Genomic DNA, 72,089 nt, shown 5'->3' on the forward strand with positions numbered 1-72,089 from the left:
GCAAGTCTTATATTTTTGTTTCCCAGTGCATATGAAAGTTACAATTGCACTATATTGTATATATTAAGTGTAAAATACCATTTTGTCTTTAAAAAATGTACGTTTAATTTAAAATAATGTATTGCTAAAATGCTAATAATCTTCTTCTTAATAATAATAATAATAATAATAATAATAAAGTAATTTGAAACATTGCAAGAATTACCAAATGTGACAAAGAGACCCAAAGTGAGCAAATGTTAGAAGAATGGTGCCAATAGACTTGCACAATGTAGGTTGCCACAACTTTCAATTTGTAAAAAAGGGAAAAAAGGGGGAAACCCCACAAAGACAGTAAAGTGAAATACTGTAGAGCTTTACGCACTTTTGCAGTGGCTTTCAAACCTGCAAATTTTCTTTTGATTTCTGTACTTTCTAATCAAATAGCAGACAGCATTTAGTCAGTACTGCTTAGGCTAGGCAGAAATTAAATTCATGTGACTTTTCCTTCTAAGATCCAGTTTATATTTAATGTGAGGTAATACTAAAATGCTTACTAATATAAATATTTCTTATACTATCATATTTTAAAGCTGTTGTCATATCTACCAACGTTTTTGGATACACAATTTATCTGCCACTGATCAGCAAATAAGGATTGCTAACAAACCTGGACAAAATGTTTAAATGTAAACTAATCAGATTTAAACATATAGGATATATTTAAATGCTTTCCCTGTGATTACATAATGTATATATGTTATGAATAGTAGGGTGTGCAATATTACACATTTTATACCAAAATGGTGTTACAGACTGCATAATATTAGGAATACCCATTCCCTTATCTGCAACTCGAGACCAGCAACTGATTGTACAGAATGCTTGAATGTATAGTTATGGACTATTGGCCTAATTGCCAGTCGTAGATTACAATACTGTGGCATAAACTGTCATTGAAACTCTAACCCATTTTATTCCTGGGCTCTGACCTTTCAAAGGCTTTAGGCTGATTTCCTTTTAATAACAGAGTTAACAGCAAATATGTGTTCAATGCCCATAAGATTTCTTTCAAAGTTCATTCTACTGTGTGATTGTACTGGGAAAAGGGCAGAATAACATCACTTCCAATGTTTTCTTCATCCTTTCTTCATCTGGAGTCTTGTTATTTCTGAGAATTTGCTTTGCCTCCCTTTTAATGTCTAAACCTGAGCATCAGTTAGCAAACCTCCAGAATTCTACCTGACAAAAGTCACTGAGAATTGAAGGACGTCTTTCCCATATGATCAATTTTGACAATGAAAACTGAGGACTTTTATGTTCTGTTCTTTAATAATGAAGTTCTCCCCAGCACCAGCACCACCACTATTTACCCCAAATTATAGGAAGACTTATACTTCAGAATAAATTTCCAGATGATGAAAAAGCTAAGACTTGTTTTTAAATAAACTGGATATTTAAATATGAAATATAGTAAGGCAATTAGTTCAATCTATTACTGACAGCAAAGACTGATTTTTTTTCCAAAGAGAACTCTAATGTAAGGTGACCAGACGTCCCGCATCTGGCGAGACAGGCACACCTTTCCATAATTTTTACCGCGTCCCGAGCCGTTCTCAAAAAACCCCGCTTTATTTTGGCGCTCGCAGCTTGCTCGCTCCCCCGCCCATCAGCTGCTAGCTCGCTCGCTTGTTCCGTTCTACACTAAAAATCTAAGCCAGCCCAGCCTGTCGCTCACTGATTGGCCTGGACTCCAGCCAATCAGTGAGCTGGCTGGGATGGAAAACTTTAAGCATGCGGCATGCTTAAAGTTTTCCATCCCAGCCAGCTCACTGATTGGCTGGAATCCACTTAGCTTAGCACACCACGTGAGTCTCCATTTCATTTCGTCTTTTGTTTGCTGCTTAACTGATGAGTAACGGTACCGGTGGGAATTGGGAGGCGCTGGGGGGGAGGAGACAGCCCTCCTCTCCTTCTCCCCCTTTGCGGAGTTTCCCTGTGTCTCCCAGGTCGCGCTCGTCCCCTCTCAAAAGGATTCGGCTCGGCCACCTCTTCCTCCTCTTCTTCTTCCTCCACCTCCTCCTCCTCCCCATCCATGGTGGCAATCACAGGATGGATGGGGCGGCGGCGAGAGAGAGAGAGCGAGCAAGCGAGAGAGAGAGAGGGTTCTATCCCATGAGGAGACGCCCACTGAGCTGCGGGTCCCCCCGCCGCCACCACCACCGTCTTCTTTCTCTCCGCCTCTTCCAGAGCCCGAGCCTTTGCGAGTCCGCGAGGCGTGGTCGCTTCCCACTGCAGCACAGGCGCCGCCACCGGCGGCAGAAGCTCCGGGCTGTTGCTCCGAGTGGAAGTTCTCTGCACGAGGTGAAACAGCCGCCACCGCCCCCATCCCCTTCCCTGTGTGCGAGAAAGCCTCAACCTTGAGTCCTATCAGGATTGAATTCCAAACTGTGGGCACAGTTTGCCTGCAATACTGCATTCTAACAACTGTGACACCAGGGCTCCACCAGATGCTCCATTTGCTCTTCTGGCAAGGAAACACAACAGTTAGGTTAAAATAGATGAGGTAATTATTTTTCTGTCGCAGGTCAACTGATACAAGTTTCTTCTCTTTTTGGTCCCCAATCATCTTATAACTGTGTTCAATGTCACCAATTCCAGGATAGTTTCAATTGAAATTAATATTCTTTCCTCTATAATTAATGTGTAATGTCACTTTTATGTGTTTGCTTTTACAAAATTAAGCATCTTTCCAATCCTTATAGGGAGAGATAAAGAAACCATGTATCCAAGATTCAATGCTTTGGTGTCTGTCCGAGCTGAGTCAGTCCAAGTGAGCATGGTTTTAAAAAGTCCCCGTGAAAGAGGCCCAATACTATAGCCAGCTAGATGCTTGATACTTCTTCCTCCTACACTTGCAATAAAGAAGACTTTGGTTTAGTGAGCCTTTTTTAGACCATAATCTATGCATATCTGATTATTGTAATTCAGACGAGTAATAACAAATTGAAGTAAAATGTTGCATGCTTTTAGGGCCAAGCTGATAAGGGTAGTTGATGAGTATCACCAAGTGTCATGGTGAGACAGACACTTATTTCCTTTAGAAGTCTTTGATGAAGAAAATGCCATCATCATAATTAAAAAGAATTCATAGGTTGTGCTGATACAGATTGCCAGTGTAAACATTTTCAGAGGCCCTTGCATTAAACGTTTCTCAACTTAGCCTGACATTGTTTTGTTTTAATCAACCACACAGCTGTGATTTTATCTCCAAGGCACTGATTTGAATTAGGCTGGCTTGTATTTGAAAATCATGGCTTTTGAAACTTCAATGCACTTAATGTCAGAGTACAGAATAAGCTGTGAAAACTAGATTAATTGAAAATAAGAGTAGATCTGCATTTTACCTCACTATTGGCAATAGAATTAATAGCAGTAATCTTCTAATCAAATCTTCCATCCAGAAAATACACAAAACATACAGAACAACAATTGACCTGCAGACTATTATATAATGATCAATAAGAAGAATGCCACTAGCACAGCAGTAGCATCTGAAAACATTTCTTTACAAAAACAGGGAAGCAACCAGCAGTGTATACAGATTTTTGAAAAGATTTTAGTGCTGAAAAATGACAAAGGAAAATGGTTTACAATAATAGCCTCTCACTCAAAAGGAAGCAACTGAATGCTATACTTATTTTTGCACTACTGTACCATGCCCCAAAGAAACAATGCAGTAGACAAAGCTTTTCTTCTCCTGAAAAAAACTGTATTTATGTAGAAGCAATATATTTTTTGAAAAAGAAATAATAATGTAAAACTGTATCTGTCTACATTACCGCTGATTTAATCAGATTTAATTATTTATTTATGTCATGTTTTAACCATGTACATCTTGCATAGTAATGTGTAATTTAAGTGCAGTTTGTCCTGATGAAAAACATATTGATCAATCCTTTAAATAACATGAAATTTTCTTTGCACATCTGTCCCCATTTCATCTTGCTTAATAATTTCTAAAAACATTCCTGGCCTTCAAACTCATCTTACTCTGCATAAAAATAAATGAAATTTAATACCCAACCCTATGTTCACTTACTCAGGTTTCTGTGTAGTTTATATCCCCAAGAATTAAATATCCAGATTGCTTACTTAAAGATGTGAAAGTCATCAGATGTGAGCGTACTCTATTGTTTTAGGAAGCAAATTGCACTAAAATTGAGAAAGTTAATTTCAAGTAAGTGTTCCTTAAGAGATTCAGAGCCAGCTTGGACCTTGTTTCAATAATGAAAAGGATCAAAACATGTGAAATATGAATTAAGCTCTCACTTTATTTAAGCTTTCACCTTATTTGTATTTAGGATATGTGCAAAAGAGAAAAGAAACCCTTGCTTGTTGTAGTTGTATAGAAAAGTCATAGCTTGCATTACTATAATAGTAATCTGCCACCTAGTGGCATAGAGTACAGAGCACCAAAGTATATGGCCTGATGGCAGCCATGAACCTTTCCTGAGTATCAGTGGCCTAACATACATTAAGATCACATTAGATCGCTCTATGATTGCCTTCTAGCTCATTGGTGCCACTCTCACCTGCAGCAAAACCCCAGTCAAATGATGGAGACCATGGGGCTCCAAAGGGAGCTTGGGTTCTGGTTAAAGTGACCAGACGTCCCGATTTCAGCGGGACGGTCACGCTTTATAACAATTTGTCCCGTGTCCTGGGCCGTTTTTAAAAAGTCCCAATTTTCTGGCTTCATGTTGAAAGCCCAGTGGATTTGCTTAAGAAATCCTAACCAGGGCAAGACAAAAGACACTCTGTCTAACCTCCCTCTCTGTCTCAGTACTTTCATAGAAGATATAAAACGTTAAAGCAAGAAAACGGACTCCCCCGCGCCCCTTTTACTCACTTTTATAAGAAAAAATGACCCATTACCATAGAGCTGCAGGAAATACTTGGCTAGAGATGGAAGCAACTGTTACTTCCTGGATTTTCCGGAGGGGAGAGGCACAGAGGTTGGAGGTCTGCTCATGTGGGAAAAATGGTGGCTCCTCTTTTTTCTTTGAAAACTATTTCCCTGGGACTATTTAACCATTTTAATTTGCTCAGTTCTTTGTATTAACATCTACATCATTCTGGATTGACTTGGAGTGTCTGCCTACTGGTAAGTGGGTTTTTTTCCTTTTATTTTTTAATGTATTTTAAAATAATATTTTATTTATTGTGCATAGGATTTATTAAAATAGTTTTATTCTGTGTGGATTTAAGTTAAGAACTCCCTGTTATTAAGCTTTCCTCAATTAATCTCTGAGTAGATTCCCACCAACTTTAAGATCCCAAGGGCACATCTTGGAAGCTACACCTTTGCTTAGTTTATAGATGATGCCTTTCCTTAAATATGAAAATAAATACATTTATTGTTCAAATGTGTACATCTCAATAGAAATGACTCTCAGGGGTGACAACAATCCACTAAAATAATAATATAAAACAGTAATTACAAAAACAGGAGCAACTGTTATGAAAATTATTATTAAAAATAAAGAATAAAAATGGAGTTATTAAGTATATTAATTTCAGCAACCACAATACAATACCTTGGTCCTTCTTTTCATTAAACTAGACATACCCAATTCCAAGGAATTAAAAGATGCTTGCTCCTGGGGAGGAAAGCTATGGCAAATCTAGACAGCATCCTAAAAAGCAAGGTGACCAGATTTTCAGTAAAGAGGGACACCTTTAACTGGGGGTGGGGGCTTGATTAAAAATTTTATACGGAGCAATACAAATTTTCATACAATGCAAAAATAGTATTGTAATATTTTTTTATTTCAAAATAACTACAATTTACAAATATAAATTGTAACTGCTGCAACGGTTGCTAAGTGTGAAAATGGTCGCTAAATGTGAAAAAATGGTCATCAGTCACTTTTTTCAATGCCATTGTAACTTTGGTCACTATACCACCTTTCTTGCCACAGTTCTTAAGTGAATAACTGCAGCTGATAAGTTAGTAGCATAAGTGAATCTGGTTTCCCCATTTGACTTGTCAAAAGGTGATTATATGACCCCAGGACACTGAAATCATCATAAATATGAATCTGTTGCCAAACATCAAAATTTTGATCGCGTGACCATGAGGATGCTGCAACGGTCGCTAAATGTGAAAATGGTCGCTAAGTGTGAAAAATGGTCATCAGTCACTTTTTTCAATGCCATTGTAACTTTGGTCACTAAGCCCATTATACCACCTTTCTTGCCACAGTTCTTAAGTGAATAACTGCAGCTGATAAGTTAGTAGCATAAGTGAATCTGGTTTCCCCATTTGACTTGTCAAAAGGTGATTATATGACCCCAGGACACTGAAATCATCATAAATATGAATCTGTTGCCAAACATAAAAATTTTGATCGCGTGACCATGAGGATGCTGCAACGGTCGCTAAATGTGAAAATGGTCGCTAAGTGTGAAAAATGGTCATCAGTCACTTTTTTCAATGCCATTGTAACTTTGGTCACTAAGCCCATTATACCACCTTTCTTGCCACAGTTCTTAAGTGAATAACTGCAGCTGATAAGTTAGTAGCATAAGTGAATCTGGTTTCCCCATTTGACTTGTCAAAAGGTGATTATATGACCCCAGGACACTGAAATCATCATAAATATGAATCTGTTGCCAAACATCAAAATTTTGATCGCGTGACCATGAGGATGCTGCAACGGTCGCTAAATGTGAAAATGGTCGCTAAGTGTGAAAAATGGTCATCAGTCACTTTTTTCAATGCCATTGTAACTTTGGTCACTAAGCCCATTATACCATCTTTCTTGCCACAGTTCTTAAGTGAATAACTGCAGCTGGTATTTTGTATTTTGGATAGAATCTTTTTTTAAATTTGTCTAAGACAATTTAAAAAAGGATTCTATCCAAAATAAATTGAAGTGAAACCATTTTTAAAAATTCTATGCTCAATACTTTGAAATATTGTGCATAGAATTTTTAAAAATAGTTTTACTTCAATTTATTCTGTGTGGATTCTTTTTTTAAATTGTCTTAGACTATTTTAAAAAAGATTCTATCCAAAATACAAAATACCACCTGTCACTCAGGTCAATGGGCACTTCGCCTTAGCTGTTACAATGTAATAAAGGTTAACCAGAGAGGCAGTTCTGTAAGCAGGGCAATAAAGATTAGGCTAAAAACTACACCAGAATGTTTTCTTCCTGCCTTCCTTACAGGATTAACCCTATAAAGTGGAAAAAACAAAATGAGATTTCTTCCAACAACCAGTTCTCTGAACTGCTTAGAAAGTTAACAACTGGTTCTCCTGAATAAGTGCGAACTGGCTGAATCCCACCCCTGATTATATTGATATAGACTGCAGTAACAGAATCTTGCAAGTCTGATTGTGCTGTCTCTCATGTTATTCTTATAATGTAATGAATCAGAGAGGAACCTGCTTCCAATAGCAACTTGTTTTGTAGAACTTATTTTCCTAGAACCTATGAGCCATGATGGTGCAATGGTTAGAATTCAATACTGCAGGCTAATTCTGCTGACTGTCGGGTACCAGCAGTTTTATCTGTCTGTCTGTCTGTCTGTCTGTCTGTCTGTCTGTCTGTCTGTCTGTCTTCCGCATACATTTGATAAACACCACTTTGCATAGAAACAAATAGATCTACAGAGGACGCTATAGCCATCCCTCTTCACACTTCTCTGACTCATTAGGAACAGTGGGGGGGGGTGCTGTGTGGGGATGCTTTTTGTAGATTTTAGCTCTGCATTTAACACAATAATTCCACGTAGACTAGTGTCTAAATTTATGGATCTTGTACTTTCTTATTTAATCTAATTTTGGATTATGGATTTCCTTTCTGGACGTTCTCAGAGAATCAGATTGGGTAATCATATCTCTTCAGCCCTTATTTTTAACACTGGTGCACCACAGGATTGTGTGTTGAGTCCCTTACTCTATACGCTTTATATGCATGACTGCATTTCCACTCACGCCAGCAATACTATTACTAAATTTGCAGATGATACAACAGTGGTGGGAATCATCTCCGGGGAGGGTGGGGAGATGAGTCTGTCTATCAAGAGGAGGTGGACAGGGTTCTTTGATAGTGTGGGGACAATAACTGGTCCTTAACACCAATAAAACCAAGGAGCTTATAGTGGACTACAGAAGGAATAGATCAGACTGTCATGGCTCCTTCACTTAATAACCAAGAAAGAAACCACTCAACTCCATTTTGCAGAATTAAGAGTATTTTTACTGATTATATGTAATGAGAAGCTAAGCAAAGCTGGATCTGATCAAAAAGGCTCAGAAAGCATTAGATATCAATGCATGATTTATTCCCCTCCCCTTGGTACCCCAGTCCAATCATATATCTCCACAGCTGTCAGGTGGGAGACATCTTCAAAAATCATCATCAGGTTGGTATGTTGGACAGTTGGCCTTGGCGGGAAACTCCCCTCCTTCCATATGCGCAAACGAATGGTGAGAACTCCCAATTAACAGTCCTCCTGTACAGATTATTTCCCTCATCCAAATACCATGCCCTCCCTCCCCGTTTCAATGGCAGCCGAAAAGCAAGCAGCAAAACAGAGGCTGACACAGACATCCAGCCCTTGGTTATCAATAGACACCAAGTGTAGCAAGTGGTCAATTTTAAGTTTTTGGGTGTTATCATAAAAGAGGACCTGATTTGGGATGCTCACATTGCAACACTGGTCAAAATGGTCCAGCAGAGATTATACTACCTCAGACTTCTCAGGAAACAACAACTAAAAAAAGCTGCTGGTGACCTTCTAGCACTGCACCATAGAGTATTTTAACTTACTGCATCTGTGTATGATTTGCCAATTGCACAGTGGCAGATAAGGACAGTGCCCCAGCGAGTTAATATCATTGCCCAGAGGATTATTGGTTGATCTCTTCCCTCCTTGGAAGAGGTTTATAGCTCCTGCTGCCTTAAGAAAGTTCAAAACTTTCTTAAAGAGCCATCTCAACTTGGGCATCCTTTTTTTGAACTATTACCATCTAGCAGACCATATAGAACAATAAAAACAAGGACAAATAGGCTGAAAAACAGCTTGTATCCCAGAGCAGTAACTATATTGAATTCTACTGCATAGTGTAATATTAATGCAATATCAGGGGTTTTCAATTCAGTTGTACAAAGTGCAATGAAAATAAAGTAAACTAACTAAATAAAGCACTGTGAAGCAGTATATAAGTCTTAAGTGCTAGAACTTAAGGAATATCTCAGTTCTCTGTAGCAAAGTATGACAATGGGGAAAACGTCTTCCTCCTCACAGTTGAAGTTCATGAAAATGGAGGGAGCTGCTCTTGTCATCTGCAATGTGGGGGTTGGATTGCAGTTTGTTTTCTTCCTTTAAATTTGCAAGAACACCTATACTGACAGTGCAGGATAACTGCCCTCCTGAAAGCGAAACAAACATAAATGCCATTATAATCCAAGACCAAATAGACATTTACACTAGGACAATGACACTATAATAATCAAAGATGAGCATCCTCATGGGATGATATTCAACTGAGAAAGAGCAGAGGTCAAATATAAATCAAATGGATGCTTATGATATGGCAGGACTAAAATTGATCAGTTAGATCAGATGCTAAGATGGTCAAAGATTATGTTCTGGAAACCAGTGAACAGAAATAATTTCTATTGGGTACTTTACATTGGAGAAGCCTTGTATCTTTTATTTCAAGAAAAATGAAGCAAATAAAATAGCGCAAAAATGAACACACCCAGGACTTCAAATGACAACATTTGAGGAAAATGGAGAAGTCAAGTGTTTAAAAAAAAAACGTTTTGCTTTTTGAATATGCAAAAGGTTTACTTTTGTAGGCTAATACAAAATATGGATATCTTTTAAAAATATGTTCCTGATATCTTTCCTAACAATAACGCCTTCTCCAGAGAGCTGGGTCTGAAATAAGATAATTTGTGCCTCAAATGAGAAGTCTGGGTTGATTTGTTTGATGATCCATTAGTTTTCTTCATTATCTGCCGTATTCTCAAGAGTCTTCTCCAACAAAATTCAAAAGCTTCAATACTCTTCTTATCCTATCTTCTTCAAACTCCAAATTTTTGCTTCCAAAGAGTATCATAAAGAGTATCATGACTTGCAGAGTTCTGATCTTTGTAGCCCTAAGCATGTTGTGTGACATTTAAATATTTTTTCCTTACCTTCATGAGTGCTCTTATCAAGTGCTAATATGAGGCATATTTCTTGACTGTTTATTCCTTTACTCTTGATGGTTGATCCTAAAAGCCAGAAGCTATCGACCATTTTGATATCTTTATTGTCATGTCTAATTCTCATTGTTCTACCGGTGGTTATTGTCTTCTTTTTTTAGTGCATTTTTACTGCACCCCTTGACTTTTATTACTAAAGGGTACAGAACATTTGCCTTCTACCAGAATAGTATCCTCAGCATAGTGAGATTACTGATGTTTCTTCCACCCATTTTAAAACCATCTTCATTCAATCCACATTCTCCAAAAAGGGGACAGTATATATCTTTGTTGCACTCATTTGCCAACTTAGAGTCTCTTTTACCACATTCTGTCCACACTGTGGTTTCCTGACTTCTATATATTTCTCACAAGGACAAGGAAGTATTCTGGGATTCATTATGACTTCTATTTGGTATTCTTTAGTTTTCTCAATTATCCACATTCACCATCAGTAATCAGGTGAAATGATGCCCAATCAAGTGACAAAAAGTCAGAAGCAACCAGATGAGCAAACAATAGCACTAGCATTAAGTGCCATAAAGTTTTAGAGACAACATAAATAGACCTGCCTATCTGTCCCTGATCCAGTTCTTCAAGTCTCCCCACAAGGTACCTTTTTTCCACCATAATCAAAACCACCTACCTTGCTGTGCTCTTCAGATTACCCTGGAAAATGTCTATCTACCCAGATATTCTACTGCTGCCATGAAAACTACATGGGCCAACCACTGAATCACAAGGAGTCAAGTCTCTTTAAAAGCAACCTCTGTCTAGACATTTATAGATGTGTAACACCTATATAAAAAACTATGAATATAAACATGCAAGTCTCATTGAATTATTTTTGTTGAATGTATTACACTTGTATCCATGATCATGACCACTCTGCTACTCAATAGTAAACATAGAAAGAGCTTTCCCTGTAGGAATGGAAGGATGTTGGCAGCAGAGCCTTTGTGCATACAACATACCTCCTAACCAATCATTGACTTATTCATGAAAAGGAGCCAGCCAGAAAGCAGGACAATTCCATTCATTGTGCTAAACGACAACTCTGCCAGGTATTTAATCTCCTCTCCCTAAAATTGTATCTAAATCCATAATTTTAAAAATTGGTGCCAAAGATAAAAAATGCTTCAATAAATCAACCAATAAGAAAAAAAACCAATCACTTTTCAAAGTGAACCTGATTTGCAGCCAATAAAGAACAATAAAAAACCAATATGGAATAATTATTCTTTATTTTTTAAGACAATAAATACATAAAATAAAGACATTACACATTAGCTTTCTTGGATATTCTGTTGTATTCTTGCTAGCGAATGAAATGATTTACAAGACAAGGCCCTTCAGGCAACAAGATCGGAAGATTTATTGGAAGGAAAGCTCACAGTAGCAGACGCTAAAGGGATTCAACTACATTATTTTCTTCTGTGTACTTGAAGGTACTTGTAGCAATTATGATTATCTCATCAAAGAGAGTTAAGGCTCAACTTCGTGCTGCAGCTGTTTGAGGCTGTTCTGACTGTAGCTGTTTTCCAAGATATTCCCTACAAAAAGGCAATATGGACAAGGGAAGAGAAAAAAAATATGGAAAGACTTAAATTAAGGTTTTCAGAAAGGAATAAACAACAAGAGGTAATGAAAAACAAGTATACAATTTACTGTCTTTTTGCAGTTCAGAGATACTACTTTTGAGAACATATTCAAATTTGAATTTTAAGTAAGGAAACCAAATATCTAAAAGAATTCATGCTACTTTATATTAGATGAGCATTGACAATACAATAGCTTTATATTTTATTATACATCATACAATAATTGCTTGGAAAAGGGGGTGAAAAATAAGGCATCGTGTGGTCTTTCTTCAAAGATTATAATGCACCAGCTTTGCTAGGAAAACCAGCATTTTTCTAGAATAAAATTAAGATATTCTGATCCTCTCCTCATCTCTGCTACACTGTTCCACAACATCTGTGTACCTAAAAAGCCTTATGGAGACAGGGGGGCTCTCACATGGGGCTCTCACTTCATTCACTCCCCACAACTTCTTGGTATAGGTTGGATTGAAAAAGAGGCACTTCAAAATTATCCAGATCCAAAACTATGAGAATAGTCTCACAGCCAAAGTTTCACAGAGGAAGAACTATTTGTAATAGCTAGAGGTGATAAAATTAATCTTAGTTTATAAAGAACCCTGCCTCAGTAATGAGATTCAGCTAATAATGCCTCAATCTCAATTCCATTGTATTCCTGACTTTTTGGACTTTCAAATAAATGCTTTAACTTTTTTTCTTGACTTTGAGCTAAATGTTCTATCACTGATAGTGCTACATGCATTCTAAGTAGCCACTGAAAAATTGCAGAAAAAGTAGAGCCCAAATAAAGTAGTATTGATTATGTTATGTCTGCTGCATAAGCAATAATGTTATTAAATTCTAGAAGCTGCCTGACAGGTTGTAGATTTTTTGTAATACAGATCCTAAAAGCTCCAGTTAATATGAATAAAATATGCACACAGGCTTGTATGAAAAACAAGTAGCCAAGTTAGTTATTTGTAATTTCTGTAATTAATATATTTTACTAGCTGTATTAAGAGAATATGTATTAAATTATATTTATATTTTATCAGTCACATGCAGAGAGATTTCAGGGATAACATATTATGGAAGAATAAAATCTTGCAAGAAATTTCAGTAAAATATACAAGAAAATGTAAGCAAAAAGCCCAAATTGTCAACAAAAATCCAGTTATATGTTATTAAACATTGACAACTCACAAATACTGAGATGTACAAATAAACCCTTGTCAAGTACTGAAATATCATAAATGTATAGAAAAAAATAAACAATAAAAAGCCATACCAATCAATTTCAGTAATACTACTTTCATTAATTGGTGTGAATAACAAAAATAATCAGAATATTATTATTAATCACTGATACTTCATAATTAATTTTTACGATTCTTCATAATTAAGATTGAATGAATGAGAAAATAAATTCCTTTTGTCAATACAGAAATAAAAATTAGCCATCACATACCAATTATGAACCATCAACTTTTGCACAGCAAGTAAGGCATTGTACCGAACCTGCTGGTCTTCATGATGCATGTGATTCATCACAAGCTGTTTTCCACCAAGCTGTTCGATCACACTAAACAAAGAAAGAAAGAAAGCGAAAGGGTGGTGAGGTGTGTAAAATGACATGGGCAGATATATGATTGATATTACTTCCTCTTCCGATTTCTCACAATTAGAAATTTCAAATTATGAACTTGTAGAGGAGTCACCTTGTTCCAGATTCTAAATAGAAGGTAAAACAGTTCAGCTCTAAATAAATACACTTTAGCATTAAAAAAAGGATAATTAGTTTTCCTTACACATAAATAGAAATGTAATAGCAGACATGAAATCATCCTAATTCAGTGGCCATAGAAATGTATGTTCTTCAGATGGTTTATGGTCAAAATGGCATTCTTACTCTTCACTTTTCTGGCATTTATTAAACGCAACATGGACGCTAGATACCCATTTTCTCTTGAAATGGCTGCTTGAGGGGACTGACATCAACACTGACACCCCTGATTTTAAAGCTTAACACAATTAATAGGACAGGTGTTGCAGGCATTTTATAGTTGCACACAACCATATAAAACTTCCATGTAAAATTGAAATAACTACTACAATAACTTGAAGCAGATTTAAGGAGTAAATTTTGCCTACCGTTTTCCTCGAGGGTAGTGCCGTACGTATTCTCCCACATCATGAGCAGCTACAGCCAAAACCTGGGGATCGTCTGATACTTCCAAAAGTTTTGTCAAAATTCTACAATAAAATTTTATGTACATAGCAAGATTTAATTTATTTATAAAATATTAGAATGTTTAAAATATTATAATATGCATCCAAGTACATATCAACTTACAACTTTACTAACCATATTAAAAGAATAAATTATCTTGTTAAAATATACCATGAAATTATATTTCATTCCTTTGATTACAAATAATGAAGCATACTCTTCAGTGAATTTCTGAACAAAGGCATATTAGTATTTTTGAAAGTTGTCAACGTGACTCACACACAACTAAACCTATTAATTTAATATGCATCCAAATTAGGTTTTAAAGCCAGAAATCCAAATTATAAGATTTTAAAAAATCACTGACAGCTGTAGGAACATACCAGTTTGAATGGATAATATAAATAAAATATTTTGGATGTTTCCAGGAAATAAGAGTTGAATATGTTTACATCTATATATGTTTGCTTCTCTGGAGTTCAAAGTAGTGGTAATAGAATTAGAAAGTAGAAAGTAGTAGAAGAATTAGAAGTAGAAATGAAGTACAAACATTTGTTCCATCTCATAACACAGAATTTATAAGCTAATACCCTTGTTGTAGCCTACATTTTAAAACAATAAAAATATAATTTGCTCTTTCACAATCACAAATGCATGGTTTTAAAACAGGAGGGTTCCAGTAGGAATGCCAAAGACATTCCTCAAAACAACAGGGAGAAGGGCTGCAATCTAAAGAATCACCCTCTATATTTTGTTTAAAGAGGAAGTGTTTCCCTGAAGTGAAATTTAAATTTCATCATGCCTAGAGGTTCTAAATGCAATTTTCATTATTCTGAGCAACACATACATTTCAATTGTTAACGAAAAAATGGGGGGAAAGGAGGGACTCTAGGAACGTACTTCAACAGTTCGTAATTCTTTTCATTTAATCTTACAGCATTCTCCCTCCAGAATTTCTCAGATTTGTGAACAGGACTCCATTCCAGTCTTCCCGACTTAAGCTCTGAACTATATTCGTCAAAAGAACTGCAGAAAAATTGAAGATGTATTTAGGAACAAAAGATCCTTGAGAACAATATATGAATGCCCTATTGCCGGGATGGCGAACCTATGGCACGTGTGCCACAGGTGGTACGCGGAGCCATTTGTCAGGGCACGCGAGGCGCTGCCCTGTCAACTGGCCAGAGCGCATGTGTGTGCTGGCCAGCTGTTCACCCTTTTTTAAAGCTATTTTTTGCCCTCCCAAGGCTCCAGAGGCTTTATAGGAGCCTGGGGAGGGCGAAAAGAGCCTCCCCCGCCCCCAGAGGGCCCCCCGGAGGCTTCATGACCTTCCCTGAAGCCTCCAGAGCGCAAAAAAACAGCCCTATGGGCAAACCGGAAGTTTGGGAATGGACTTTCGATTTGCTCAGAGAGTCGTTTTAAGTGTTCCTGATGCTTCAGGGAAGCGGTGGGCAAAGGATAATTGACGCGCAAAATATAGCCTCTCATTATCAAGACAACCCCTGCCTTCTCGAGGTGCCCACCGTTTTCCAACAGAAGGGGCTCTGTCGACTCTTGGGCCCGGCGAGCTCAAGTAGTACTCAGCCTAGAATCATGGATCCCGTTGATTCGGGATGCATGCGACTCTACAGCGAAGGGATTGGCGACCGCCGTACCGACGCTAAAGACTTAAGTCAAGTCTTCAGGGAAGCCTCCTGAAGATCCCTGAAGCCTCGGAAGCGCTCTAAACGACCCTCTGAGCAAACCAGAAGTCACTTCGGGTTTGCTCGTAGGGTCTTTTTTTGCCCTCCAGAGGCTTCAAGGAAGCCTCCTGAAGGTCCCTGAAGCCTCCGGAGAGCCTCCGGAGGCTTTTTTTGCCCTCCCCAGGCTCCTATAAAGCCTCTGGAGCCTGGGGAGGGTGAAAAAAGGATGCAAAAATGGGGGTCACGCCTGTACTGCACTGGGGGGGGTGTCGCACATTACATTATGGGTGTGGCATGACTGCGGATGACCTCCCTGCGCTGCTCCCACTTTATGGCATGCGAGCCTTTTTGGTTTGCCATCACTGCCCTATTGCTTTTTTCACCAGACTTAAATAACTGACCATTCCTAATCTTAACTACCAGACTAATTCAGGAAAACATTTTGTCATGTTTACTGGGCATTCTAGAGAATGTTTTAAAAGTATTGGTTGTCAACTCCATTATGCTGAAAGTGTAAAATGGGCATAGGAACACTTACTCAAATGATTTACTCATAAGGCACTACTGACCTATTTTGGTTTCATGATATATTGATATGATATTACAAAGATGATTACAATTTAAAGTTATAAGTATACTTTTAAATTATATAGCATAAATATTGAACATATTATTATATAAGGAATTATGGAATCATCAAGCAAGGGGGCGAGCAAAAACAAATTACTCTTCAATATTGTAAAGACAGAATGATCCCAGAGTAACAATTTTGAATTAGTGATATGTATTCCCTTTCTGTTTATGAACTAGTTTGACATCAGTATAATAGGAAGATTGCCAATATTATTTCATGTGATTAAAATGTAATTGTGTATTCCAAAATGTTTTACCTTTTATGCTTTTCCTGTTTTTCAGTTGACCTGCTTTTTATTTTTCTAAACCTCTATTTTAAAGTGATAAAAAAATTATATTTTGCTGTTCCTAGTACCAAAGAAAAAACTGCTATCCTATTAAAGCTGTTTCTCCTAGCGTTATTGATTTTACAATTTCATTTTTAAAGTGGTGGTAATATTATTGAGAAAAACCAGATTCAATATTCTTTGTTCAAAGACAGCGGTCCCCAAACTTTCTGGCCAGCCACTCGCAGGACCCAATTCTGAATAGCCATGGCTTGATAGTGGGCCACAGCTCAAAGGTTGGGGACCCATGTTCTAAGAGACTGTTCTCTCTTGGAACATTTACCTTATCCTTCAAAATATGGATTTATAAGCTCTATGAAACTGACTCATTATCCAGTTATCTGAATCATAAAATCATCATTTAAATTTAAGAAGAGTTAACTATATTAATAATGTTAATCATCTTTATTAATTCTACATTATTTGGAGTTTTTGTTACAATGATGGATGTAATTGAAAGACTAATTGTGGTAGCAAAATTTACCTGAGATCCTGGACACTCTCTCCAAGTTTATCCAACAGAAATTTTATATCCTCACTTATATCTTCATCGTCATATTTCTGTTGCTCCAAATTTTCTAATTGCTTCAGTACTTTGCACTGGATCATTGCAAGAGCATATTCTTGGCGGGTTTCTCTCTCAGTGGAGTTTTCTAGAAAATTCTAGGGGGGGAAATATAAGGAATTTTTAAAATGTCATCTATCATAAATGAAACATATATTATTTTGTGATTTGTACCCATATATTTTAATATTTATAATTCCACTAATCTGTTTCCTCCAGTAAACTTACAGGACAAATTTTATACACTTTTACTTAAATTGATACCATAACAGCCAAGGAAACAAATAAAAAGATCAACATACAAATCAACTCACTGAAGACAAAATTGACCAAGCTCAAATTATCCTACTTCTGATACATTATGTGAAATACAATGTATACTCTTCTCTGAGAAAGACTCTATTGCTGGGAAAGATGAAAGGAAAGAGAGAAGAATGGCCAGCAGCAAAGTGGATGGATTCAGTTACAACTGCAATGAGTGCATCATTAGAAAATTTGAAGGATCAAGTTAGGAACAGATCATCAGGGAGAAAATGTTTTAAGGGGTTGCTAAGAGTTACCACCAACTTGATGGCACATAATCAACCCATCACATTAGCAACATTTGCTCAGACCCTCAGTTTCTCCAAAACAATTTAGAACAAATGGTTTCCAATGGCTTTTAGCAGAATTGAAAAATAGAGATTTCTTTTCATTCTACAGCTACTGGAATGCCCCCAATTTCTACTCTGAAATAATAAGTTTCCTTGCTTGTGAAAGTTGCATGAAAGGAAGGAGATTCTGAGTGTGTGAGTTAAGAGTATGAGAGTCATAAGCACCAAATGATAGGTGCACAGGTCTTCCAGATAAAGGCATACTTGGCTTCACAACTTTAAATTCTGAAAATATTAAGGAAAAATTGTTTGGGGGACATGACATTTACCATGCAGTTTAATGCTGCATCTCTCTCTTTTTTTAAATGGGCAATGTACAGTAAGTCCAATTCAAGGCTGTGGCACAATCCCCCTCCAATAGTCCCCCTATTGGGACACCCTGTCCCAAAATAAATATTGCCAACATACAAACCCATCTCAGGAATAGGGCCTTGATATAAATTGGAACTACAGTGAAGAAAAAACAACTGAGGCTCTTCCAGTTCCAAAGCCAACTCTTGCTTGAAAACAACACACACACACACACCACAACCAGTTTCATCCAGTCAATGTGCTTCGTCCACTCACCCGAAATCCTGCCAAAATGATCCTTGTTACTTTCTCTTTTACAGACTCTTGAAGGATGTCAGATAAAACAGGAACAATATTGTAACGCCGCAAGTGTTCACACATTTGGGGACTGAAGGCCAAGAGCCAGACAGAGAAAATCATCTGATACTGAAGCTGGAAACCACACTTATTACTCAATACTCCCATTATGCTGGAGGGGGAAAAAGACATAGAAAATACAGTTCCTATCTAATCAGTCTCTATTTTGCCCTTATTCCCAAGATCTTGAAATGCTGGTCTCTCTTTTTTTTTAAAAAAAAAAGAGGGCAAATCATGTAGAAGCTGATTTTTAGAGTTGTAAATCACTTCAGCAATGACTATGGGAGGTATCTGTATTTTTTCTGGGTAATGAAATTACATGTTCGCCTGAAAGCTACAACTATTATTAGTTAAACTACTGAATTGTACTTATGGAGTGTCTTGATTGAACATTCAACATGAGCATGTTTTCGTCTAACTTAAATGTCGTCCAGCAACTCCTCAGCATTCAATACAATTTAATCCAAGTTTACTGTGAATAGAATACTAATTATAAATTAATTCAGATTTGTTTATAATCCATCATGTCAGTGTTCCTGTCTGTAGTATAAGTAGTCTCCATTATTCTTTAAGTACAATCTTCTGCTTATCCACAGAGAATGTCTCTTTTAAAAGGCATTACAATGATATCCTTCTAAATCAGATATCTAAATATACCCGAAGAAGATAGTCCGCTAAAACAGCAGACACTGATTTTTTTTCCTTACAAATACTCACCAGTTTACTCCATCTGATTCTACCCATGCAAAACGGTATTCATTGACTCTGAGCATCAATTGCAAACATCCAGCAACACATTGGACATATTGTGAACTCTATATGAAAGAAGAATACACTTCCCTAAAGATATGTACATAACATGACTTCTTCAGTAAGTCATCTCCAATTGTTCATCAATCCTGAAATCAGAAGCTGGTCCAACACTAGAAATGCCTGTTGCTACTTTCAGGCTGGAGAAAGTTCAATTTAAAAAACAAAACAAAATGCTCATTCTAATTCACCAAATATATTAAGCTTTTTATTAGTTTATTAAGACTTAAGGTTAAATGCACAGTTAACATTTTTAATACTACATTCTTAAGTAAGTTGCAATACTTTATTGAACTAAGGGCTTCTATGGTACCTATTGGCAAATGCATGTTAATAACATTGTCTTGTTTTTCTACAGACTCCTACAATCTATCCAAATACATTTATAAGATTTATTTTAAAAATACCCTATTTATCTCATATGGAGTGTAAGGCTGATCTTTTCAAAGTAACAACTCTGAAAACACATTCTGTGCTGATTAAAATATTCATGTTTGAACTTAAAAAAAGCAAGAAGTATCCCAAGCCAGTAATGAATGTGGATTATTTCAATCTTTCATAAATTTATATAAAAAGAATAATAAACAAAAATTTGGTTCCATAATTAAACCAAAACAGATTATGATTTCAGAAGAACCTCATCAAAAGTAAGTGCATTAGGTCCTTTCCAAGATTGAATCCAATCAACTAAAAAAGTCTCAGAACTGTTCTGAAGTTGAATTTGCTTGTTCTTGCATGCCTACTTCACAGAGATGACTGGTTTACAAATGTTCAGCATGCAACAAAGCTTTTTTACTACAGTTTTGAAAGAACATCTAAAAAGTAGTCATGTAGTATCTTTCATGTAGAAGTAACCCACACAGTTGATTGATGTATATTACTTTGCAACAGGAAACTAAACAAAAGTATTTCATATACCTATATACATAAAGCAGAATTTTTCTTAATTATTATTCTTTTCCTACAGTTAAGATTCCAAAATAGGAAAAGGAATTTATGTAATAGTCAAAATATTTTTTTTTCTGAATAGACATTTAAAATCAAGCTATAGTGTCTAAAAACAGCCAATCAGTCTTGCAATATTACACAAACAAGAACTGTATTTTTAAAAATCTGGTAAATTGATAAACCCATGATTCTTTATCTATGCACGCACAAAAACATAGTCAGTAAGTTATTGAAGAATCCATCAAAATTCCAACTTCTATTCCTTTTAAGTAATCACATTACTTTAGGGTCAAAAATCTCCACAAGGTAGCTAATTGTGTCAATCCCAAACGGTTGAGTTTCCCCAGTTTTATCAAACGTGACCTATAGAAGGATAAGCTTGATGTGCTTTAAGGGAGGCCAGAGCCAATGAAGTCTCCTTATAAATCCATTTTCCATTTGACTGCAAAATGTCCCAACTATTGCATCTCCAGAGATGCCATGTTCAACGCTTCAAAGCCAAGGAGGGGCTCTTTTGTTAAATTGCTATCCTCACTATAGGCTAGTTGCTCACTAATGGTTACCAACACCATTCCTGCATTCTCTTATGACTATCTACACACAAGTAAGTACCAAACCAGTTTACCATTTGCTACAATCTGTCTTTTGGCCTGAACTGGGTTCCCAGTTCTCATTGTAACATGCCATCCTTCAAGCATCCACACATCCTCCTCTTCCACAAAACTGACTCAGGGGCTAGAATAATCTAGACACAATTTGTAAAATATCTCAGTGCTGCATGCATCCTTAGATTTTCTAGGCCAGTGGATGCCAAAAAGGAGCACTCATCTGGGCCACGACCAGGAAGTGGAGCTGCCCTGGGGGCATACGTGTGCCGGAAAATGAACTTCCAGTTTCCAATGCACGCATACGCACCAGCAAGCAAGTCTTCTTGTTACTGCCATGCATACACACGCTGCATACACACGCACCAATAAGCTGGAGGGTGTGCATGCTCATTCTGGAAAACGGAAGACCAGCTCTTCCAGTTTCCAGCACTGCTTCATACACAAAGGCCAGCTGATCATTGCATGTGCATGGGGACTAGAAACCCGGAAGAGGAACGGGTGATGTCGCGTGTGCCAGGCTCTAGGCCCATGATGGCGATCCTGTGGCACGCAGAGCCATTTGTCAGGACACGGGAGGCGTTGCCACAAATTGGCCCTACAGGCAAACCAGAAGTTCAGGAATGGTGACCTCTGTTTTGTCCATAGGTCAGATTTTCGACCTCCGTAGCCTTCAGGGAAGCCTCCTGAAGGTCGAAAATCGGCCCCATGGACAAACCAGGAGTCACCATTCCTGAATGTCCGGGTTCTCCATAGGTCCATTTTTTGCCCTCCGGAGGCTTCAGGGAATCTCCTGAGGCCTCCAGAGGGCGTTCAGGGCGGGGGAGGCTGTTTTCACCCTCCCCAGGCTCATAGAAAGCCTATGGAAGCTGGGGAAGGTGAAAAAAACATGGCAAAAGTGGGGGTGGGTCGCTGGGAGGGTCATGCACATAGCATTATGTGTGTGGCACATGCTGTGCTCCTCCCTCCCGCATTTGGCACAGCAGCCAAAAAGATTTGCCATCACTGCTCTAGGCTAACATCCTTGTTTTGCAAATTCTGACTGACAGGTTTCCATTAGGCACATTTTAATAGACACTTCAGTAAGGTCTCAGACTCTTGAATATAAGATTTTAGAATAAAAAGGCAATTGAAATAGAATTCAAATAAGTATTATTTCAAGAGCTGCCTACTAAAAAATATTTTAGTACATAATCCTGAAACTAAACTAGCTTCTATTGCAACCAAAAAACCCAAAGGTTAGTCCAGATCCAGCCTATATTCTTGAATAAATATATACTTACATCAGTTCCAGGTTCATTAGCACTTCCAGTACCACGTAGTTTCTGGCATAAAACAAAAAAAGATATACTCCCAGAATTATTTTTATGTAAAGCAAATTTACATCAATTTTAAAAACTACAGAAACATAAAAGAAAAAGGATGAAAAGAAAAAAGTAAAAGAAAAAATAATAGAAAGGAAAGAAAAAGAAAAGTATCTAAAGAAGCAATTCCAATGTTTGCATCAATTACAAAAACAATTTATGTTCTGAAGACTCAAAGAATAATTGGGTACGGCATATCCTATTTATTTCATTCTCATGTATGACCTTTTTAACCTGAAAATATTCACAAAAATACCCATTCAGTGAAGTCCATGAATTTCAGGAACATTTTAAGATATTTCATACTGGAATCTTCTGCTTTGTTTCATTAATCAATAGAACAGAAGTCTACAAGTTTCTAGAGAGTTTGCTGTCATATTAAAATATAATAGCACTAGCACTTAGACTTATATACCACTTCACAGTGCTTTACAGTATTCTCTAAGTAGTTTACAGAGTCAGCATATTTCCCCCAACAATCCAGATCTTCATTTTATTGACCTCAGAAAGATGGATGCTAAGTCAACTTTGAGCTGATGGGAATCAAACTGCTGAACTGCTAGCAGCCGGCAGTCAGCAGAACTAGCTTGCAGTATAGCATTCTAACCACTGCACCACCATTGCCCTTGATCATGAGTTCTGTGTTGTAACACACCCAGTAACTTTTCTTGACATAAAAGCTGATGGAAATTTCCTGGTTGCGTGATGCTCAAATACATTAGTTTCATGCATTTTTCAGGAGAACACCAGCAACAGTGATATCTCCATACATCCCACATTGACCAACTTTATTGAAGTCCAGTGAATGTTTGTATGCTCTTCACTTTAAAAAGATGTTATGTCACTGAAAGTAACATAATTCCACCGATATATTAGATTCAGCCTAGAATAGTGATTTCTGTTAAGACTATTTTAATTGAAGAAATTTAATTTATAGATATTTTAAGTATGACTACATATACCTGTGAACTAAGCTGAGTTTTAATCCAGTTGAAGTAATAATTTAAGTCACTGCCTTCCATCAGCTCCCGACCCCAAGCTGCTAGTTTAGCAATAATTCTGGCAGCCTGAAAAACAATACAGAAAACAGAACTTCAGTTCCTCCTAGAAGAATGTACTATTTTACAAATTTCAGATTTTTATTGATTGAAAGTTTACCATATGCACTGTGAAAAGATCCTGACGATTCAACATTGGCAGGAAATAAGACCATGCGGTGTTCTTGTCCCTCTTTGCATAGTCAAAGAAAATACTAACCCGCTGGTGATTCTCCTATTGAAAGGAAAAGAATAAATGTATTATTGATACCAGAGTGGAAGAATCATGACTGATACTTATATAAGATTTATTTCAAAATGGTTCCAGCAAGATAAGCAATGCATATAACACACATAGAATTACATTTTGATGTTCATCCTGCATTAGTGCTATGATTAGGTGATAAGAGTAAACTAGATCAAAGCAGATGATAATGCACCATTATCAACACTTCTTGCAGTCCATTTGTCATTCGATTCCCTTGCTGTTGCAATGTATCCATTATTGTAGCACTTAAAATGATCTACATTGAAGCATACAAAAGTGCTAGATTGAAAAACAGCCCCTCCCCCAAACAATTTAGTGTTTTGATAAAATTACACAAAATTAAAAATGCAAATGACTGCGACATTTAGCAAAGTCACACTACAAAAATATGCTGTTAAACTGCAAGACACAAAATTCATTGGTATAATACCTAAGAATAAAAAGATCATTTATTAATGCAAATGTTACAAAGACATTAAGTTAACGTTATTTGTTTTATAGGATTTAAGCAAAGAGAAGGAATTGATAAAACAAAAGTAATTTAGTGTTTCTGGACATGTGCATCAAAAATAAAGGTGCTTATGAGAGTAGATACTATTTCCAGATTACCATGACCTTATATTATGCCTGGAAAACAACTGTCAATAATTCCTTTTAACGTAAGTATGACATACCAATTAGCCGTCAAGTTCTGCATTTTTCACCAATCAAAGCTTCTAGATCCAAATAATTCTGAAGCAGCTCTAGCCAAAACTGTTGGCTGGATGGGATAGTAGGTCATAGTCCATAATATCTGGAGGATACTAGGTTGACTACCCTTTACTGTATAGGATGGTGAAAGTCCTGCTTATTGAGAAGCAGTTTTACAATCACATTCAACTTTCTTTGGTGCATTTTGCAAGTAGATCAATTGAAGCATTATTTGCTTTCAGAAATTTCAAGATAAAAATGTAATCATGCCACACTGTAAAAAATGGCTAAAGTATTTTTTAAGGGATCCTACTCACAGGAATTGTAATCGGCTCAGCATTACTGGGAAAGTGGATATAAAGTAAAAAGCCAGCTATACTGCAATAAGAAACCTGCGTATCAATTAGTTAATCATGAAAATAGTTAATGAACCTACCTGCAGCATATCATCAACCATAGTTAAAATGTACTGAACTGTCTGTTCCTTGGAGATATGAGTCATCAGACTTATGAATGTTTTAGCACACTAGGAAAAAAATAAAATTTTAGATGTTTTTATTCTCATTTTGTTCTACATTTCTGCAAGCAAAGGCTGTACAGTGAACATGAAAACAATCTTAAATTGTTGGATCAGAATATTCACATGTATTGATTTGCTAGAATGCTTTCATCAAGCATATTATTATTGCAAAATTCAATTCATTCAGTTATCACCAAGACTTTATATGGAGGCGCAAGAATAGCTTCATTCTTCTCTTCAATATAGAAAAATAAACACTGCATATATTCTATCACTTCTAATTCAGATTCATAGAGACTAATGTTTACTGTGATTCATAAGAGGAATAGCAAAGACCTGCCCCTGAAGTAAATTATGTATGTCAAACCATATTAACCAAATGGAAATATGCTGAAATGCCAACTTGATTTTCAAAAGTAACTCGGGAAAAAATAAACAAAATTATTTGTAGCTAAGTGCTTTGGAAGCTTGCCTCTTTTTCCTTCACTGTTCCAAAAGATCAGAACTATAACACTTGAACATTAAGAGAAACAATATTGCATTTACACACAAAATTACATTAACATGCACATTTCTTAAAACAGTATCCTTAATTGATTTTTGCTGGTGCAGAATTTAATAAAATAACTTAATAGAACTATGAATATATGGACATGCATGCAAAGAAATCTTTCTGACACTCTCTCACTTATGCTACCCTCCACAAGCTTTCTTAGAATATTCATAAATGTTTTACTAAAGTGGGGGAGAAGGGGGAAAATCCCTTTAGATTCCTTTGCAATAAATAATTGTGTACTTAAGGGATGCACAAAATGTTACATTTCAAATTCAGAAATGTTATTGTGATCTTATTAAAAAGTGTAGGCATAGTGAAAAGTTTCAAACTCAAACAGTGCTGCCTTTAGTTGGGGTCATTTTGAGTTCTTACTATTTTCTGTTAGGTCAGAACAGCTGTTTTTAACATATATTTAATAAAATTATTTAATTAAGAGCCATGGTGGCATAATGGTTAGAATGCACCACTGCAGCTAACTCTGCTGACTGCAGGCCGCCAGCAGTTTGGCAGCTTCATTCTCACCGGCTAAAGGTTGACTCAGCCTTCCATCCTTCTCAGGTCGGTAAAATGAGGACTCAAATTGTTGGGGGCAATATGCTGACTCTGTAACCTGCTTAAGAGAGGATTGCAAAAGCACTGTGAAGCTGTAAATAAAGTGCTATTGCTATTTCTATTGCTATTTTGAACTTAAAATATTTCAAACTGAATTATTGTGCATACAACAATGGCATAGTTTTGCTGTTAATAACACACCAACACATATTGTTGGACTATGGTGTTGTTGGACTGGGGTTAAACTACAAGACCTCCAAGGAATCTTCCACTCCTCTGATGATTCTATGATCTAACAAATAAAGTAACAATCTATTTACCATAGCATGGCTATTAAAGAGTAAAAAAACAGCATGTAGCTTCAATTTACTATGCAATCTATAATAGCAGTGTGTGGCACAACTATCACATGTTTGTTAACTGTCTTATTATGAAGCTTGCTGGCATAATAGTAGTGGAAAGTATTATAAGGGTAAATTCACATATGCATAACTGCATGTCACAAATTAAGCATCACATATTCCAGGTTTAGGCAACCAGATTATTCTATATAATTTGAATTTTAATGCCTACTAGCATGGCCAATGATACAGAACTGTAGAATATAATATACAACATACAACATGAGATTGTAACAGAGAGCACCAGATTGTTTTTCCATGATAATCAATTTTTTTCATGAAAATTCAGTAATTCTGATTTAAACAGTTTGTGCATCTGCTATCAATTACTGAGTGTCAAAATGTGAATCAGTGACAGAGATATGTAATTTATCTTCTAGAAAGCCGTATCAAATAACAAAATGTGAATACTGTTTCAAGATTATTAATAACAGCATAATAACAACAATAATTTGTAAAAAGGTACTCAAGTAAACATATTGTACTGCTGAATAACTTTATTGTGGTGAAACACCACAAAAGTTAATAGGATTTATTCCTAATTTGAGAAGATGTGATATGATGTGATGTGATGTAATGTAATGTGAAATATATAGATTAACTGCTATTCCCTGGAGAATATTTGTCAGGGGCACACACTATTTTAAACTGTCAAAATAACATTGCTTTGTCACTATTAATAATGTAAGTAGTTTGGAAAAATTGTGACTACAGCATATAAGAACAGATCTACAAACCTTTCCAAACCAAAAAAAAATGCAATTCAGAACAATTCAACAATTCATAACACTGAATAATTATTTGCCCCACAGAAACTGTATTACTTGATTGCCTTCTCTTTGTATTAATTCTTGCTTTTCTTCTGGAGTCCGTTTTTGTTCAAATCTTTGAATGAATTCACAGTCTTCTCCTGAAATCATTAACCCTCTACAAAAGAAAAAAAATATTCTTTTTTTAGCACTTCTGATTTGTAGCCTTCATTTATTTCTGCCTCAGAATTCCCACAATTGCTTCTAAAATCACTTATATGTCTTTCTGAATATATAACTGATTAAAATAAAGTAAAAGAACAATCTGCTATTCCAAAAACAGCTACAACTGTCAATTTACTTAACATTTTACTAGAGGTGAGGTTCACAATAATATATACTACTACATTGAAATATCCTATTACTAATAACTGACAAATCATTTTTGCCAATTTCCACTGACTCAAGATTTTTCCAGACCTTTAACGGTGCTCTAGTTTCCAATACTACATATACTCTATGTAACTATTTTAAAAAAATATGCCACTTATAACCATTTATACCCAGTTCAAAACTTACTGTAGATACAACTGCCAATTTACTTTATTAGCCCGAACTTCAGCTGCTTTAGCAGCAATGATATTGGTGGGGACAGCAGCATCAACAGCACCCCGAATGTCCATAATTACTGTAATTTAAAACCTATTAAGGAAACAAAGATAAATATGAGTTTGCCATAAAGCTGAACAATGTTTCAGTCAATACATGATCACTGAAATCAGTTTACTTTCATTGATTTGAAAAGCTAAATTCCATTGCCTGTTTTGCAATTTCTTGATTGGGGTACTTGATTACTTGATTGTTGGTCTGAAGTTAATTAACTTCAACAATCAAAAAACAAGTAAACAATATCCCAATCGAGAAACTGCCAAAAAGACAACAGTAAACACCCCCAATCAAAGAATCTCTAAGACCTCCCCCACAACACTGATAGGTAAGCCATCAGAATATAAACTGACAGCAAATGGCACTCCTTACTAGCACTGATGGTGTTATCTAGCTTGGGTAATGAAACATCTGCAAGAAAACAAGCAAGCTCAGAAAGCACCAAGGACCCCTCAATTAAACTCTGTGGGTGGGTGTGTATGTGTGTGTGTTTGTTTGTTGCTTTAGTATTACTTAATACACCGTAATATACATAATAAAATTATTGAAAAAAGGTTTATACTAATATATATGGCATAGATTTTAAAATATATTAAAAGGGAAAGCACGATGTTTTGTGCTTCAAACAATAGTTTTATATTTACTACTATTTAAATTATGAAAATTAAACAAATAATTCCCTGGCTGAGATAAAACAAACCAAGGAATCTATTTAATTCAATTATTCAACTTTTGAACTACTATCAAAAGTTGTTATAAACGAAAATGTTACACACCTCATAAAATTAATCATCCTGTGTTTATGCTATATTATTAACCCAGATTGACAAAGTTCCATATTATGTTTGTTATAGAAAATATATTATTTTTAGCGTACAGTCCCACTTCATCCAGTAAGAAGTGAACCAGACTTAATGTAGTGGCACCAAGTTTCTGAACATTTTAATAAAAGCCATTTTTGTTTTCTTACAGAATTCCAATTGGCGTTAAAACTATTTGTACAAAAATGCACTCTCTCTGAAATAATTATTTGATACATAATTAGTATGGCTTGTTTGAACTATGTTTTTAATAGCTGTAAATTGGGATAGTATTGTTTTTATTATTTACAATGTACTTTATTGTACATTGGTACAATTTCTGTAAATTGCATGTAACAATTTACTAGAGGAAACAAAATAATGTGCAGAATACCCTCCCATTATTCAACAGAGATCCCTAAGAAAGAAAATAATCGCAACTCAAGTTTCCACATCCAATTCCATCTGGGAACCAGCCATTGGATTTGGTTCTTCTTATTGTTTCATATTTTAAAATTTGCATTTCAAACTAAAGCTTTCTACACATGCTTTTCCGAAATTAAGTACAATTGATCACAGAACACAGCTTATTTTTTAAAAAACATGGACAAATTGTATTTAATGCCGCAATGTAATATCAACTGTTTATGCTAACATAGAAAAGCAGAAGCACAGCTAAATATCATTGCACCAATGACCTTCACCATTTCGTTTCTCCTCAAATAGTTTCTGGCCTACTCTTGAGTTTCTGATGCCAAAACAAGTTTTTAGTTTTTATTGCATCAAGTCATGACTGGGGCAGGATGTTGTTCAGTACTGGCCAACTCTACCTGACCAAACCAGCTGAAACTGTATTGCAGCCATTTAACTATATGCAAAAACCAGATTAAACCTTCCTTCCTTCCTTTCCCCTGCAAATACACATCTATTATTGGATGAAATAGCTATTACTGCCTTTTTCATTAAAAACAAAACAATGCTAGCAAAAAGCAAGGTTTAATTCAGAGAAAGGCAGCTGCAGAAATGATCTGGCCTAGGATTTGTTCAAAAGAACCTAGCAAGTTCAGCTATATTGCCCTGCAAACAATCTGTCTCTCTCTAAAAGCAATGTGGTAAGAAATACAAGAAATACATTCTATAGGGAAGCCACTGTCTGAATATTGAGAGAGCTGAAAAATCAAGAAAATCATATTAATGAGTTCAAAGTTTGTTTTATTACATCTACCCAGTATAATTGCTTTTAAAGCATCTGACCTATCTAACTTATTCTTTCTATAGGAAAGCCACTGTCTGAATATTAAGAGAGCCGAGAAATCAAGAAAAACATATTAATATATTATCGTTCTTCAAAATAGGGCAAGGAAAAAACACGCTCGAGAGCAGCAAGGTGGCAAAGAGCCGCCGCCTTGTGTGACCTTCCCCTGCTGGGAAGCCTAAAGGATCTGCGCAAGGCGTTAAATTGGGGGGGGGGGGGGGTCTCTGCAGGGCCGTTTTTCGGACGGCTACAATATACTGCTGGCCACGGGTTGCTTGGGAGCGAGGAGCAAGGCCGTTTACTTTTCCTTCCTCTTCTGAGTTTCCCGGCGACAGCAACGTCTAGGCGAGCGAGGCTGCGCAGAAAGACAGCAGAGGCGCCTTCTCACCTTCCCGCTGCCCGCTAACGCTAAGCTTCCCTGCACAGGTGCGAGGAAAGCAGCCCACGACCCGCTCTACCAAGCCGGGGTGGCCCTCGAGGGGAGAAAGCGCTATGAAGCCTCACCTCTCTTGGCGAGCCGCCCACGGAAGCCCCGGGATCGCGACGACGAACGATTCGCAGTCAACCACCAAGCGGACAAAGCAGAACAGACGCTCCTGGTCATATGACAGAGTTCAGCTGACAGCCGCACTGAATGAGCTACGGATACCGACAAGGTCTCCGAGAGCGGCCCGAGCTCCTCTAAAGTACTACAGAGATCGGCGTGCGTTGTGCGCTAGGCCAGGAGTCTGCAAACTTGGCAGCTTTAATGCTTGGCTGGCTGGGGAATCCTGGGAGTTGAAGTCCACAAGTCTTAAAGCTGCCAAGTTTGCAGACTCCTGCGCTAGGCAAACTGGCGTCATCTTCCCCTTTCGGGGTATTGCGAACCACAACTCCCAGCATCCATAACAAACGTGGTGTTTTCGCTCTCGCTCTCTGTCTCGTTTATATTAAAGATTTTTTCTAAGGAAGAAAGGGAGGGGATTAAAGAAAAATAGAAAAGAAAAAGCAGTGAAGTAGCTTCCGATCTTCATACCAGTTATAAGTACAATTACAAATTTTCCTCTTCGCTTATTACATAGTTACAACATAACTTCCTTCTATAGTCCATACACTATCTAATGTGTAAAACACCTTTTTTTCTGTCTCGCACAAAAAGTCTACAGTGGGTTTCCAATGAGCAGTAAACGTAGATACGGTGTTTTTTTTTCCTCACCAATTAAATTCAATTTAGTTTTCTCAGTAAGTTCTATTATCTTCACCAACCATTCTTCCATTGTAAGTAATGCTAAATCTTTCTAACTTTGTACATACAACGATGATGTTCGTCCATCGTGTTCGAACAGAACCTTGACATCTAACAGGTTGTGGACTTTCCACGATGTGTCCACAGATGGCTGGTAATGGGCAGTACTTTGTACATATAATAATCTCGCTTCAGTTATCATGTACAAAGTTCCACAACTTTCCTTCCAACTGTCCATCTCATCCAAAGGAAAACTTGTTCTCAGGTGTAGGTGAATCTTTAAAACCCTCTGAATCAGTGTATAGCATTTGAATTCAAATTTTCTAGCTTTTTTTATAAATGTTTGTTGGATTATGCAAAAATATGATAAAACATGATAAAAATAAGATGTTCACATTTCCAACATAAATTTGAAGTGCATTTATACATTCTTAGACAATTTCTCTAGTGATATACTGTATACCAATGGTACATCAAGTAAGAATTTTCTTTAAGATTATAACATAAAGTGCATTTCAGTCAAATATGTCAGATATGTTCCATCTATATATTATAACCAAGAATTTAGCTCACTTTGTCATACATTCTTTCACTTGTTATTATGTTTCAAACTTCAATAAAAGTTTATACATTTTGATAACTACGTTTCAAAGGTGCTTTTCAAAAAGTGACCGGATTTTGTTTCTTCGTTGAAAACTTTTTTTCTCATCCAAGAAGCTTCTTCGATTCTGTGAAACATTTTCAAGAAAAAAAACTTGTTTTTCACAAAGCACCTTTGGGACAACCATGACCTGAATGACTGAGAATCTCCATAAACATTAACAACTATGTTTTTATCATTTGTACACAATTCTGCTCCAAACTCAGTCTTACAATGTTCAAAACCATAAAATTCTCTTTTTCCCCACTTTAAATCTTTCTAAAAATTGTAAACATGATTAACAACTATTTCCTTCCCTCTGCCACCAGTTTGCCTTTTGATTTTATTTTACATTCCCTTGAGAAAATTCTCATATTTCAATTAAAGTCATTTCTCCTTGCCTATTATTTCTCATCTACAAAATGCTTCTTGTGCTGAGATCCATGTTCATGGGCAAAACCTGGATTTGTATCTATTCCATAGTCTCAGTATGGCATTTCTAACAATGATTTTTAAAATCCACATTTACCCGTACTTTATTGTAACATAAATATCCAGGCCACCCAAAGCTCTGTTCATATGCTTATTCTAAAGTCCTTCTATTTTTCAGCAATACCCATTATTTCATCCAAACCGAACAACAAAGTACAATTTCAAATCAGGTAAACCCCATCCTCCTCCTTCCCTTTCGTTTTGATTCAGTATGAAGGGTTAAGTAATTAAGAAATCTATCCAGTCAAAATGGTCCTTGGCAAAGCACCTGGCAAAACACTTGTGAGATTTTAGTTTGGGAAGGGAAAAGCATAAAGCAAGGATAAAGAAAAGTGTATTCCAGTTATCTTGGTCGCCAACCTCATTACACTGTACCAAATAACATTCTGGATGATAGTCACATATCATGAGCTCACATATAGGTAACCTATGTTACAAAAACTCAGATGATATTAGATAGAAGGAAAACAATGCAGGAAATTATTTGATGCTTCTTAGAGATTGTCCATATTTTTCCAGTCCCACTCTGATACCCCAAGCTATGGACACAACTACTGCATGGATGAACTTTGTCAATTTACGTTGACTTTCCGTACACTGATTCCTGCTAGCAATATAGTTGTAGAATGATCCTCAGTGTCTTTCAGGCCCGGGAAGAAACAAAGAGTAAAAGCTTCCCTTGGTGTGTTATAAATGCAATTTAGGATCCAGATTAGAAAAAACTCTGCTATAGACTAGGAACAAACTAAGAACTTCTGACTCCTGAGAATTCAGTTTCCATGAGAGGTTTCCCCTACAACACATACACATACTTACACATATTCCAATATCTATTATTTGAACTGAAATGACTACTTCCATCTGTTTAAAAGAGATTTGCCCTTCAGTCAAATGGCAGGTGCCAGGGCAGCAGCTTTCTTTATTTTATTTATTTATTTACTTATTGAATGTCTACACCACCCATCTTACAGCAACATAAGAAAACCTTACAAATACATAAAGTGACAGCTTTAAAAACAGTTTAAAACTTGTTAAAACTTTAAAAAATCAGATTAAAATTAAAAGACTAGAAATATAACAAAGCAGCAGGAGTGCCCTCAGACCACTGGACATATCTAGGCCTTTATATCAGGGATGAAATGCTACTGATTCAGGCCGGTTCACCCAAAACAGTAGTAAAAATGCTACTCGTTCGCCCTAACTGGTAGTTTAAAAATGCTTTAAAAGGTTTTTTAAAAGTTCCAACAATGGCACAGCACAGCTGATTGTTGCACAGCTGATCTTCCAAACTTTTTTTTTTACTTTTTAAAGCATTTTTTTTTTATTAAAGGTTCAGGCAAAATGCTAAAAAAAAGTTTTAAAAAAAGGTTCCAACGATTAGCTGTGACAATCAGCTGTGCAGGGTGATTGTGGGAAAGTTTTTGTGTGTATGAAGTCCAGCTGCTTTTACATAGTGTGTGTGTCAGTTGTGTAGCTTTTGTGTTATTTTTGTGTAAAGTATGATAGTTGGTTTTTGAGCTCTCTGTGACTCTGTGAGGTTCCTGCTTGTTGCAGGACCCATTTTGAGTGAAGTCCAGCTGCTTTTGCATTGTGCGCGAGTCAGTTGTGTAGCTTTTGTGTTATTTTTGTGTAAAGTGTGATAGTTGGTTTTAGAGCTGTCTGTGAGGTTCCTGCTTGTTGCCTGCCCGGTCCATGACCACCAAGCCATGACCACTCAGCCACATGACCACCAAGCCACGGCCACCAAGCCATGCCCACAGAACCAGTAGGGAAATTTTTTGAATTTCACCATTGCTTTATATACTTTTAGATTCCTGTGCTAATAAGCAAAGCCAGGCTTTAATGCTTTTCAAGGAACCAGAAGAATGGAGAGTAACCTCACCTCTGCAAGTAAGATGTACCATAAGGTGAGAGCAGCAGCTGAGAAGGCCTTCTTCCTAGATCCTGCCAGTTGAAACTCCATGCAACTTGACCGCTCTACTTGGCCAGGTTGGATGGGTCAATATAATTGGGATAAAGTGGTTCCTCAGATATCCTATGATGTGAGGAGTATAAAAGTGATGACCAAAATCCTGAATTGGATCTGGAAGAAAACTGCACCCAGTACAACTTGGGAAGCTTCATTCTAAGGAAGCAAAGATTGAAACCCCCACAATATTTGGCCATAACCAGGACTTGGGGGGCGGAGCCTGTTGCCGAGGAGGGCTCAACCGAGCTCCTCTCAGAGATCTGGTCTGTATATCTAAATAAGATCATAGATATCACCCCTTTTTGGCTAAGAAAGGGGCAGGGAGTAGCTCTGTGTGCTAGGGTCTATTCGTAATTCACAGCCTTTCTCTTTTTTTTTGGCTGTGGACAGAGATTAGATCCAGCGTGAGCGGAGCTTTTATCTCCAGCCAGTTCTTCTCAGCTGCTTTTTTTGCAGCCCCAGACAGGCAAGCCCCCCCCCCAAGACAAAGCAAAGTTGTTTGAAGCTAGGATTAATACGGGCGGGTCCCACCCCTGTGAGATTTATGCTTTTATTACTATCTTAAACACCAGCACCATTTGTCTTAGAGGCTTCTTTGTTTAAATGGACTTCAAAATGGCGATTTCTCCCCGTTGGTGACTGATAGGGGATGTACTTAGCCGGTTTTACCTTCCTGCAGACCACTCCTTAACAAAATAACTTTTTTTGTTTTTTTTTGGAAACAGAGGGGAGCGAAAGCGCTGTTTATTTGTTTATTTATAATGGCACCCAGGTCAAAATCGAAGCGTCTCTCTACAAATGTGCCTAAAGAATCTAAAGAATCTATACTGGAATCGCAGCCCTTGTCTCCTACGCCCTCTACTGGAGAATTTTTAACACAGGAATTTTTCTTTCAAATGCTTAATGATTTTAAACAAGAAATTAAGGAATTTGTATTGGAGCTATATGATGATTTAAAGTCTAAAATTGACCAAATGAAGGCGAATACGTTTGCAGCCGTGTCTGCCCTGTCAGATTATTCTGCTGAAATAGAGAATAAATTGGAAAGCTTGGAGGAGGCTAATTTTAATTTGACTACTAATATTCAAATATTACAACAAAAAATTAGAGACACTCAAGAACAGCTCGTGATGATAAACTTTAATAAGAAGGCATTCGCAATAAGAGTCAGAGGATTCCGCAAAAAGGAGCGAGAGAATCTGAAACAGACCTTTGTTGAAGCCTTCAGCCATGCGGTGGGAAGCCCGGGACTTAACTTTGATTGGCAGATTCGGAAAATCTATCACCAGAACTCGTTGGTAGCGGAACAGCGACAGCTCCCGAGGGATATAATTATATATTTTTCCACAAAAGAATCCAGAAACGCGATTATGCAAAAGTTTCATAATAATAGTCTGCGAGTTGATGACCAGGACTTGATTGTCTTCAAAGAAATACCTTTCCAGATGTTGAGAGCAAGAAGAGACTATGCTTTTTTAACTAAAGAGCTTAGAAATCAACAGATTCAATATAGATGGGAGGCCCCAGCCGGCATTACGGTCACATTTGAGAATCAAAGACTTCGTCTTAACTCTGTTTCGGAGGCTCGAGATTTCTATTACAAGACTTTGAAGGCGGGACTTCCTGATTCACTTGGAGAAGAGGAGAGACAAGCTGAAGGAGAAGGCAACCAACAGACCACATGGCTGCAAGATGGAGGGGGTAGCCTTTCCTCCCTCGGAGAAGCAGAAAAGCGGAGATCGAGGATTTAGACATTTTAAAATATTTGCCAAAGTTGTGGACTGAATGGGGGTTTGCGACCTCTCTCCGGTAGAAAAAGCGGAACTTATTGGTGGGGTGATACTGATTGTATATATGTAAAATGAATGCGGAATGATTTATGTTGTTTAAATTCTGTTAGAAGGGATTACTTTAAAACAGAAGGTAAACTGATTCTTGTTGAAAGTATTATTTGAATATGTGGAATGATGCATGCTATTTAATTTTTATTAGAAGGGAAAGCTTGGTGAAATTATTTTGAGTTGGATTTTAAATTAATGTCTGCATAAATTTGATAGTGGTAAATATCAGAGAAGCAAGGGATGAGGGTAAAATGCATGCGGAATGATTTACGTATATTGGTGGGGTGATATTGAATGTATATATGTAAAAGGATGCAAAATGATTTATGTTGTTTAAATTCTGTTAGAAGGGAAAGCTGGACGAGATTATTTTTTAAAACAGAAGGTTAACTGATTCTTGTTGAAAGTATTATTTGAATATGTGGAATGATCCATGCTATTTAATTCTTATTAGAAGGGAAAGTTTGGTGAAATTATTTTGAGCTAGATCTCAAACTAATGTCTGCATAAATTTGATAGTGGTAAATATCAGACAAGCAAGGGATGAGGGTAAAATGCATGCGGAATGATTTACGTTGTTTAAATCCTATTAGAAGGGAAAGCCGGTCGGGATCATCTTAAGATAGAATGTAAACTGATTTTTGTGTAAAATAATACTTGATTCACGCTGCCTAAATTTTACTAAGAAGGGAAAGTTTGGTTAGATTATTTTGAATTACTGTTTGAAAATAAGGTTAAGAAAGATTATTTACGCTGTTTAAATCCTATTAGAAGGGAAAGTTTGATTATTCTTCTGTAAAGTAATATTTGAATATGTGGAATGATCCACGCTGCTTAAATTTTACTAGAAGGGATTATTTTTGAGCTAGATTGTATATTGATGTCTATACAAATTTGTACAAATGTTTATCTGAATACAAGGTTAAGGAAGAGGAACGGGAGAGTCTACAGGAGGTTGGGGTAAATAACAAAGAAGTAAGAGACGAGAATAAAATATAGATAGAATGACTTACACTATTTAAGCATAGATAAAGATGGGGGGCTGAGCTTAACACAAAGAGTTCTTTTTCTTTTTTTTCCTTTTTCTTTTTTCTTTTTTCTTTTCTTTCTTTTTTCTTGTTTTTCTTTCCTTTAATATATTACTTTTATTTTTAATCCATACAAACACAAGATACTTTAGATAGAAGGCAGTGCCAGGTGTGGGCCCCGGGAAGTCGGGAGGATTAGGGATGGGGATTTATGGGGGGTGGGTGGGTGGGTGTTAACATAGTCTCAATAAGAACAAGAATGCACTTATATACGGTTGTTTTTATTTCCTTTTTTTTTCTCTTTTCTTTCTTTATATTTTTTTTTCCTTGGTTTATTATACTTTTTATCAGAATAAACAACACTTGAATAAAGGCATACACCAAGGAGGGAGGTAGAGGGAAAGAAGAGGGAGGAGTAAGGAAGGAGTAAGGGGAATGTAAGGAGGGCGTGTTGGGAGTAAGGGGAGAAGGAAGGTTTGAGGGGAAAGGGAAGTAGGAGGGGAGTGTTAGAGGGAGGAAAGGAAAGTTGGAGGGGGTAGATGGGGTGTATGGAGGATGGAAGTGTCAGGTGGGGTTGTGAATGATGAGTTGTGTTTTCTTTTTTATTTTGTTTTATTTTTATTTTATTTTTTATTTTTTTTTTCTTATAGCAAATACTCTGTATATAAGTGATTGTAAAATGGAATGTGAAAATGAATAAAATATATTTAAAAAAAAATATTTGGCCATAACCTGTCAATTAAGTTTGTGAACAGTGTTATCGTTACTTTAGATCTATAAATAGGCTCCGTTTTCTCATGCAAAGGTGTCTAGCCTGGTCTTTTCCAGAAGTGCTGGGACAAGAAATCCCAACATGGCTGACTGGCATCATTGGCTATTTTGGGAATTAAAGTACCAACCAATCCGGAGAAGAAAGGTTGGGGGGAAACTATCCAAACAAGCTTTCTTACAATGAGTATGCTTAAATGCACTCATTCAGTTTCAAAAGCCAAGCTAACAAGGATTATACATGGGCAACATCAAATCTGAAAGTCTGAAAGTAATTGGATTATACAGCTGAATGAAACTAAAGGTCATTAATTTATCATAAATACAATTATAAGAATTGCCAACAGTCTGAAGTGGCCATATCATAAGCAGAATGTAATTAACTACCATTTAAGCTCATATTTACCCTATTTCTGTTCTCATCTTTATGCTGGAAAAATTATGTATCTCTACAGTCTAAATAGGATGGTTGTATGAAGCCAATTAATCTATTCTTGTTAAAAAGGAAAGCCTCACAGAGAAAAGTATGCTTCCCTGCTATTAATTTAATTATAGCAAGCTACATTTGAGTGCTTATAGCTCACAATATTTAGGGCAGAAATGTAACAAATAAAGAACTATTCAAGGCAAGCTTAACAGCCTACTAAATCTACCTGTTACATGTAAATCAGGAGGGGTCCTAGGGCCATACACAAGCCCAGGTCTCCATTCTTCAGCTCTTGAGGTTCCCTCTGATCAAGATTGCTAAAAACATATAATATAACTTCCCTACACTGTGAAATGGAAAACAGGTGACAGTAAACCCTAAAAAATCATTTTATTATTATTTTAAAAAAATACCTTCTGCCATTGAAAAGACTGTCCTTTCTCACATACATAATGTGACTCCATCCAAATGGATTTATCATTATATGGGATGACTTTCCCAGTAACATAAGACCATCTGCTTAATTGACAAGCTATGTATAATTAATAAATATTATTGATCTTAGAAGGACTGCGAGCTTTTCTGCCTGCAGTAGAGATGGTATTCAGCAGGTTCTGACCAGTTCTAGAGAACCGGTAGCGGAGATTTTGAGTAGTTCAGAAAACTGGTAAATGCCATCTCTGACCGGCCCTGGCCCCATCTATTCTCTGTCTCCTGAGTCCCAGCTGATCAGGAGGGAATGGGGTGGGAATGGAGATTTTACAGTATCCTTACCCTGCTATGCCCACCAAGCCACACCCACCAAGCCATGCCACACCCACTAAGCCACGCCCACAGAATCGGTAATAAAAAAATTGAATCCCACCACCAGCCTGCAGCCTTAAATTGCTTGAATGTTATGCATAAACTGGTGGAAATGAAGTAGGCTTTAAAAAAAATCACTTTTGTAATTTCAATTTCTTCCACCACTTTGCTGGGGAGAAGATATAAAACAATGTTGTGTATTTCTGCCCTTAGGAACCAATAGCCTACACTTATGTCTACTACGACCTGATCATGCAAATCAGTGCTGTATTATCCGATATTAATTTTCTTAAGTGAACACCATTTAAAATTCATTACAAACACAACTGGGACAGAATTTCCATTGCTAAGCAAGGCAGTTTTTAAGTGAATCATGCCTGATGTATAACTTTTTGCTATGGTTTTTAAGTGAATCATGCAGTCATTAAGTGAATCTAGCTTCCCCCATTCATTTTGCTTGACAGAAACCAGCTGGGATGGTAGCACATGGCAAATTCATATATTTGCCTTTCTATGACCTATCAACATGGATAGGTCATTGAACACTGAACCCATTTCCTTTAGAACACAGAACACAACTACAGAAGGTGGTGAGAATACTAAAGTTTGCCTCTTTCTCAAGGAAAGAAAAATTTCCAAACCAAGAAACCAAAAGGGAGGTAATGGAAATAATCAATTGCTGTAGTAAAACAAAAGATAACTGCAAAAGTGTATTATAAATTATACAATCAATTGAACAGAAAGATTACTCAAAATCCTAATTGGCTGATGCAGAGACCGGTAAAAATGTTCTATTGTATTTCTAGTCCATTATAGCATTGCATCTTTTTAGGATTTCAATTAGCTAGGAAACTGATTTTATTGGTTTTTGTGGTCCTGCTTTGTACCAATTTATATGAATCAATATAAATGAACTGAGTTTATTGTTAGAAGTAGTAATCTGTATGTATGAAAGGTAGATATGCCTACATGTCTATTCCATTTTCCAACTATTCTCCAGAGCATTCATTCTTCAGTTTCTTTCCCATAACAGCTACCCTGTGAAACGAATTGAGTTTTAAAATATTTTCTAGAGGAAAAAAGTGAATACTTTTACAATAATTTTTTCAATGAGTTTAGGGTCTACGTATAAGGCCGTTTGTTAGCTCAAATGCTAATTTGCATTACATATCAATTCTTCTCTATTGTCCCATTCTAGGTTATATTTATTTGATAATAATATACAAATGATAAGAAAGTTAAAGTGTCTTATGCAGAAAACAGAGTTGGACAACACATCCTTTTAAAACAAATATAGTTTTCAGCAACTGTAACAATATTTTTTTAACTTTGAGCTTATAGTGACACCTGCTGGAAGTTTTTATTTAGTAATAAAATGATAATAAAACCACTATACATGATGAATTATTACATTTGGATAACCAATGTTTATTAATGTGATTATATTTTATTTCACAATATATCTGAATTCATATATCATACTAGAGCAAAAGAAGACAATCCATGTTATAGTCCAATAGTTCATTTTCCTATGTGACACACTGAATCACAAGCCAGCCAAACACATTTCACCATAGCGTATTATGTGAGCCCAAGTTAACTGTATGCTAGTTTGTTGTTCAGTGTGTTACTCCAGCCCAGAAAATTGATTGAATTAGGAAAACCATGGGTAAATATGCCTGGAAAATCAGGAACTATTTTTTAGGAAGTTAAGATGTGAGTGGCAAACTTTAACAGCTTTTCAACACTTATTGCTGATGTTCTATTTTTCCCAATTTCATCCCATCCCATGTAATGTAGTGGACAACTTTGAAAAAGCCCTGATTGAATTGTTTAAATCAATATGGTATTTCTCCTCTTACATTAAATTTTCCAGGCTGGTCCTTCCAAGTTATAATAAATTATTCTTACTAGCTCTCCTACCTTTAGCATATTACTTGTTGGTTGATATTAGTTTGTAGCCTGAAAGTCAAAGAACAGGAGAAAAGAAAGTTCAAAGCTCTCAACATTTGCTGCTGCTTTGAGCAAATATGTTTTTCAAGTTCAAGATATTGGCAGTGATGTTCTAGTGCCCATTATGATCACTACTAGTTCTAGGTTTTGGGGGGCTTCTGGGCAGATGTCCCTAGTGCTTCTTATCTTCCTTCATACTATAACATCTTTACTTTCTTCTGGCTTCAAATCCCAAAACATAGGGCAGGTAAATGAGCAGATGGTAGTAGGTCTGCTCTTGTTTAAATAATTTATCACTTGTATTTTTGCTAGATTACCATAATAAGACTCTTGCATCAAGTGCCTCCATAAGAACCAAAGAAATTAGAAGCGTTCAGGCAAAGTATTCTCAATACTACAACAAAACAGATAGGTTAAAAGAAACAGAAAATATAATACACTATATTTTAAGCCCACTCCTGATTTAAAAGCATGTTTCTTTGGGTCTCCTGCTTGTTAGGCAATCTCTATGCAGAAAAGATCATTACAAATGTTTTCTGCAAATGATCTCTTGCTGTTTTATTACTATAGAATATAAGCTCAGTTTATAAAACTTTTTAACCTTTCAAAAACATTTTAATGATCATTTTCTAATTTCTGGAATGATTAGTTTCTCTTTACTTATCTCCTCTTAAAGGTGATTCTTCCTCACTTGATTAACAAATAAGGAAATATTTTTGGATAGAGAGAATGAAGGAAGGAAGGTCTGAATTTTAAATGTTTCTAAATGCTGACATGTACATTGGACTATTTCAGAGCAATAAACTGAACTGTAGTCAAGTATAGTCACATTGTTTAATCTGTTCTATAAATCTTATAAGCATTCATGGTTTCCAGTAATTTCCTCCACATTGACAATAGGGTTAGTATTAGAAGTGTCACCTTTAATATTCCGTTACAGCTCAAGTTTTGTTTATATAATTTTATCATTCACACCTGTCACTGTAGGTTGCCTATTTCTTCAGCAAGAATAAGTTGGAGGAACAGTATCTACAATATCTTAAAAAGCAGCATCCATTTCCTATTGCTAACAAGGGCCATGAAAAGTCCGAATGTAGAGGAAGAATGTTATCAACAAAATATATTCCCAAATGGCTACATCTAAACAGTGTACTAATTGAGTGTGTTATTTTGTTTTTACTGTAGTTTTCAAGGGATATATATGATAGCCCATGCTTGCACAGTACTCTTCATCCAGCAGTCCTCTTCAGTATATAATTTACTCACTCCCATGCACTGTCAGGACATGAAACAATACAATGATATAGAAAACTCTTCCTTCCCTCCCTCCCTTCTTTTCTTCCTTCGTGTTTTTTTCCTTCTTTTTCTTCCTTGCATGAGCAAAATAATCTAAACTAAAATTTGCAGTGGACAGCTGCCAATGTTGGAGATACCTGCTTTTGCTTATTTTTACACATATTCCCAGTGTAGTTGCAAGAGTTTTAAAATATATTAAACTAGTTAAACCTTCTTCTGGACTGACTAAACTCCCTAAAGTTTAATAATCTGGATTCAATGATAGGGTCTCTTATTCACAGGACACACCATCTGGCTCTTTCATAAACTAGTTAAAACCTGCTTATGTTGTGTTTCAACCCTGGAATTCGACATTCAAGAGATATTACATTATATAGGAGATGCATGAAAGCAACATTGTGAGAGGAGGGTTGTGTTGATCTCTGAAATGTGGACTTGTTAGATGCAGCCAATGAGCTACCAAGTGAAATGAAAAGCTGGCTGGCTGGGCCTAGCCCTGATCCAGAAGGGCTTTTCCCATTTGAGTTTTAGGGGGGGCATTCTTCACATTCTTAGAGTTTCTATCATTCCTTCTGATGCCAAACTATTGTTCTAAGGGAACAGCATTTAAAAATTAGTCCTGCCTGAGCTAGAAAACTCTATTTGTGCACTTAGGAAGCTCTCAGTTTCAGCAATTTAGTAGGATTGGTGTTAGGGGAGAGAACTGGGAATGGATGGGGGCTCTCTCCAAATTCTGCAATTAAGACAGCAGTCTGACTCACATCTGCTGAATGTGAAGACTCTTTGTTTTCCAGGTAACCAGGGGGTCCTGAATTGAGCTCCTGAGAAGCAGAAGGAAGTGAGGCCAAGGTTATTTCTGTATCTGATCAATTTCACTGTCTGGGAGAGGAAGTTGCTCCACTACCTTCTCCAGAAGGGGCATGGAGTGGCCGTGTGAAACAGAAAAGGAGGAGGCAGAAGTTATCAAGAAGTTTTATAGCTCACCGCTTCCCCCCCCCCCCGGGAAATCTAAGGAAAGACTTTGCTTTAGGCACTTCGATTGATTCGCCTCAATTGATCGGGTGGGAAAACCAATTTTCTCCTTCCACAAACGCTTTAAATTCTGAGGCGGTGTGCCATTCTTTCTTTTCAGCGCTGAGGTTTAGGAAGGAAAAACGTCCTCGAAATGACACAAATCGCTTCTTTAACCAGCGTCCCCGTTGCAACTGAATGAGACCGAGTTGTTAGAGGACGGCGGACCTCTATCAGACCTATCCAGAGCCGCCCGGATGTTTTGGACTACCAATACCATCGGCCAGGTCTTGGCGGAAAGGGGTGGTAGCTCAGCACATTGTGAGGGCATCGGGTTAGTGAAGGCCACTCTGTCTTTTTTTTTCTTTCGACAAACACTCTTGTTTATTCCTGTACTAATTTTCCCAGAGGGACACCTAAGCAGGAAACCATCGCTCCCTCTCCCGCCCCTTTCTTCAGGCTTGTTTTCCCACTCTGTGTTGTAGCAGATGTTTATTGCTTCACATGTCAACTAACCCAGCTAGCATTTATACACTCACATGCCTGCGGGGTGTTTCCACCAGCCGAAGTGATTCATAGGATCGGGCATTGGAGGGGGGAGGGAGGGGAGAGCGAGCCAATCCCCAGTTCAATTGATCGACTTTTCGGGAACTGTCCGTGGTGCTGAACCACGGAAAGGCAGCAAGTGACGCTTCCTCCGTAAAGGGCGGTCTGTCGAGTTCCCAAAGCTTTCAATTCGCCACGTTTCTAGCCAACCTTTTCTCTTTCGGGCAGCAAAAATACGGAATACGGGAAAGGACTCGAGAAGTTTGGTAACTGGGGGAAAAAAACGGGGCAGGGTTTTGAGCGGGCAGAGTTTTGAGCGGGAAGAACCGGGGAATAAATCCGTCGCGAGTGTGCAAGTGATAGTGCCGTCCGAGGTGAGCAAGGCAAGGATTCCCACCTGGCTTCGGAGATCGAAGGGAAAGCTGTAAGTACTTCAAGCACCACCGTAGAACGGGTTGAGGAAACCTGTCGGAATGGCCTTCACGCCTTTGCTCTTGGCGTGAAAATACGCTGGGACACAACGTATGAGTCTGAGTTTTCCAGTTGGGAATGCAAAGGCTTCCACTCCTAGATTCAATGTCACAGTTCTTGATGAGACTCAGAAAGAAACCCATTGGATGAGACAAGCCACGCGGGAAGAAAGAACAGCGTGTTCAGTCAGAAGGTCTCTCTCCTTAGAAAGCTGGGGAAAGCAGGGGAGGTAGTTTTGTCAGGTTAACGTTTGCGATTGTTCTGGTTTTCTTAGGAAACTTGGAGAGGGCAAGGGGGCAGAGGAGAATTTAGCAGATGACATTGCCAATTCCAAAAGGACGTTAATCTGGAAAAAATGCCAAGCAAGGTCCGCATCAAAAAACTTCATATGTTTCAGTCGGAACGGAGGAAGAGCGAGCATAGGTTGGAAAAGAATTGTACAATATGAACGGGGTGGGGGTTGTATTTGTACATAAGAAATATCTGAAGAAGGTTGATAGGTGGATGAAAACATGTTGCTCTTGTTCTTGTCTTCCAAGCCAAAAACCCCTGCGGCAATAGATTAGGTCTAGCAGACACGCCATTAGGGAAGAATCCGCGTGCTTAGCCATGTAAGAAATTTTGCTTTCAAAACTAAGAGAAGTCTTGATTTCTGCTTGTCAGTGAGCTCTGTTCCCGCTGAATCTCGGTGTACGGTACTTAATTCGTTTTTTCATTGGTGACAATTACAGCAATCCTTTTTAAAAAAACAAATGGGGAACATATACTATTTTTAAAGAGGCAAAAAAGTAAACGAATGGAAAGTATAACACGCGCCTTCAGTCAGCCAAATCTCTCGCAGGTTAACGCCAGAGGGCGCAATTTCGAACTAGCGAGAAGAGCAGGAAGGATGCTACAAGTAATTCAAAAAGTTAGCAAGCTTTCTATTGCCGGCCTAAAAGCCTAAAATAATTTTGAAACTAGCTTCAACGAAGGATAATAAAATAGAATAAATATTTTTCCCCGGTAGATAGGATGAGCCCATCAACATATGCATAACTCCGCCAAAATAAAAAAGAGGGTCCTGGCTGGTTGATTTCATAAATCCCCATAGGACTTACCCTCTTCTTGAAGAGATGGAGCCTTTCTTCTTTAACAAAATCAGCTTACTTCCTCTCCATTTCTCAGCTTTGCAAGCTGGCTGAGATGATGGCTGTTGTGGGCAAAGACTTTAAAAAGTGGGGGTTCTGTGGGATGGATAAGTGATAGTAATGTCTGCATGAAATTACAGTTCAGAAAGGTTCTTTTTAAACATCTCATAAAGGCTTAGAAGATTTTAGACTGCTTTTAGTAACTGAATAATTCTAATTTTCAGTGCTAGTGCTGTTTTAATGTTCTACATAGCTATCTGCTTAGGGGAGAAGGATTATTTGGATTGGGGAAAATGAGTGTTTGGGAAAATTATTTTCTAAGCTCCTTTGAAGATGATCCTTTTGATCCTAAGATGCAGAAAAATGTTTTTTTTAATTAAAAAAGGACTCTCAGAAATACTTAAACTTAGACCAGTGTGTGCTTTAAAAAGTCAACATATGCTTGCATATAATACATAAACACATTTGTGGCTAGATTAGCTTTTTTAAAGTCTCATGAGTTTTATTGTTTTATCTATATATTAAATACAAGGAGAAATAAAAATAGGAATTGTATACACAATATTGTGAAATTACAGTTTACAATTCTTTAGCAGGTGTTGGCCTTTGTACATATCAAGTTCTTCCTGAGAACCTACAGTGTTATAATGTATTGGTCTTATATGTGCAGATTCAATCAGGATGGCATTTGTAACTGACAGATGAAAATTTTGTTAATACTCAAGATTTTCTAAAGACTGTCCAAGATTTTTTGATATGGCACGCACTATATCAATAACCATTGGGACCATAATGGCAAGTTTGTGACATTGTTTTATCATTGCTGTAGTTGGTTGCCCAGCAGCCACATTTTAGACTGTATTTAGCACATCTGTCCACCTATTGAATCTTTTTCAAGGACCTTGGATAGCCAGACATTATTTTTAATAATATTAAAGGTACCGTTGCAGGATGTAAACTGTTCCAAGTAAAGTGATTTTGTGAATGCTGACGGTGTTTAAGTTGCGTCTCAAAGGTTTTGGAATTGTACCCAAGGAGCCTATTACTAGGCTCCCAACTGCCACAGTTGTTTACTTCTATTTGCAAGTCTTTATATATTTTTTATTTTCTCGAGTTCTTTCTCTTCTGCTGTCTCCAGGTATTGTTATGTCTACTATTCAGACTTTCTTTGGCTTTCCTATTAGTAGCATACAGGATACAATGAAATAAAAATACTTCCCATTGTCTACTCAACATTTGGTATTCTGTCACATAATTGAGTTAGGCTCTATTGACAAAAAATCATGAATCTGAAACCACCTTTTGTGACTAGCAAATTTTATTATAAGGCATAAGCTATGCTTTTTAATAAAATGTGTTAGTTGGGAAAAGGGCCATCGGACTCCTCCTGACACCCTGTCACCAGAAACTTGCAAAAAGGTTAAAGTTGCATATTGATTTCCTCTTGCCTTTTAATATCAAGATCTCGTCCTTTGTTATATACCAAATTCAAAGCAAAGAATCTTGAGACTCAATCATTTGACCAGTCAATATTGGGGAACTTAAGCAACAAAAAGATAATAATACAACATGGTATACTATGAGATAGCTTGATTTTCTTTTGGACATTTCTTGTAATTTATTATGCACATCATAAATTATCAGGTGGACATTGCAGACATCTGAATTTTGCTCCATAGTGAAAATATTGCAACTTAGTAGGAATGAATGCATAAATGAACATGGCAGATTCCAAAGCTTATATTGTTGTGGCCTGCCAGTAGCCAGCAGAGCTGGCAGATTTGGACAGTAAGGTGGTTTGGGACGAACATGGGTCATTCCTGGAGTCTGGGGTAAGCTCTGATGAGTGCTCTGCATTGGAGGAAGAGATGGGATAAGGGCCATCTGACAGTTATTAGCTGCTTTTGAAGTCAGACATCACTGAGGCAACCGAATAGCTGGAGTATGCGCATGCCAGAGTTGCCAGACAAAGGGAACAGCTAAGGAACAAAGGTCAACTTGGGAGTAAGGCCACAGGTGGATGGTGAATGCCCCCGCCCATAGGGAATAAAGGAGGAGCGAAAGGAGAGGGATGTTTGCAGGAGACAGTTAGTTCATTCCTGCATTCTTGCCAAGTATTGCGGTGTCTGAAAGATATCAGCCTGGTCACTCTCCAAGCCTGATAAAGGTCAGTAATTGTGAACTATCTTGAAAGACTGTGGGCAGGGACTTTACTGGAGAGGAATTCACTATAAATTAAATAAAAGGGGTTTATTGGGATGAAGACTTGGCTTCATACTGCTGGGGAAGCCTAGATCAGAACAAATATTCATTCTTTCAGCCAAAACGGATAACCCATATTTGGGTTTCTGATGCATGTTATTACATTTCTTATTGCTGTTGGCCATTATTAAAAATACCACCTTTGCTGTTAGGTGTACCAGATGTATGGCTCCTAGAGCTATAGAATATAAGGGTGCTGTGTAGCTATTTCTGTTTTTCCCTCCTCAATGGTTTTTTCCTAGTCAGAAAACATGATTACAAGTGACAGAAAGTGTTATCTGTTTACTTCTACAAAAAAGCCAGGGCATTTACATGATGCCTTCTTTTTCAATATATTTCAAGGATGTGAAAAAGCACAGGGAGGAAAAAGCATTCTAAAATGGAAAAACCAATAACGTGAATCCTTAAAGCATTGAATAGGTTTTGTATTTCTGGAATGAAGTATAGTATTTTGAACCTGTCTTTCCTAAATAGGAATGCAAGATCAGTTTTGGTATAATTTAGGAACAAAAGTAAGCTGGAATAAAGCAGTATGGAACAATATACCATCTGCTTTATTATAGCTTTCATTTGTTATGCAAGCCAAAGAACTTTTGGAAATAATGACTAGGTTAATCTTCTTGTCAATCCTGAAAATATGCTTTTCAGATTCAACAAGCCCTGTTCCTGTCTCATTCACAGGATTTTTGCTGAACAACAAAGCAGCTGTCAGGGACATGAGGAAGCCTATAGTGTTCCATTTGTTAAGACATAGATCTGTTTGAATTTTGAACAGCAGTTAGGAAAAAAAAACATTGGTTGCCATTGCCACATGGCAGCTATCAACAACCCAGCATACAGCTTTTTCTGTCATGTTTAATCTATTTCCTAATATTCTTATTTTGCAGCTTATGGGATCAGAGCAGGTAGAAATGCGCAAAAGGCAGACCTCTGCATCTCAGGAGATACCAAGCTCTCTACTTGCCCAATCTGGGATAGAGACTCAAGGCTCCAATCCCTGCTGCTTCTGCTGGTGCTGCTGTTGCAGTTGCTCCTGGTATGTGTTTAAAATATATTCAATTCAACCAGAGAGAAGAGGACAGCTAGTTTCCATAGGAACATAGACATATGTCTCTTGGGTAATCAGATAAGCAGGAAAGGAAGATACCTAGAGTAAGCTAGGCAATAACTGTGTGATGAAAACAAAATCATGCTGTTTGCGGAGTTGCACAAAGATGCAAGATTGATGCTATTCACACATTATGTGTTTCCCATTTAATTTTACAAACAGGATAATTTCATTGACAAATACACTCTAGATGTATAAAGTTGGAAATGGTTTAAATAGCCAAATGGACCAATAATCTGATTCAGGGTTAAATCAGATTATTAATAAAATGTGAATTGCACTGCTTAGTACTCCACTTTGTTTTTGCTTTATTTTCTTTAAGCTACTGAACTCAGGAAGTGAGAGAATTGGAAGCCTAGCCTTTCATCCCTCCAATTATTGGGATAAATATAAATGTCTATGCAATGTGTATAGGGTTAAGGTTAGGTTTAGTTGGCAGTCAACAGAATTAGTCTGCAATATTGTATTATAACCACTGTGCCACTATGCATTTAATTGATGGCCATATGTAGCTGTTATATCATGAATGATAGTTCTTCAGTACAGAAGCAATTCAAAAGATCTTGAAATATTTGATCCATAGTAGATAAAATTCTACATAACAAATTTCTGCATAATAAAACTCATTTTTATTTCATATACATCATTATTCTAGTTTATACTAGTTTTAAAATAGATGTAGTTACAATTATGGAAACAATTTCTCAGTTAAGTATTAAAAATTCTTTGTAAATCATCAATTAAGTGTGATGCCAAAAAAAAGTTCTACCACTTTTAATGGCCTAGAATCTGACCAAAACTAGAATAATCTCACAACATGGTTTATTTCTTTGGAATAACTATTTTGGGAACAAAGAAAGATGTGAAACAAGCTACAAAATAATGTTCTATTTATATCCCAAGTTTACAAAAAAACATTTCTTCCAATAATCTGAATTGGAAAGAAAAAATGAATAGTAATAAAAATAGTAACCTTAAGTATAAAATCATCAATATTTGAAGCAGAAAGAAACTGAGAAGAGACAACCAATTAAACTTTTGTGAGGCCTCATTTCAACAACAATTTAGCATCAATAATACTTTTAATATGAAATTATAAAAAAGCTTACAAATATAATAAATCTTCCAGGTAAGAAATATCAATGCTCAAACAGCACACCCATTGGCCTGTGGGGCATGACAATTTTATTTATCTGGAAAAAGAATAATGTCTTCTCATATAGTTTTGTCAGGGATTTTAGGCTGAGTTATTCTCAATCATTGTTAATCCAGATAATCTTGCTATAGAAATTTACTAAATTCATTTGCATTCCACCTTTAAATATGGTTTTGTGTGTGTATGTGTGTGTGTACACACCATGTTTTTAAAAAGCTGAATGTACATTTAATGATATAGTTCATGATAAAGCACAATTAAATATAGCTAGGAAAAACTTATCTTGGAGATAAATGTGGCAGGCAGTAAGGAATTTTTCAATGTCATATTGACCTTCTAGGAAAAATGGAAGATGCATGGTATGTTTCAACCAAGATATGAAAATCTACTTCAAGTCCTCTTTCAGTTATGGAGGTTTACAGAGTGATTTGGGGCAGTTACTAAATTTTACCCCCACCTATTCACCTTATGCTGTTCTTGAAGAAAAAATGTAAGAGGAAATGCTGTCTATGCTGCTTTGAGCTCTTGAATGGAAAGAGAGATATAAATGGGGCAAATAATAGTATTTAAAAATCCCAATACAGATAAGTGCACTCAAAACAAAAGCAAACAAGGAAGAGGTAACATCTAATGATGTTTGTTCTCATTTACCATTCCAAAACGCATTCACCGGGTAGGTAGATAACATACGCATGTAGATCCCCACAAAAGAGCTTAACTCCCATCTCTTGGGGGAAGTCTTCCATTAAATTATTTACTATTTATTAAATTTATATGCTGCCCATCTCACTAGGGCGCAGGAGTTCATGGCTTCCATGACAACCATGGACTTGACCCAGGTAATTCAAGGTCCGACTCATACAGCGGGACACACTCTTGACCTTGTGTTTCTCTCGGGGCAGTGGAGATGTGATCTGGAATTAAAGGGCATAAAGACCTTGCCCTTGTCATGGTCAGATCACTTCCTACTGAGGCTTGATTTTCTGAAACTACTCCCCCACTGTGACCAGGGGGGCTTTTGCCCAGGTTCGCCTGGTGCACCAGTTGCGGCCCTACCGGGAGGCATTTCAAATGGTCACTCATGCTCTCGACACCTCTAGGCTTGATTACTGTAATGCGCTTTACTTGGGGCTGCCCCTGAAGTGTTCGGAGACTACAATTGGTCCAGAATGCGGCCGCGCGAGCGATATCGGGTGTACCTAGGTACACACATGTCACACCTATCCTCCGCGAGCTGCACTGGCTTCCCATCAGTCTCCGAATGCGATTCAAGGTGCTGGTCGTTACCTTTAAAGCCCTACATGGCTTGGGACCTGGATACCTACGGGACCGCCTCCTGCCACATACCTCCCAACGACCTATAAGATCTCACAGATTGGGCCTCCTTCGGATACCGTCGACCGGGCAATGCCGGTTGGCGACTACTCGGGGGAGGTCTTTCTCTGTAGCTGCCCCGGCCCTGTGGAATGATCTTCCCGCAGAGATCTGGACCCTTCCCACTCTCTCGGCCTTCCATAAAGCCACTAAAACCTGGCTGTTCCGGCAGGCCTGGGGCTGTTGTCCCCAAAATACGGTCCAGCCCCACTTAGAACGGAGTGCATGGTGTATTTTTAAATCTATCTTTTCTTTTCTTCTCTTCTTTTTCATTTATTTGTATTGTTAGCCGCCCGGAGTCCTACGGGATTGGGCGGCATACAAATGTTATTAAACTTTAAACTAAACTGTTGAAGCAACCCAAAATGTATTCTACAATTAAACAATCTAGCCTGCTTTCTAGACACACGTACTGAGACAACCTGTCTCATTACTGCTTCTCCAGATTCATCTGTGCCATCTCTTAGAACTATCTTGCTTAAAAAAAAAAAACTTGGCCAACCACTCCAGTAATTGCTCCTAAGTCTATTATCTGCCCTGCTCTGGTACTTTCTTATTTTCTATTTTTTTCCTCCATAACAGCCCTTCCTTGACTGGTGGAATGCCTTTTCAATTTAGGTATTTATTGATTTTTGTGGTCCTTTAAATTCTCGAGAAAATGTTTCTACATTTTTTATTCCATTCATCTGTATTTGTGGATGGATTCAAGAGTGTCTCAGATGATATCCATCAGGTTACATTTGAAGTAAGCGTCATAACTAAGGTTATATTATAGGAAAACAACCTTTATCCAATGATTAAGTGTATAAAATACCCATTAGATTCTCACTTGCAACACGACTGCTTTGAATTTCCTAATTGAATTATTTGAAAGAAAAAAAGAGAAAGGAATCTGAATGGATCAACATTGAAAGACATGCCCAGCATCACATGCTATTTTCTTGACTTAAATCCATTACAACTTTGAAAAACTAAATATATTAAGATCATTAAAGGTAAAGGTTTTCCTGTCCAGTCATGTCTGATCCTATCTCCAAGCCAGTGTTCTCTGAAGATTTGTGGCCAGCATTGCTATATACCATAGATGCATGGAACAGCTACCTTCCCACCAAAGTGGTACCTATTAATCTACTCACATTTGCATGCTTTCAAATTCCTGGGTGGGCAGGAACTGAGGCAGGAACAGCAGCTTACCATGTTGCTTGGTGCTCAGATCTTGAACCCAAGTTGTCAGCTTTCCATCTGATAAACTCAGTGTCTTAAACTGCTGAGCCATCACACCCGATTAAGATTATTTCTCCCAGCAAAATCAGATTTCTCCCCATTTTTAAAAAAATATAATAGTCCAGTTAGAGATTTTTGACATTGCAACTCTTTCTATCCTGAACTTTGAGAACAAGGTGTCAGAGACTGCAAAAAAAAAAAAAAAAAAAAAAGTATTGTAGAGAAAAGGAAATTAATACTATAAAGATACTGTGTATTTACAGTACATGACCTGGTATTGCAAGATAGGAAGAAATAGACAGCCATTGGGTAACACTTACCACAGAGTATATCCCATTGAAAATTTACCCAATTCTAAAGCAAATATAACATTTCTTCCAAAGCAAGGTAGAACAGTTCTTTCCAATGCAAAAGCTTCTCTGTAGATTTACATGAGTTCAAACTAGGAAGCATATGAAAGATTCTGATAAAATTATAAAAAAGGGTCCTTCTTGACGTAAGAACAAATGACAACAAGAGAATGTGCATTAATGACCTTGAGTGGTTGGACATCTGAACATTAAAGTGCTAATTTGTTTTCAGATAAATCTCTCAGAGTAATATTTTACCATTCTTGCCGTCTTTCATACTACAGAAATCACATTTGCTAAAAATATTTTCTCTTCTGCCCCATATTTTTAAACTAAAGCACAGACAGCCAAAATAGTATATGAACCAATATTTTTCTAAGAGATTAAAAATGAGATGCCTTATCATTCAACACATCATGTTTAGGAGAAATTAAATGGTATCTTAGTGGAATTCTTATACTGGGGGAATTAGATTGTAACCTATATTTAGGTATCAACCCTAATGGTAAATTTAAAAATCTCAACAAATTGTTTATTTCAGTTTCACCAAACTCTTGTTTTATTACAGTCTTACTGTTAGGAATCAAGATGAAAGTACAAGGGCATCAGCACCTGAAATTGGATCAGAAATGGTTCCATACATTGAACAAGGGTACGGATTAACTGTTAAAGTCATTGTACTGCATTTAAAGCACTCGTATTTCTTAGATAGCAAGATCATGCATTTTGGGAGTGATAGAAGTTGTAGTTCTACATATTTAGATGATATCACATTGGATAGTTATTACCATTCTCATACCAGTTTAACATATTTTGGTTATCATGAGATCACTGTCATGCAATACATTCACCTATAAACTGAATCTCGTTAAAATGTGCTATGAAAATATATGAAAAATTAATGCAAGAATTTGTTTTTCCATTTTAACACTTTACTTTATGAAAACATGAAAAAACTTCCTCTCTGTTGCTTTTGTTCCTTAATACTGCAGCTACAGAACAGCATATAAGAAAGAACAGGAAAGTACTGGTTATACTTGAGTTTATGGTAGATAATTGTACTGGTCAGTTCAGTACTAAACATACTACAATAAGATAAGAGATAGAAAAAATACTGACAGTATTTTATTGACAGAGTATTAATAAGTTATCATTCATCACCTTGTGTGTTTTTTGCATTTTTTAACTGTTGTAAATTGCTTCAAATTTCAGATTTATCGATGCATAAAACCTCCTAAATTCCACATTTTCCTCCCATACTGTGGTAACCATGTTTATTATTTTTAATTTATTTATAGCTCAACACCATCTTTGGAAGAAGCAAGTGCTTGGAGGCATTCCTTTGACAAACTGATGGCAACACCTTCAGGTCGAAATGCTTTCAGAGAATTCCTTCGGTCAGAATACAGTGAAGAAAACATGCTTTTCTGGCTGGCCTGTGAGGACTTAAAACAGGAAACCAGCAAGAATGTAATTGATGAAAAAGTCAGGCGAATATATGAGGATTATGTTTCCATTCTTTCTCCGAGAGAGGTTTGTTCCATTTTGTAATACCCTTGGTTTTAAATGGAATCAACCAAAGAAATATAATGAACTAAGCTGTCCAAGCTGTCCTTGTTCAGATGGCATATTTTATAGATTAAGACTATTACACGATTTTTAAGATTTTTAAAATTTGATAGTTTTAAGTGATTTATTTTATAACATTTAAACATTTATTCTTGTGAGATGATTTGCAGGGATGGTCTTCTTGGGCTAAAAACTACAATACTAAAATGTTAAAACTTAGAATATATTTGTTCTAATAGAAAAGAATAAATTATCTTTAAGCATACCACTGAGGATGATAGGGATAAGTGCATAAGTAGGAGACAGTTATAAAATTTTAACTTATCTTTCTAGAAGACTAACATGGCTCAATCTCATAGGATGTTTCAAAAAATTTAATTTTTCATTCTTTCCCCATTGCTAATGAAGTCCAGCAACATAGTACACTTATATATGGACAGATGTATTAAAATCTAACCTTGTTACAATTATACAATGTCTTAGAATACCTTTTAGGTATTGATAAATATTTGTTGTGTAATATTCCATTAATCAATTACCACTTTGTAAATTCATAAAATAGATTTTAATACAAAGTTTTTAAAAAACAAGTATGTGTACTTCATGAAGGGACTGCATTTGTTAAAGCTCTTTGAATGTAATATTTGATTTGTGATGGAAAATTGTGTTAATCTCTGATGGAGATTTAGATGCCTTAGTATAATGGATTCCAAAATATCCACATCTGTATTAAATCCATCCTAAATATCCTTCAAATACTAACCATTGGAAGAAAACTTTTTGTTTGTCTTTCTTCAAGCAAAAACAAAAGTTGTGGATTTTATAATAAAGACTAGATGAAAGTAAAACATTGTCAAATGTTTTAGTGGTAATAGAATGTCCTCCAGTTATTCAAAAAAAAAGATCTACACAATTTTCAGACCCAATGTGAAACTATAAAATTGTCTCCATTGTTAGCAACAGAACTGAGGAAAGATATTATTGAACAGTTTAATAAATTTATTTATTAACAGGTCAGTCTGGACTCCAGAGCAAGAGGAATTATTAACCGGAACATAATGGAACCATCGATACATACTTTTGATGAAGCACAATTCCAAGTTTATATGTTGATGCTCAGAGATTCCTACCCTCGGTTTGTGAACTCTGCTATTTACAAAGAATTAGTTTTGGCACATTTTCAAACAACTGCTAAATCGTAGAATTTAAATTTATTCTGCATCTAACTACCTACTTACACAAATAAAACTTTGGCTTACCATCCATGAATATGGGTTTTAGAATCAACAAGCTGATTACCGGTACATAACAGTAATTCAGTAAGAAGTGCATCTTAATACAATTATAACAGTGTTCCAAAGTTTACAAATTCTAAAACTTCACATTATTTCCTGAATTTTAAATAGTTCTGCCTAAATCATATGGATTATATGGCTGATGGAAGATATATAGAAAAAAAATGTTAACAGCAGGAACATGCACTATAGTAAAATTCTGAAATGTATACACAGCTTTTAAATAACAATTCTATGATCTATCTGGAGTGCTTCACTATCCAGATGTCCTATCGGTGAGAGACTGGAAGTCTGGGGTCAGCATTCTTTCCAGTGTTTTTCTTATTTTACAAATGAATTATTATACTTGATCCAATTTTCCCCCTGCATCAGGGATATGGCAAAAGATAAGAGAAGTACTTGATCAAACAGGTGTCATTTCTTTCCATTCTGCTCATTGTATAACCCATACTATGCCTCTTATAAGATCTTTTGAATATTAAAGCAATTCACATAAGAGCTGTTGCAAAGCTGTGAGGAAAAATCTGATATTGAACCTTCAGAGCCTTACCACTGATCTTGGACAACATAATCCAAGAAATCTTGTAGCTGTTAAGGTTCTGACTATAGGGATTTCTGATTTTAGCCAAACCTAATTAAAACTTAGATATAATAAAACATTTTAAGTTTAATTTGTACAACAGTAATGTTTGTTTACTGAAAGCGTACCAAAATTGGAATGTTTGACCAAGCCGAGGATTTCTTTGAATTCTGAAACTTTTTCTCAGTAAGTTACTTGAAGTGATTACTTTGCACTGTACAAGCAAATACTTAATTTGATATTGAAATGTTTACATGATAATCCAAAAGATGCTTTTTTCAAAAGCAACTGGACTGTTTTTTCCTTGAACACAGTTCTTTTCATCCAAGAAGCTTCAGAACTGAAGAAGTCCAGTTGTCTTTTGAAAAAAGCCTTTGGGAAAACCATGACCTGCCTGACTAAGAATCTCCATAGACATATTCACATGATAATTTCTTAATGCGTATGACAACTGGCATTGAGTTCTTGAAATAATTCTAAAACTGATTTCCCTCATTTTTCTCTCTACCAACAAAATGTTCAGCTTAGGCATTGTTTTTAGAATTCAGAATAATCCACTCCTCTAAGGAAAAAATAATTTTACTTACAAACTTAATAACAGGAGTAGCATTTCTTCATGAGTAGCATGAAAGCATTTCAAAGTTAACAACAAAACAAAGCAAAGCAAAATGCACAAACAAAAAAATTCACTGAAGAGAGATGTCACCCATAAAATGTTATTACTAAATCCACAGAATGATTTTTTGTTAATATTTCTAGAAAAAAAAAATAGAAAACACATGAAAACTTGACAATCACTGCTCTAAATTAAGCATCCAGTATGTATCTCAGCTACTTTCATTATGTAAATGGGAATCATAGTTTTAAATATTCATAAACTGGGAATCCAGTTTAATCTAAGAATATCAATTTGTTAACTATAGAACTTGTTAAAATCTTGCTTTCCAATTGATTTTGGGGGAACTCTGAATAATTATTCTACCACTTAAACTAGGAAACAGCCTAGTCTTTTAAAGAATGTACACATTATGAAAACTAATAGCTCTGAACATCTTTAATAAAAATAGCTTTACATTTCTTTCTTTCATAATTACTTCCTGCTATTAAAGAGTTCATAGAATTGGTATTAATCTTGCTTTACATTTTTACCCAAATACCAAAATAGAACTGTGATTTGTTCAGAAATATGTATTACTTTCACCAGCAATACTAGAATACATGTTCAGTTTTAAGAATTGACTCATTAAATTACCTCATGTGCTGTTGACCATGGAATAAGAATCGGAAAGACCGTTGGCTTACCTGAACGGTCGTTCTCAGGGCGCTGCGAGGAGAGTCCAAGCGAGGGGTTAACATAGCCTATCTGCCCTTGGACTGAGTAGTTTTTCTTGACCACGCCTCCCTTTGCCTTTCCATGTTCAGTTTAAAAACGAAAGGACAAATATAAGGTAAGAGTTCACAGTCAATAATGCAGCCACAGATTGTAAGAACCCCCCACCCCCGGGTGGGTTTGGACTCTCCTTGCAGCGCCCTGAGAACGACCGTTCAGGTAAGCCAACGGTCTTTCTCCAGTGCGCTGCTTGAAGAGTACAAGCGTGTCCAGAATAGATGCCTGGGTCACCCAGGCTGCTGACGCTGCTGCACTTCTAGTAGAGTGTGCGGTGATCTTGCACGGGGCCGTCTTGCCCTGATGCTCATACGCCAGCTTAATGCAAGCGTGCAGCCAACGACCTACGGTGTGAGATGAGACCTTGCGGCCAAGAGACCCAGGAAGGAAAGAGATGAAGAACGCCTCTGAACGAGGGAATTCCTTAGTCCTTTTTACATAAATGCGGACGGCATGCCTCACGTCCAACTTATGCCATTCACGCTCTCTAGGGTGTGAAGGTTTAGGACAAAAGTTAGGCAATATAATCTCTTGAGATCTATGGAACAGAGAGTTAATTTTAGGGGTAAATGAAGGATCGCATCTCAATATAACCCTGTCAGTGTGGATCATGCACAAGTCCTCCCTGACTGAGAGAGCCGCCAGTTCGGACATCCTGCGTGCAGAAGTGATAGCCACCAGAAAGGCAGTCTTGATGGTCAGGTGGTGTAGACTAGACGTGCGCAGAAGCTCAAACGTGGGACCCGTCAGAGCCCTTAAGACAAATGGGAGGTCCCAGGCTGGGTAACGGTGGACCATCGGGGGACTGATGTTTGCTGCGCCCTTCAGAAAGCTCTTAATTTGAAGGTGCTGGCTCAGAGAACGAGACGAGTCCCTGGCCAGGATGATTGACAGTGCTGCAACCTGACACCTGAGTGTACTGGATACCAGATCTTTATCTATCCCCTCCTGCAGGAAGTCCAGGGTCTGAGGGACTGAAGCTGAAAAGTTAACAATGTCTCTAGCCTTGCACCACACTGAGAAGGAGGCCCAGGTCACATCGTATATTCTGGTAGTGGAAGGTCTTCTGGACGCTTGTATTGTTTGTATGACCTTGTCAGAGATGTTCTGTTTCCTCAGGAGGTCCCCCTGAAGTGCCAGATGGCTAGTTGTAGCCATTGGGGGTCTGGATGACTGATGGCCCCCTGGTTATGGAAGACTTGATCCTGAGGAATTCGCCACGGTCTCCGAACGGAGAGACTGACATGCTCTGCGTACCAGGACGTCCTGGGCCAGAATGGTGCCACCAGAAGAACTTCTGGCCGTTCGGTCAGGAGCTTGGCCACTACTTGAGAAATGAGGGGCAGAGGAGGGAATGCGTATAAGAGTTCCCGGGGCCACTCGCACCTCAGTGCATTCGTCCCTTCCACCAATGGTGCTTGGTAACGGCTGAAGAATCGTGGCAGTTGTGTGTTGGAATGTGTGGCAAAGAGGTCTACTTGCGGTTTGCCGAATCTCCTCACGATCTGTTGGAACAGGTCCGGGTGTAGACGTCACTCCGAGTGATCGATGCACTGTCGGCTCAGCCAGTCTGCCTCCTGGTTGCTGGTTCTGGAGATATGATCTGCTCTGAGAGAAGCCAGATGTTGCTCTGCCCATCTGCCCAGAGCCTCTGCCTCGAGCATGAGTCCCTTTGAATGGGTACCTCCCTGCCTATTTATGTGGGCTTTTGTCGCTACATTGTCTATCATTAACAGAACATGACGTCCCTTTATCAGCCCTGCAAATTGGAGAAGCACGAGTTGGGCTGCCCTCAGCTCTAGCCAGTTGATGCTGTGGGCAGCCTCCCTCTGAGACCACTGGCCCTGGGCAAGTTGACCCTGACAGTGGGGGCCCCACCCCAGAAGGCTGGCATCTGTGGTCACAACAACTCTTTCTGGTTCTTTGAACAGACAGGCTTTCATGACCGCCTTGGACCTCCACCAGGCCAGGGATCGGGTCACCTTCTGCGGGAGGCATACACGCCTGTGGGAGTTGCTGATTTTCGCTCTCTGCATTGGGAGGAGAAACCATTGCAGTTCCCTGGCATGCAGACGGGCCCAGGGAACCACCTTCAGACAGGAGATCATGATCCCCAAGAGCTGGGACAGCTGGACGATCAGCACCAACCTGGACTGACGGCAGCACTTCACTCTGCTGTTCAGGTTGGTCAAGTGGTCTGGAGACAGGAATACCTAGCAGGAGTTGGAATTGATGACTGCACCCAGATGTTGTATGCGAGTGGATGGGTGGAACTGGCTCTTCTCCATGTTGACCGAGAAGCCATGTTGTTGCAGCGTCTGAACAGTCAGCATGACATCGCATCGAGCCTGCTCTGGTGTGACAGAATGAATAATTATATCGTCCAAATAACATTCCAGACGGACAGGATGGTTGCGGAGATGGGCCGCTACCACCGCCAGGATCTTGGTAAATGTTCTGGGCGCTGACGAGAGCCCGAAGGGGAGCACCTTGCATTGGTAGTGCTTCCCTTTGGAACAGAACCTCAGGAACCTCCTGTGGGCAGCATGGATGGGGACATGCAGGTAGGCCTCTTTCAGATCTATCGAGGTCAATAGATCCCCTTTTCTCACGCAATCCAAGATGGAGTGGAGACATTGCATCTTGAACCTCTTGTAAGCCAGGTGCTGATTCAGGCTTGAGGTCCAAGATGGCCCTCCACCACCCTGAGCCCTTCGGGACCAGGAACAGGATTGAGTAGTAGCCAGCCTCCTGGTCCCTCGGAACTGGTTCTATGGCTTCTATTTGGAGAAGATGGAGAATCTCCGCTTGCATGAGCTCCCTCTTTACTGGGTTCTTGGAAGTGGGGCAACGGATGAACTTCCTCTGGGGAAAGGATAGAAATTCTAGGACTAGGCCCCTCCGGATAGTGTTGAGGACCCAGTTGTCCGAGGTGATCTCCTCCCAACTGTCAGCGTATAATTGTAGCCAACCCCCTATGGGAGGACCCCCTGGTAGTCACTTCCCCCTGCGGAACTGGTGAGAGTTATTGCTGTTGTTGTGGCCCCCACGAAATGGCTTCCAAAAGGAAGACTGATTCTGCCTACTGCGGGATCCGAAGGACCCCCTGTCCTGATTCCTGTCACCCCCTTGGTGAAAATTCCTCTGGTAAGAGGAGGAGGAAGATGCCTGGGCAGTGTCCTGATTTCAATAGGTTTGCCTACGAAAGGAACCATGCTGCTTGCGCTCGTTCCTCTTAAGGGTGGTCGGGAGAATTTTTCGCTTGTCTTTTGTCTCTATGACGAAGTTATCCAAGGCTTCCCCGAACAAATGTCCTCCCTTGAAAGGGGCAGAAGCTAGCTTCCACTTCACCTTCATATCAGCCTGCCAGTGGCGGAGCCACAGGAGGCGTCGAGAGGTCACATTGGAAACTAGGGCCCTGGAAGCAAACTTCGCTGCATTGAGCGAAGTGTCCGCTGAATACTCTATGGCCGTAATGATCTTGGTGAGATCATGGCGCCATCTAGATTTTCTGGTAGGTGGGTTGGATTGTAACTGCCTCAGCCAGAGCAGAGATGCTCTGGTGAAAAAGGACTCCGAGGTGGATGCCTTAATGGCCCAGGCTGCTGCCATGTGTGTTTTGTGGCAGGCCTTCTCCAATCTTTTATCCTAAGACGTTCAAGAAGGTCTGCAGGCAAGTTAGAGTTTGAGGTCAAAGACATTACAGGAGCCGCCACCTCAGGCAACTTCAGAACCTCCTCCATTTTGTTCTCCACTGAATAAAGAGACTTATCCCCCCCCCCACTGGGGTTGGTCAGGGTACCAGGCTGGACCCATTGTTATTGGACTACGTCCAGAAAGAGGTCAGGGACTGGAATGAACTCCTGGGTGGAAGGAGGTTCCTTAAACAGACCCTGTTTATAATCCTTAGAAGAAGAGGCCTGAGTGGAGTCTGGCTTGGGATTAGAGCCCAATTCAGTGGCCACCTTGGCCTTGTGAAGAATAGACTTGAATAATGTTGGTTTGAAAAGGCCAGTGAAGGCCGGCTTGTTGGAGGGGAGGTCTTCATCCCCCAACAAGCCTCTGAGGCGGACTCCTCCGAGGAAGCAGAGGTAGCCGGGGAGGCCTGGTCCTTGGAGGTGGAGGTTAAGCTAGACTGCTTGGATTTGGAAGGCTTTGACTGACTAGAACCTTTAATATAGAGCCGAAGTGGTGCAGTGGTTAGAGTGCAGCACTGCAGGCTACTTCAGCTGACTGCTAGTTCTGCAGTTTGGCTGTTCAAATCTCACCGGCTCAAGGTTGACTCAGCCTTCCATCCTTCCAAGGTGGGTAAAATGAGGACCTGGATTGTTGGGGGCAATATGCTGACTCTGTAAACCGCTTAGAGAGGGCTGAAAGCCCTATGAAGCGGTATATAAGTCTAACTGCTATTGCTATTGATGCCCTCAGGAATGCCCTGGGAGATAGCGATGGAGATGATCTCCCTCATCTCTGCTGACAGAGCTGAGCCCCTGTCTTCCCTGGGGCGGTGCCTACTGGGAAGACTAGGGCACTTACGTTTGCCAATAATACTCCCCTCATCTATGGGCAAAATGCCCTGAAAGAGTCCCAGTTCCACCCTAAGAGATGAACTGGGGGAATCTGGGTATCCCCAGGATGCATCAGGGAATGGTTCCCTGGAAGATCCCTCGCCCAGAGATGGGGACCCACTGTCCCTGATCGAAGGGGAGTCTCCACCCCCGCTCCTGACAGATGGGTCTTCTGGGGAGTTCCTGCCCAGTTCTGAGGGAGGACGGACCCCCTGGGCCTGAGGGCCCGAACCCTCCACCTGTTTGTGGTGGCGGGGGCCCTGCCTGGCCTTGTCACTAGTTTCAGAGGGTCCTGGGGAGGGTTTTCTGTGGGCACCCTTACCCCCTTTTCCCCCAATAGATAGGGTCAGCCCTACTGCGCTTGCTGGAGGGCCCTGCCTGCTCCTCCTGTGGTCCCACACAGTCGTCAGCTATGCTGCCCCAAGCACAGGAGAAAGAGAGATCCCTGTTCCAACTGGCTTCTCACTGAAGGGAATGCTGACGCTGCGGTGCGCAGTACTAGGGCACCTGATGCTGGCCTGATGGCTCAAGCGCTTCTGCAGAACTTCAAGGGAGGAAAGGGCCACCGAGAGGTCAGAATCCTCCTCCCCACCGCACTCCGAGTCCACAAGTCCTGAGGAGAGTAAAAGTCAGGCCTAGCTGGCACCCCGGACTAGGTCCACCTTCTCGGCGGTAGTCTGCGGCTGAGAGGCAACGCTGGGCTATTCGCTCTTCTCCTGGCTCCGTTCATGCTGAACACCAAACTGCTGCTACACACGACACCTTACAAGCCGAAATGAGCACGCGTGGCAAAATGGATCACACAAAATGGCACCCGCTGCGCACACAGCTGTCACACGCCAATTTGCTGGCCAATGAGGAGAAAGCGCGTGAAACCGGCCAAGATGGCCACCGCTGTTGCCAGGCAGAAAAACGAGACCTCTGCAGATGCTAGAAACGGCTCGTAAACAGAGAACCCGGCGACCTTAAGCACTACGCGGCAGGGAATCTGTCCGCTCCTTTCCCTCTGCCCGCCAGCTGATGCTGGACGGGCGACTCACATGCCCCGCTCTGCTTGTATTCTACGTGAGCGGGAAAACCGGCCCGGTACCTCTCAGCAGAGAACAAGCCTCCAGATGCAGTCCTTTAGTCTTGGAAGGTATAGATGAATGAAACTAACTTGAAGTGGTCAAATTTACGTTGGGAAACCCCAGTCTATCTACCCCTGGACTGGAGCACTCCCAAAACAGTCCCTTCGGGTGGACTGAGTTTTTAAACTGAACATGGAGAGGCAAAGGAAGGCGTGGTCAAGAAAAACATTACTCAGTCCAAGGGCAGATAGGCTGTGTTAACCCACGCTTGGACTCTCCAAGCAGCGCACTGGAGAAGGGACCTTACAGGCCAACCAGTACAACTCCCTACCCCGTACAGGCTTACAACCATTCATTTAGTGACTGCTAGAAGTTACAATGGTACTGAAAAAAGTGACATGACTGTTTTTCATTTGGTAGTTGCAACATCTGCATGGTCATGTTATCACTTATGATACTTATGATGGTTGCAGTGTCCTGGGGCTATGTGACTACTTTTGTGATCTTCTGACAAGCAAAATCAATGCAGAAGCCAGATTCATTTAACTATTTTACTAGCTTAACTGCAGTGATTCACTTAATAACTGTGGCAAGAAAGATTGTAAATTGGGGCAAAATTCATTTAACAACTATCTTTCTTAGCAACAGAAATTTTGCGCTCAACTGTGATTGTAAGTCAAGGATTACCTGTACTCAGGGGTGGGCTGCTACAAGTTCGCCCAGGTTCGGGAGAACCCATAGCTAACATTATGGCCTGTTAGGAGAACCACCCCTGGCTGGGCCTACCCACCATGGCCCACCACTGCCACCCCACCATGCCCCTCCCAGGAGTCTTCACATGACCCATTTTGGATGCAAGGCAAGTGCAGGGCCCGCACGGAGGCTTTGGGAAGGGGAAAAACGGGGCTCTCAGAAGACCTCCGGAGCCGGGTGGAAGCAGTTTTTGCCCTCCCAGAGGCTCAAGGAAACCCTCCAGAGCCTGGGGAAGGCGAAAACATCCCCCCCTGCTGTGGTGCAGGAGGCTGAGTAGGCCACATCCACCATGACCCAGCAACAAAACAGAGAACCCGTTGCTGAAGTTTTTGAAGCCCACCCCCGTCTGTACTTGTTGCAGCAGCCTATTACCAAAAGACATTTCAGTCAGGATGTTTTTCTCATAATATCTAACTGAACCTCATGCCTTGTGGATACTTCTTCATCCTTATTCACCGTATGCACTATACATGTATCTTCACATACACAAAGTGGGAAGTACTTGTTTTAGTTATGAAAGAAAGTGGAGCTAAATTCTGTGGCAACAAAAGCATTATGTAAATTTCACTGACTAAAGCAATATTCACTATTATATTTTGATTGAATTGACAAAGGAAGTTTTTAAATTATATTTAAGTCAAATATATGTAATGGTGGAAAAATACGTGCAGAAGGTTCACAGAATTGCCCCAATCTCATTTACATTAATATAATAATCATGAGTGAAATTCAGCAGGTTCTGACCGGGTTCTGGAGAACCGGTAGCAGAAATTTTGAGTAGTTTGGAGAACCGGCAAATACCACCTCTGGCTGGCCCCAGAATGGGGGTGAGAATGGAGATTTTGCAATATCCTTTCCCTGTCACACTCACCACGCCATGCCCACAGAACCAGTAGTAAAAAAATTGAATTTCACTACTGATAAAAAATACATGCAAATCTTCCTCAATAACTGGTGCTTCTTGGGTATGGAAAATGCTCTAGCAAATAGCAATAAATTAAAGTTTAATGCCTTCTTTTTTCAGAAATAGATTTAATTATGGATTCTCTGTGGATGTTTTTTATGCTCAACATGGTAAAAAAAATCTGATTGTGTTAAAAAACATCCGTTAAAATAGAATAGAGTTGACATGTTACTTTTCTTCATTTCCAGCCTATGATGAGTATTCCCCTTTGGGGACTGCAAAACAAAAATACTGTTAGGCTTCTCTCCACTGGGACAAAATGCTCATATATACTAATTTACTTTTCTGTTCAGTGCAGTAAGCTGAAGATGCGTTCATTTTTCCATGTTAATCTTTTTTTAAAAAAAGAAAAGAAAACCACACAGTGCCAAGGGAGAAGATACAGAACCAAACTGATATTTCAACTGTGGCCATAAATTCCATTACCTTAGTATGTAAATAAAATCAACTGTAACTGTATGACTCAAGAAAACATGTTCCACGGTATTGCACTGAGTTGCATAAAAGAAAGTATCTCTGCATATAACTTGGGCTGTCATTCTCCCTCCCTATTACCATTTGAATGACTGATAAAGTGCTATCAAATTTGTATTAATTTCTAGTGACAATATGAATAGATTCTTTCCAGGCACTGTTACATACTATCACAGGAGATACAAATAAGTATATAGTTTTTCTCAAAATACATTGCAATTTAGAGGGATAACATTTCATAAATATTAAAGGCATAAGAGAGGAAATCCCTCTATTTAAATGCTCAGAAAAATTGTAATTTGTTGAGATATAAAATAATATAAAATTATGATATTGAGATATTATATATACTCAGAGGTATGACTCAGTTCAGTGGATCTTGTTCACAGATAATCACACAGAAAACTGCAATTAATTGAAAGAATATATTGACTGTACAACATTTATTTGTAACTAAATAAAACATAGAAATATAAAGACAGCACTCTATGCTGTCATTGCACAGTTAGTATCACATTTTTAGTGAGAATGTTATTTCATCAAAAATCATCATCACAATATGGACTAGCAAGATACATGGATATGGAATTAAAGTTATATTACTGAATTCTTGAATGTAAAAGCTATCTGCAGCAGTTACCTTAAAGGGTGAAAAAAATAGATGAAATAGAAGGGCTAGGTCAGAAGGACTTTTTATTTAAGGTAGTTCTAAACTCTTCAAACTAAATCAAAAGTATACTAAAAATCTCTAATTTACATATATCAAAGATAGTAGTTCCAGAATTACATACAGGATCTGGAGCTATATTCAATATTTGGCAGCCCTACCCATTTTGTTCAAAAAGTGAACGTTGTAATGAAAAGCAGAACAATTGCAGTGCTGAGCATTTAAGCATATTCCTATCATCTCCACTCAAGACTGTTTCAAACTAAAATGAATCTCTAATGAACATGAACCATATTTCAGCCACCAACATGATTAACAATGTTAGGGAGGCATTCTCAATATCAAGTTCCTAGATGTAAGGAATAGCATCTGCTGATGTGAACTTAATATACTGTATATGGAATAACTGTGTAACAGTAAATTCATTCATTTAGTGTTAAAGTATTGACACATAGGCTGTATAGGGATTTTCATTTGTTCTGAAATGAAAGATCGTTGGCTTACCTGAACGGTCGTTCTCGGGGCACTGCGAGAAGAGTCCAATGCTGGGTTAACACAGCCTATCTGCCCTTGGACTGAGTGATGTTTTTAGTTGACCACGCCTCCCTTTGCCTCTGCATGCTCAGTTCGAAAACGAAGGAAACAGTCCTGTAAACAGTTACAGTCAATACAATCACATCGTTTAAGAGAAAGAAACACCCCGGGCGGATTTGGACTCTCCTCGCAGTGCCCCGAGAACGACCGTTCAGGTAAGCCAACGGTCTTTCTCCAGTGCACTGCTCGGAGAGTCCAATGCTGGGACATGCCCAAGCTATTGAGTCCCAGGGTGGGTAAGCGCCGGAGCCTCAGGCATTTCAGCCACTCTTTGTAATACTCTTCTGCCAAAAGAGGCTTCGGCTGAGGCAAAGGTATCTATCTTATAGTTTTTGATGAAGGCCGTGGGGGAGGCCCATGTGGCCGCTCTACAAATGTTAAGAATAGAAGCCTGGGTTGCCCAGGCCGCAGAAGCTGCTGCGCTCCTAGTGGAATGTGCGGTGACCCGTCTCGGAGCCGTCTTGCCCTGGTGTTCATAACCCAGCTTAATGCAAGCGCATAGCCAACGACCCACTGTGTGAGAAGAGACCTTGTGGCCCAGGGACGCAGGGAGGAAGGAGACAAAGAGCGCCTCTGAACGGCGGAAGTCTTTTGTTCTCTTTACATACGTGTGCACGGCTCATCTCACGTCCAACTTATGCCACTCACGCTCCTCAGGGTGAGAAGGATGGGGACGGAAATTGGGCAAAATAATCTCTTGAGTCCTGTGAAACAGAGAGTTAATTTTTGGAGTAAAGGATGGATCAAGCCTCAGAATTACTCTGTCCGGGTGAACTACGCACAGATCCTTCCTGACAGAAAGAGCTGCCAGCTCGGATACCCTGCGAGCGGATGTAATAGCCACCAGGAAGGCAGTTTTGATGGTAAGGTGGCGCAGACTGGTCTTTCTCAAAGGCTCAAATGGGGCTTTTGTCAGAGCCTTAAGCACAAATGGAGGGTCCCATGACGGATACCGGTGAACAGCTGGAGGGCTGATGTTCGCAGCTCCCTTGAGAAAGCTCTTGATCTGAGGATGCTGACTCAGAGAGCGAGATGAGCCCCTAGCCAGGATAGTGGACAGCGCTGCTACCTGACGTCTAAGGGTGCTGACCGCAAGTCCTTTATCTAGACCCTCCTGCAAAATGTCTAGGGTCTGAGGGATCGAGGCTGATGAGGCCTCTATGTCTCTAATCTTGCACCACTGTGAGAATGCAGCCCAGGTGGCATCGTAGATTCTAGTAGTAGAAGGCCTCCTGGATGCTTGGATTGTTCGAATGACCTGGTCAGAGAACTTCTGCTTCCTCAGGAGCTCCCTCTCAAGTGCCAGACGGCTAGCTGTAGCCACTGGGTCTCCGGATGGGTGACGGCCCCCTGGCTGAGGGAGATTTGGTTCCGAGGGATTCTCCACGGTCTCTGAACTGAGAGACTGACCAGTCTGCGTACCAGGGCCTTCTGGGCCAGAATGGAGCCACCAGAATGAGGTCTGCCTTTTCGGCCAGGAGCTTGTTCACCACCTGAGGAATGAGTGGAAGTGGAGGGAGGGCATACAGTAGTCCCTGAGGCCACACTGACCTCAGTGTGTTTGTTCCCTCCGCCTGGGGCGAGTGGTAGCGACTGAAGAAGCATGGGAGATGTGTGTTGTTGTGTGTGGCAAACAGGTCTACCTGTGGTTTGCCGAATCTCCTCACGATCTGCTGGAACAGGTCCGGGTGCAGGCGTCACTCCGAGTGGTCGATGCGTTGGCGACTCAGGCAGTCTGCTTCCCGGTTGCTTACGCCGGAGATGTGATCTGCACTGAGAGAAGCCAGATGACGTTCCGCCCACCTGCCCAGAGCTTCCGCCTCGAGCATGAGGGCCTTTGATCGAGTGCCCCCTTGTCGGTTTATATGTGCTTTTGTCGCCACATTGTCTGTCAGTACATGAGCCCCTTTTACTAGAGCGGAGAATCTTCTCAGTGCGAGGCGAACTGCCCTCAGTTCCAGCCAATTGATGCTGTGGGCAGCCTCCCTCCGATTCCATCGGCCTTGGGCTAGGTGACCCTGACAGTGGGCGCCCCACCCCAGGAGACTGGCATCCGTGGTGACAATTAGTCTTTCCGGCACCTTGAACAAGCAGCCCTTCTTGACTGCCTTGGACCTCCACCATGCCAGAGATCGGATCACCTTTCGAGGGAGCCGAATATGCCTGTGTGAGTTGCTGACCTTGGCCCTCTGCATGGGTAACAGGAACCACTGCAGCTCCATGGCGTGAAGACGAGCCCAGGGAACCACCCTCAGGCACGATATCATTATCCCCAGGAGCTTGGACAGCTGAATGATTGGTACCGACCTGGCAAGGCTGCAGTGTTTCACTCTGCGTCTCAGGTTGGACAGCCAGTCTGGAGAAAGGAATGCCTGGCAGGAGGTGGAGTTGATGACTGCACCCAGGTGCTATATACAGGTGGACGGCCGGAACTGGCTCTTCTCCATGTTGACAGAGAAGCCATGGTGCTGCAGGGTCTGCACAGTTAGAGAAACATCACGGTGTGCCTGCTTGGTGGTGAGAGAATGAATAATTATATCGTCCAAATAACATTCCAGACAAACCGGATGACTGCGGAGATGAGCCGCTAGCACTGCCAGAATTTTGGTAAATGTTCTGGGCCCAGATGATAGCCCGAAGGGAAGTGCCCTGTATTGGAAATGCTTCCCTTCCGAACAGAACCCCAGGAACCACCTGTGGGCCACATGGATGGGGACATGCAGCTTGGCCTTTGAGATCTATTGATGTCAATAGGTCCCCCTCCCTCACACAGTCCAGGATGGAGTGAAGTGACTGCATCTTGAACCTCTTGTAAGCCAGATGCTGATTTAGACTTTTGAGGTCCAAGATGGCCCTCCACCCCCCTGAACTCTTGGGCACAAGGAAGAGGATAGAATAGAAGCCCTTCCCCTGCTGATCCCTGGGGACTGGCTCTATCGCCTCTATCTCTAGGAGAGGGCGGATTTCTGCTCTCATGCGCTCCCTCTTCTCTGGGTTCCTGGGGGTAGGAGAGCGAAGAAACTTTCTCTGGGGAAAGGTTAGAAAGTCCAGGACAAGGCCCCTCCGAATGGTGTTGAGGACCCACTTGTCTGATGTTATCTCCTCCCACCTGTCGGCGTACAGCCGCAGCCGACCCCTGATGAGATCCCTGCGACCATCATTTCCCCTTACGAAAGGGACGGGAGCTACCACTGTTGTTTCCGCCTCCTCGGAATGGTCTCCGAAAGGAAGACTGGGATTGGTTGGCACGAGCACTGAAGGATCTGTCTTGGTGCCTATCCCCCCCTGCCTGAAAGGGTCTCTGGTAGGAAGAAGGGTGAGAAGATTGCCCTGTTTCCTGACTCCTGTAAGGTCTCTTGCGAAAGGACCCCGCCCCTTTCCAGTCACCCCTTTTAAGGGTTGCAGGAAGGATCTTGCGTTTGTCTTTGGTTTTGGTGACAAACTTGTCCAGGGTCTCTCCAAATAGAAGGCCTCCCTTAAATGGGGCCGATGCCAGCTTCCATTTGGCTTTCATTTCGGCTTGCCAATGTCTAAGCCATAGGAGGCGGCGTGAAGTGATATTGGAGGCGAGGGCTCTGGATGAGAATTTGGCTGCTGTCAAGGTGGCATCCGCCGAGTACTCGACAGCGGTAATAATTTTGGTTAACTCATGGCGCCATCTAGATTTCCTGGGTGGTGGCCTAGATCTGAGTTGGCGTAGCCAGAATAAGGTGGCCCTGATAAAGAAAGAGGCAGAGGTGGATGCCTTAATGGCCCAGGCAGACGCCATGTTTGTTTTCTGACACGCCTTTTCTGACCTTTTATCTTCTGCCTTTAGTCCCTCTAGGAGCTCAGCTGGCAGGTTTGAGTTGGAAGTTAGAGACACAACTGGGGCATCTACTTCAGGGAATTTCAGGATATCCTCCATTTTCCCCTCCAGGGCATACAGTGCCCTGTCCCCGCCACTGGGGTTGGTTAGCGTGCCTAGCTGTAGCCACTGGCGCTGCACCGCGTCCATAAAGAGGTCAGGCACAGGGATAACCTCAGGTGTTTCTACTGTCTCTTTGAATAGGCCATGCTTGTGATCCTTGGATGTAGAAGCCTGAGCAGCCTCAGGCCTGGAAGTGGGGCCTAACTCTGTAGCCGTCATGGCTTTGTGTAAGATTGATTTGAATAAGGACCGCTTAAACAGGCCAGTGAAGGCTGGTTTGTCAGGGGTAAGGTTTTCGTCTTCAGAAAGCACGAAAATTTCCCCTTCTTCCTGCTCAGAACTTGAAAGCCCAGAGTGAGATGGGCTGGAAGATGCAGAGGAGAATACAGGTTCTTTGGAGGTGGAGGCCTTAGGCTTGCGCTTTTCCTTTGGGGCCTTGCTCTTGCGAGAGCCCCTGCATTTAATGCCCTCAGCTATCCCTTGGGAAATGGCTAAGGAAATTACCTCCCTCATCTCATCAGAAAGAGCAGGGCTTTTACCCCTCTTCAGTTTCTGCTTGCTGGGCCTGCGATGGTTAGGCCTACCTGAGCTGGATTCACCCTTTTCACACTGGGAATCCTGGATAGAATCACGTTCCTCTCCAATGGAGGAGCTAGGGGAGTCAGGGTACCCCCAAGAAGCTTCTGGAGACGGATCCCTGGACCTATAGTCATCCCCAGACAAGAATTCACTGTCCCCAGGGGCCTCACAATCAGGGGAAGCTGACTCCCTGCTGCAATGGTTTGGGCTAGGTTCTGGCTGATGGGGCCTAGAAACCTCCCTGGGATCCACTGTGGCTCTTGGTGAAGACCTTTCATTGGAGCCCTTGTGCCCTTTGCCTTTTTTCACAGAGGGATCCAGCTTGCTGCGTTTGCTGGAGGGCCCTGCCTGTTCCCCTAAGGCCTCCCTGCATTCCTCTGCCATTTTCAGGTCACCCACAAGGCCTGGAAGATAGCTGGAGCTGGGATGGGCACGCGCTGGCCGAGGAGGCTCAAATGCGCTCGCAGAATCTTCAGGAGGGAAGGGCCGCCTGGGGGTCGGATTCCTTCCTCCCACCGCCCTCGGGTCCCCGAGACTTATCTTCCTCTCAGGAGGGAGAGACTAGCTGGCTCCCCAGACTAGTTCCCAGCCTCCCTGAGGCGTTCTGCGGTTGGAGGGAATCAGCTCTCCACACAAGCCGCGCGTTCTCTTCTCAACGCGCTCCAAAGCGATCCAAAATGGCGGCTGCACATGCAGCCTCCTCCCGCTCTTTTTTGCCTGACAGCCCGAAAAGCGCACGAAGGTTCCAACTGTCACTGCTGTTGCCAGGCAGAATTGAGCAGCCGAATGGCCCGTAGTTAGAAGGCTTGCAGGCTC

At 39.4% G+C, this 72,089-nt stretch overlaps 1 protein-coding gene across 1 annotated transcript; it reads right to left on the minus strand.

Moving 5' to 3' along the window:
- Positions 1 to 11,601: 11,601 nt before the first annotated feature.
- Positions 11,602 to 30,419, minus strand: ATP6V1H (ATPase H+ transporting V1 subunit H). The gene is made up of 14 exons (XM_032223063.1): positions 30,293 to 30,419; positions 27,647 to 27,769; positions 27,143 to 27,245; positions 24,726 to 24,815; positions 23,453 to 23,566; positions 23,257 to 23,361; positions 22,214 to 22,255; positions 19,285 to 19,382; positions 18,487 to 18,679; positions 17,186 to 17,364; positions 14,961 to 15,086; positions 13,982 to 14,083; positions 13,299 to 13,412; positions 11,602 to 11,803 (listed from the first exon to the last, which is right to left on the minus strand). The coding sequence occupies exons 2-14, from the start codon at positions 27,748 to 27,750 to the stop codon at positions 11,743 to 11,745; spliced, it is 1,431 nt and encodes a 476-aa protein (XP_032078954.1). The 5' UTR covers positions 27,751 to 27,769; positions 30,293 to 30,419; the 3' UTR covers positions 11,602 to 11,742.
- Positions 30,420 to 72,089: the final 41,670 nt, after the last annotated feature.

Source organism: Thamnophis elegans, chromosome 8, assembly GCF_009769535.1.
Source record: "Thamnophis elegans isolate rThaEle1 chromosome 8, rThaEle1.pri, whole genome shotgun sequence".
In the NCBI taxonomy this organism is placed as follows: Eukaryota; Metazoa; Chordata; class Lepidosauria; order Squamata; family Colubridae; genus Thamnophis; species Thamnophis elegans.

What these genes read in the sequence shown, in the direction of transcription:
- ATP6V1H (XM_032223063.1), bottom strand. Translation starts at nt 27,750, where the DNA reads ATGGACATTCGGGGTGCTGTTGATGCTGCTGTCCCCACCAATATCATT. An exon ending in ATCTTTTCACAGTGCATATG is followed by an intron (nt 23,362 to 23,452) that starts GTAAACTTTCAA and finishes ATTGTTTTTCAG; the next exon opens with GCTGCCAGAATTATTGCTAA. An exon ending in GAATCAGATGGAGTAAACTG is followed by an intron (nt 18,680 to 19,284) that starts GTGAGTATTTGT and finishes TTCCCCCTCCAG; the next exon opens with CATAATGGGAGTATTGAGTA.